We start from the raw sequence: 70,471 nt of genomic DNA, 5'->3' as shown, positions 1-70,471 counted from the left end.
GAATAAGCCAAAGAGATGACATCCCCCCGCAGTCGCAACCGTCGATGCGCCGTAGATGTTGTGGCTGGAATGGGAGCCGAAGAGGCTTGTCAAGCAGATGGTAGCCCCTTAGTGCCAAAGTAGCCGAGGTCGAGGTGGACATGATCGAAGCCGTGGAGGAGGACACGGGTCCGAAGCGTCAGCAAAGGCGCCTGAATATACAAATCAGCAGCTTCTTGCCAACAAGTTTAGCAGGACGATGAGCCGACTGCGATGGCAGATGGTGCAGCTAAAGAGCGCAAGTGTATCTTCCTTTAGCAACACCGAGGGTGGTGTCCGCGAGCGTGCGGCAATAGGCGCGGACTCGGACCGTGAGCCAGCGTTACGAGGACCAGTAGCATGGGTAACTGTCGGGCATACATCCCAGGCCCACGAGTAGGCCCTGTGCGGCCCACTAAGGGGCATACTCGGACGTAATCAAGGCTCGGGGGCTACGCGGCAAAGGAACATAGCCCACTCGGACTCCCAAAGACTAGTCAACATACATATGGAAACTACTCTGTATACACCGAGTGGAATTCTATAACTGTATCTGACTAGGATTCTAGCCTGTAACCCTGCTCCCCCGATCATATAAGGGCGGGCAACGACCCCCTCAAAGACAACTCATCTAAGTTCAATACAATTAACACACAGGACGTAGGGTATTACACCATCTAGCGGCCCGAACCTGTCTAAATCGTGTTCCTTGCGTCACCATTGACTCCTTGATTCTCGAATACACCCACCGCACAAAAGACCACCTAGGGTACCCCCTAGGTGGGTTGCTCGTCTAAAACACCGACAGCTGGCGTGCTAGGTAGGGGCAGTCGCCGAGTTTCTCCGCGCGAGTTTGATGGCATCTGTCATTATCAAGCCTGTTTTCACCTTCGAGGCAGGTGCAACTTTTGTTTTCGGATCTTGGCTCTGCATCGCCGACGGCGCTGGATCGTTTCACATCCAGGAGAAGAAACCTCTCGACAGAAGCTTTCCTCAGCAAAAAACGGGGGATTTTTTCAAGAAAAGCCAAATTTTCAAAGTCAGCGACACCGAGTTCGACTACGCTTCGGACTCGACCCCAGCTCGGATTAGTCGACACAAGCCGAAGCCCCAGTCACTTCACAAGTCAACTTCAACTCAAAAACGATTCCCATACGGACTCCGCAATACAGCCGAAGTCTACCAATGTCTCCTCACTCGAACTCAACTCGAACACGGGGAAGACAAGGACTGTGACTCCAACTCGGACTACGTCCAAGAAATTCCATTATCAGGGCCAGCCTAAGGTTTGGTAGTAACTTCAACGCCGCAGGGCAGATTCGTTCACTGGCCAAGAATGAGGCCATCTCTCCTTACCTGCGACTACGAGTCGTGCCTTGTCGCTCACATAGACAACCTCCCGTACGAAGAAGGCATCCTGCTCACTTCAAGCCGCGAGGAGAGCACTACAGAAATTGCAACATCAAGCTCCAGAAGCTACTACCGAGATAGAGAATTCTTTGTCATCACTCAAAATAATAATGTGGGCACTAGCCAACAGAGAACCCCTTGACGGATAGCGCAGCTCGATAACGTTTCAGAGGATGAGACATCGGCTAACGCTCCGCAGGACGAAACTTCCGATCAATGAAACCAAAGAAGGATACGAAACATTACTCGAGCTAAACGTCGACAATTGCTAGCCACAAACATTCCCATCACAAACCTTGAAAGAGCATTTGACGCAGTATAAGCTCAAGAGCACAACACCCCACTCCCAGCAATTGCCTCAATCAACCTTATATTAATTCTCATACCTCAAGACAGAGATAACGAAATAACAGCTCAACTTGCGCAGCGAGGCAATGGACTAATTGCACAACTCGCAGAACAAGCTTACAAGCTACTCGATAAAGAATCACCAATCCCATATGTTCCTCGCAACTCAGCCCATCGAGAGGGCAGTAGGGGTGCCGCAGTCAACAATGGCTTCCACGAAGCACAACGAAACAACAACGAGGTGGTCAACCAACCAAGGCAACATAGCCAAGGACTGAGCAAATGCGAAGCCCTAGTACGACAAAGGATGTTGGAGAGGCCAGCTGCACTAATTCCGCAAAAAGTCCTCGCCATATGAGGAAAAATCATGAAGTATCAAATTTCAGCGATCTATGGGAAATAATCAATAGTCGCCGCGAACGTGAAATCGACAACTACAACCATTTTCACGCCTTCACAACACGGGTAATGAGAACAAGACTACCCGAAAAATTCAAGCCAACAGGAATCACCAAGTATGATGGCAAGCAAGACCCAATTCAATGGCTCCGATGCTACTCGTTGGTAGTCCAAGCAGCCGGAGGCAATAATGACACAAAAGTCATCCATTTTCCCATATGCATGGAACCCACGCGCCTAACATGGCTTGAATCACTCAAACCTAAAACAATTGACTCTTGGGAAGATCTGACAAAAGCCTTCACCAACAACTACATGGGCTCCATGACTAGACCAGGCAACAAGATCAACCTAAGTCAAGTAAAACAAAAGGAAGGCGAAACACTGCGCGACTACCTATGGCGATTCTTTGAAAAGAAGGCCACTATAGTCGACATTTCAGAAATAGACGTTATCGAGAGCTTTTAAAATGGCCTCTATGATCGTCGAACATACCAGGATTTTGGCAGACGATGACCAGTCACCGTCAAAGACCTCAAAATCATCGTGCAACAATGGGCAGATGAAGAAGATAAAGAACGCAAGCGATTTGGCCGAAACAATGATACTCGAAATAACTATTCGAGTAACCAAAATTGCAAACGCAAACCTAACAACACCGTTGCTTCCATGACCAACTCAGGAAAGAAGGGATCCCGCAAACACGATGATGGACCAAGCTTCACCGAACTACTCAAAAAATAATGCCCATGGCACCCAAATAGCAAACACTCAGCAATAGACTGCTATAACATGCGCCGAGTAATGCAAGATTTACCTGCACCACCACCTCCCGAAGAGTACAACCAGAAAAAGGATAAGGGCAAAAACAAAATCCATAAGGATGAAGAAGGAGAAGGAGACTTCCAGACCGCCTCCAAAATAGTCAACGCAATTTTTGGCAGAATCCCAGGTTCCGCATCCAAGCGATCTAGCAAATTGGTACTCATAGAGATTATGGCCATCAAATCAACAGATCCAACAACGCTAAAATAGTCTCCGGTACCCATAACCTTCAGCAGAAGGGACCAATGGACAAACTTCTCAGAACCAGGCCGATTTCCCCTAGTACTCGACCTTGTTGTTGCAGGATCAAGACTAACAAAAGTACTTATTGATGGCGGAAGCAGACTCAACGTCATTTTTGCCAAAACACTAAGAAAGATGTGTCTTGACATCACAGACATGCTCACTCCAATAGACTCCCCCTTTTACGGGATTGTAGCAGGAAACGCAGTCATACCGCTAGGACAAGTCATCCTACCAGTAACTTTCAGCACCAAGGAACATTACCAAACCGAGTACATCAGATTTGAAGTCGTCGACTTCGAGACCTCTTACCATGCCATACTCGGGAGACCAACTTTGGCTAAATTCATGGCTGTACCACATTACGTTTACTTGGTACTCAAGATGCCAGGACCCAAGGGAGAATTAACACTACGAGGAGACCTAAGGTGATCTTATGAATGCGACACCGAAGCCGTGGAAATTGCAGCAACTTCTTAAGGACCTAGCCCCATGCAACAAGTTTTTTTAGTTTCAAAGAAACTTTATCCAATAGAACTTGAAATCCCAGAAAACAAGTCGGGGCCAGCAAAAGTAAAGCCAACAAATGAGACAGACTTCAAAATGGTTGATCTCCAGAATGGTGACCCTTCTAAGACAGCTCTAATTGGGACAGGACTAGATCCTAAATAGGAAACCGCGCTCATAAGTTTTCTTCGGGCTAACCACAATATCTTTGCCTGGAAGCCAGCCGACATGCCTGGTGTGCCCAAGGAACTGATTGAGCATTCTCTAAATGTTGATCCTAGAGCTACCCCAAAATGACAGCACCTTCGAAGGTTCGCCCAAGACAAATGAGAAGCAATAAAAAAAGAGCTAGCCAAACTACTCGCAGCAGGGTTCATCAAAGAAGTTTTTCACCCTGATTGGCTAGCCAACCCTGTACTCATTCGCAAGAAAAACAATGAATGGAGAATGTGCGTTGATTACACGGATCTCAACAAACATTGTCCAAAGGACCCTTTTGGACTACCCAGGATCGACCAGGTAGTCGACTCTACTGCCAGGTGCGATTTACTATGCTTTCTTGACTGTTACTCAGGTTACCACCAGATAAGCCTCAAAGAAGAAGATCAAGCCAAAACAGCCTTCATCACTCCATTTGGGGCTTTTTGCTACGAAACAATGTCATTTGGATTAAAAAACACGGGTGCAACATACCAGCGCGCTATATAGATGTGCTTCGAGAAATAATTGCACTGCAACATAGAAGCTTACGTGGACGACGTAGTCGTCAAAACAAGAAAACAGGAGGACCTAATCATCTATTTGGAGGAAACCTTCTTAAACCTATGAGCTTTCCGCTGGAAACTTAACCCTACCAAATGCGTTCTTGGTGTACCTTCCGGCAAACTACTCGGGTTCATCATTAGCCATCACGGCATTGAGGCCAACCTAGAGAAAATATCTACCATCATAAATATGTAAGCACCAGCTAGCATCAAGGATGTGCAGAAACTCACAGGCTGCATGGCAGCCCTTAGTCGATTCATCTTGAGACTTGGAGAACGAGGACTACCCTTCTTCAAGCTTCTCAAAAGACAGGACAAGTTTAAATGGACAGAAGAGGCAAACAAAGCATTGACACAACTCAAAGACTTTCTGTCAAAACCACCAATCCTCACCGCTCCATGCCCAAATGAGGACTTGCTCCTATACATAGCGGCTACTACTCACGTCATCAGCACTGCAGTAGTAGTCGAACGGTCTAAACCAGGCCACGTTTACAAAGTTCAGAGACCCGTTTACTTCATCAGCGAAGTACTATCAGACTCCAAAACTCGGTACCCACCAATCCAAAAGTTGTTCTACGCAATTCTGCTCACCTCACGGAACCTGCGATATTATTTTCAAGAACACAACATTTCAATCATCACCGACTTCCCGCTCGGCAAAATCCTTCACAACAGAGATGCCACGGGTAGAATTTCCAAATGGGCAGTAGAGCTTGGAGCTCTTTAAACCAAGAATAGCTATCAAATCTCAGGCTTTGGTCGACTTCATGGCTGAATGGATAGAAAACCAAGTACCAACACCAGTCGAGAGGCCAGAGCACTGGGTTATGTACTTCGATGGTTCCCTCAAGCTCGAAGGAGCTGGCGCAGGAGTACTCTTAATTTCTCCAAAAGGAGACCAACTCAAATACGTACTTCAAATCTTTTGGGAAGTCTCAAACAACGAAGCCGAGTATGAAGCATTGCTACACGGTCTTCGTCTCGAGATCTTCCTCGGAATCAAACAACTAATAGTAACAAGTCGGCTTCATAGGCAAGATTTTGTGACACGTCATACTCACGGTGCACGGCAATAACATGATCTTGCTGGAGTTGGGAGCTGGCTGCTTTGCACTCTTTGAGGTCTCTCTTAAGGCTCTCTTCTTTCTTCTGGGCATCTGCAAAGCAATAAGATTCAAGAATAGGCACTAGTTGCATCTAGAGGATCTGGACTCATAACAAGGATCGAAGCCGTTACCATTCAACATGGTGTCGAGGTTGCTCTGGACATCCTTGGTTATCTATTTTTGGTCCGCAATCTCCTGATCTTTTTGTCATATCTGCTTTGCGGCATTCCTCCTTGGCCTTCCTTAGCTCAGCCTTGAGTCGATACTCCTCGGCGCAATAGATGGCATCCCCCTATTGTGCGCGTGCTCGGCCAGGTTCTGGGCAAGAATAATCCCAACTAATCAGAGAAGGAAACCCGAAACAATGATCAACATCAAATCAGGTTGGCTAACTTACATATAACAACTCCGCGACCTTGCCGAAAGCGTGCTTCAGCTCGGCAAGGTCTCTCCTATCCTCAGCAGCCTCCTACGCCAGAACCATCCCGAAGAAGTCCAGTGTGGAAGGATCGTCTTCTTCGTTGGTGCCTCCCTAGGGTCTTCCTCCATCTGGACCTCAACGTTGGCATCCGTGTCACCGGGCACGGCAACTACAGCATCTTCAGCAACGTCTTGGCGTAGGTGTGACTGCTGCTTGGGCCTCTCAAGCTCCGTCACTAGGCCACTTTCACCGCTGGCCTAAGTAGCAAATGCTAATGCAACCCCTAGGGTGCATCAGATGTCCGACCCTCTGCATGGGTCTCAATGCCAGCATCCTGCGGGTTTGGCTCATCCTCCATCACAGCCTTCCTGCTCAGATGGCAGGACACAAAGATAAAGCAATGCAGCATACAAACAAGCTTTCAACAACAAACGACATTTTGAAGACACTCACATCATGCTCTTCTTCACTCGAAACTTTGGGCGGAGAGGCGCTGGCGGTGGTAGGGTCGGCTCCTTCTGCTTTCCTCTGCGGATTTCCGTCTTCCATCGCTCCATGACCTTTTCCATGTCGGCGGCTATTGTCTTAAGGAGCCCAGCCTTCTTCTTTTTCACGGCAGGGCTAGAAGAGTCGGAGTCGTCGCTCACCAGCCTAGACGAGGCCTTAATCGCGGAGGCAAATGCTGTAGTCGGGGCCTCGGTCCTTGCGGCCACCTTCTTGTTCTGCTTCTTCTTCTCCGCCTCCGACGCCTTGGACTCTATCACCTTCTGCATGGTCTGGCGCATCCGCCATCCAACAGGAGCCATCAAAGGAGGAGTCCGACTCCTAGTCAAGGGCAGCAGGCGGTTGGTCAGCCTCGGCGGATGGACGGAGCTTGGGCCGTTGTTGCTCAGTGCTTCCAAGGAGTGGTGTTGGATAGAGGAATTAAGACTCGCGGCTCTGCTCAATCAACGGGATCAGGTCGGGTAAGCGCAACACAAACTAAGGGGGTGTTTGGATCCATGGACTAATTTTTAGTTTGGGTCATATCGAATGTTTGGATACCAACTAGAAGGACTAAGCGTGAACTAATTATAAAAATAATTGTATAAGCTGTGGCTAATTCGTGAGACGAATCTATTAAGCCTAATTAATCCATGATTAGCACATATTTACTGTAACACCACATGGTTAAATCATGGACTGAATAGATTTAATAGATTCATCTCGCAAATTAGCCTTCATTTTGTGACATCCCAAGTAATTAGGAGCCAAATCAAGAGAAATTGAGATTAAATCAAGAGAAATTGAGATTAAACACCTTTGTAGTGCTGCACTTGGGAAGCAAATAAAAACAAATTTTATATAAGAACTCAAATTTTGGCCAATATAAAAAGGATAGATCTTTTCAAATAGAGCAACTTTCATAATTTGCACTTTTCTTGATTTTGAGTGGAATGTGTTCAAAAATTGAGTAGAAATTTGGCTGAAAATCAAATTATTTTCAAATCCAGTTTTGGCCGACGTTCCACCAAACTTCTCCCAAGTTTATCTCCAAATCCATCAAGTTTTTCATATGTCGGCTTTTATAAAAGTTATAGCATATACTTTGAACTCCAACTTTTATTTTTGGAAATTCAAACGCGTAGTTCAAATTTGTGAGAAAATTCGCGTTGAAGATGGCACCTTTGCACGCCGCGCATCACGAGCATCATTTGTGCATAATTGAGAATCATGAGCTTCATTTGTGCATAATTGAGTATCATGAGCGTCATTTGTGAATAATTAAGCATCTTGGCCATGCATTGTTTAAGTTCATATAATTGTTGTTTATTGTTAAAATTCAAACTTGTGAAGCAACTCCAATTTTTGCTATGCAAATGTGCCTCCTATTATTTTATTTAAATACTAGATGCAATTTGATAATTTTATAATATTTTTACTTAATTTTTCAATGATTTTTCCTTGTGTTAAAATTCCTTTAAATTTTAGTTTTGGCTGTTTTCTTTTGACAATTGTGTGAAAACTTGAGAAGTTCTTCAAATGATTCCTATGGCATTGTGTTCTTTGTGACTTTATCTTTCAAATGAGTATTTTTGGGAGATTTTTAGGTGCCTGTAGCTAGGTCGTTTGAGTCGGGAAAGTTGAACAGTTTAAAATTTGCTGGGCCCACTTATTAGTGGTTCCTTCCTCCTCTCTCCCACGCCTGCAAGCTCGTTAGTTGGGTAGAGCCGGCCGCGCCGCCCGTGCCTATCTATGTGTGGATGTGTGTGCTGTGTGGGAGAAGAAGAAGAAAGAGAGGGGGGTTATGGGAAATTTTAGGGTCCTATATGCGAGAATCTTTAGATTTGAGGTTTGTTTGGCAAGTTGACCTCGGTTTTGATTTATTTCCTAGATTTAAATTGCTGCGAAATTGGAAAATACCTAGAAAATTGTAGAAAAATGATAAATATGTGAATATTCTTTTGTTGAGTTCCTAATCATATCTAGTTTATTTCAAAAATGTTTGAGTGCATGTTACTATTCTGTATTATTTATTTTGTCTAAAAGTCAATAAATGCTTTATAAATCATATGGTGGTCCAAAATGGTGAAACTAATTATGTTACCTTCCATTTATCATTTATGTTTCAGACATGCAACTTGTGTTTGTGGAATCTTTGGTTTTCATGCTGTTTTAAATATAATGCTTGTTTGTTGTCTTAATTTTGTTATTTGCATGATAAATAGTGGAAAATTGATAAAATGTTGAAATCACTTCTATTAGCCATTGTTTTCCGCATAAAATCTAGAAAAAATGATGTTGATACTTTTCTGGTTGATTTACAAGCCTTTTGGATTTAATGTGCTTAATGGTAGTTTATTTTGTTTATTTTATATCTCCGTATTAAAATTGATTCTAATGCTAGGCTAAATAAGGACATGGTAAAAGTCGTGTGATTTCCTATCACTCGCCAACTATAGGAGTTTCCTGTTTACTTATGTTGGAATCATAAGGATGATGGGCGGGGCTTTGTGCGATGTTCCTGAAATGGTTGATGCCCCGTCTGTGTAGAGGAAATTGCTAAGGTCGAACCGTGTCGGTGTTCGTGGTCATGTCTTTGAACGTACTAAACACATACTGAGAAGATGGTAATCAGGAAGCCTAGTACCTAATTGAACCGGGACGTGAACCTTTACCCCACTCTCTCTAGAAATGGTTTCCCTTGGTGCATCATGTGGGTACAAGTACGGCCACAGCACGGTGTCGTTCCGGGACCGACGGGGCCTTGTATCCAAGGGAAGTAGGCTCTGGACCTGCGCTGGGGATCGATGGGAACCGTTGATAATGTGTGAACCCGTCGCGGTACGCACATGTCATGTGTTTAGGTCCACCTTGCAAGGTTAAGAAATTCGATTCGAATCGTCTATTTCTCACAGATATTGAGACTGCTTGATCGCTATGCTGCACTGAGTAAGAAGATGAACAATGATGATGCTTAATATTAAGGCTTGATTAAATTGCTTGTTCTACCATGCTTGCTTAGAATAGGTGCTTACCTAGATTGGTTAATTAATTAGAATTTGATGCTAAAACTTGAAAGCAAGGACCCACTTTAGAAGCTTTTAGCAAAAACAAACCCCTGAGCCAAAAAGCTTTGCATATCTAGGAGTCGGTGGATTAGATACCACCTAACGGGTATGTCTTGTAGAGTATTAGTATACTCAGCCTTGCTTGTGCCTATATTTTCAGGTAATGACATTGATGATGTGGTTGCTAGTGTGACTTGGCCATAGCAGCTCCCTCCAGGATGGACGGTTGAGTGGGACTCGTCCTCGGTGGGCGAGGACCATGGTGAGTGATGTCATGGATGGCTTCACCATGATATCATGTATCGTTGTTTGCCTACCATTTTTTTCCGCTGCTTTTGAACTCTGAACTTCTTTATGATTTGAACTCGGTTTGTAATAATTAAACTGGGACCTCTGTAATATTTTCATCTAGATTGTTGTATTCTCTGGGCTCATCTTCGTACAAGTATTGTATGCGTGTTTCGATTGCAAATACATGGTTGTATAGGGTGAAACCCGACAGACTACCATTTTGATCCGATTAAAATGTCTGTTCGCATTTGAGGCGATGTTTAGCACACTTTAGCTGGGTTAATTTGGATGATTCTGCCACACACTTATGCAATTGGTTTTGTAATTAACCTATATTTAATACTCCTAATTAGTATCTAAACATTGGATGTGAACTTTAGTCCCTAGAACCAAACACCCCTAAACTAGGACTGTCAACAACTGAAACAAGAACTTACCGGATTGGCCGACATCACTAGGGAGTACGCCTTGGGGCAGCTCTTATTCTTGATGACACCACCAAAGAACTCGCAAACCTGGCCAGCAACCTCTTCCCGAGAAACCTTTTGTTGTACTTCTCGGGTCAGATCCAGCGGACCCGAGTATTCGTACGCTGGATGGACCCTATCCTTGATCGACTGTGTCAACCTTCTACGAAAATTGATGCTAACAGCTTCTGCTATGAGCCCACGTCTTTTCAGGTCGGTGATCTCCTTCTGCAGCTGGTTGACCTGGACCATCTCCTCAGAGGTCGGTTGGTTCAACCATTCCAGCCTTGTCACAGGTGCATACCTGACGTGAGGTGGCAGCTCGGGTTTTTGATTGGCAACAAGGAACCAGTCCTTGTGCCACCCTGTCGGTGTGAAATCTAGCCGACTAGTAAATATCGTAGTTTTGCCGTGTGTTAGATCAGATGTGGCCTAACACACAATGACACAGGATGTATACTGGTTCGGGCAACAGGCCCAGGTGCTCAAAGTTTGCAGTGGGGGTACAAACAAGTGAGGGATGAGAAGGGGGCGTCCGAGACCCAATCGTGCTCTGGTCCGAGTCGAAAAGAGTGACGGGGGGCTCGAACGTGCACTATCTGTTTGAGAGAGTCAGAGTCCTCCCTCCAAAGAGAAAGAGCGTGCCCCCTTTTGTAGTCCAAGGGGACGGTCATACAAACCAGAGAGATAGAGAGAGTGTGGGTGTCGTCCAGTCGTGTCGAGACCTACGTCATCAAGTACGGTATGGCCGCTATCCTTGGTCCCTGTTCATCTCATCAGGCCACTCCGTTGTGGCAGGTAGGTTGTGGCAACACTGTGCGGGGCATGCGCAGGGCGTGGTGCAGTTCGGTTCCTCGTACGGTAGTTGACCTAGGCGCTTCTTCTTATCTGTTCCACCCGCTCCCTGGACCCACACCGAGTGGGCGTCCCCGGTCGATTGTCCTAGTCAGTCCCGGCCATGCCGGTCAAGGGGAGTGGTGTGGTCGGTACGACGCATCCCTGGTCGAGGGAACTCGGTCGGGGTCGGACTGTGGTCCCACCCCCAACTGGACCCTTCTGGTCGAGGCGCCAACTAGGCCTCCTGGTTGGAGGAGCCGGTCGATGGCTGGATCTTGGTCTCGACCTGCGTTGCATTGCTGGGCCGGCCCAGGCGTGTAGTATCGCTACGCCTCTTGTTGGGCCTGGCATTATAGGAAAGCGGGCCCATCAGGGACCCTGGGTCTATGGACATGTCAGCAGCCCCCGAGCCCCTTTGGGGCTTTTTTGAAGCTGTGAAGGGGTCGTTGGATTTTGCCCGGCGGGTTGCTGCTGTGCTTTTAGCTCAATGAAGGCTTTCATCGTTATATGTTTCCTGTGCCCATCGCGCCTTGGAGGCCGATTGTCATTGAGATCTTGGCATTTTCCCCTGTTGTTTGCAGTGCTGTGTAGGGTTGCCGAGGGGGATCAGGCTCCCAGCCCATGAGGAGAGGATTGGCGGAGGCCACAGAGGTGCGCCGAGTAGGTATAGCCACCTAGCCCTTGAGGAGAGGACTAGCGAAGGTTGCGGAGGTGCGCCGAGTAGATATAGGTGCCCAGCCCCTGGGGGGGGGAACCTTGCCGGCAGTCCGTTTTCTGCCGAGTTCATTCGAGCGGACCCGATTTGTCTAGCCCCTGAGCCTGTGGCCGACTGGGGAGTCGGTCAGAGGCTGAATCTTTCCAGGGTCATGGACTCGTGTGTCCCCATCGGTTAGTATGTGGTGATCCCTATTGCGGGTTGGGGCGTCCGTCTGTGCATCTTCCAACCGCGACTTGTGTCGTCGGTCATATTCACGAGTCGGGATCTAATAGCCTGAGCCCCTAAGCTCCGTTAAGCTTGGTCAATCGGTCGCGTTTTTCATGCGTCACCCCGTCCGTGGTCTCCGCAACCGGAGGGGTTGAGCTAACGTCACTTGCCACGATGGCTCAAGTGACACGCTCGGTGAGCTCGCTAACGGGCATGTCCGAGTGGAATCCGGGTCCATCGTTCGTAACGGGGTCGGCATAGCCCTCATGTGGTATTCCACTGCTCCTTAACCCGACTCCTGATAGATGTCTGAGCTGTTCCGGAGAACAACTCGGGTGGCCCGCTGGCCTCCCCTCGATGGAGATCCTGTGAGCATGGCTCGAGGTCAGGATCGAACGAGAAAGTCGAGACGACCCTGTCCGCTTATGAGTCGGTCGGGCGAAGGCCGCTGGGGCTCATCTGCATTTTCTCCCCTGCCTCCGTTTGATGCAAGGCGGCCTCGAGCCCTTCACGGACCGGCCTTCAAACCCGAGTCGGTCGCAGCTCATTTCGAATGAACCGCAATTGTAATGCAATGATTGAATATATGAGATGAATGTATGAATGAATGCATGCAAGGGATGGATGAATGAATGAATGAATGCTCTTGCAATGGGAAAGGAAATGGAGGGTTGATAAAATTTCCTCGGTCGGGTTTTTAGGCATCACCCCATCCACGGTTTCCGCAACCGGAGCGGTTAAGTTGACACCGCTTACCTCGACGACTCGAGTGACGGGGTCGGGGAGCTCCCAACAGGCGTGCTCGAGTGGAATCCGAATTCGTCGTTCATGATGGGGTCGGTATAGCCTTCATGTGGCATGCCACTACTCTTTGTCCGTCTCTCGGCAGATGCCCGAGCCGTCCGACCGGCTCGGGTGTCCCGTTGGCCTCCCCTCGATGGAGATTCTGATGGTGGGCCCCCAACCCTGCCTGGGAAGGTAGAGGGTATGCCGACGGGTGGAGCGCGGATGGGATCCAGGCGCTGGAGGAGAACTTGGTGCCGCACACACATGCGGTCGCCGAGCATACCACTGCGTAGTGGGTGATGGAGGCTCGCTGCTCAGCGGGGGCTGTAGGCGCGGGTCAAGAAGGCATCGCCAATCCTGATGAAGCAGTGGGGATCGAGTTGGAGCAGAATGTCGTCCCGACCACAACTGAGGCGCCTTCGTCCACGGCAGCCGTACCGCCAGCCGACACAACCGCGGGGCAATAGTAGAATTCCATAGAAGTAGTTGGTTCTTTGTATTATAATGAATTTTGCAGGGGACCGAGAGCCCCCAAAAGAACAATTTAAGATCTTCGTGATCGTATTAAATGTGAAGGGGAGCTGGTCCCGCCTGTTGTCATTTTTCCCTTAAGTAGTTTCTACTTTTTGCTCTTTTCTTTCAAACTTGCCTGTTGACCGTAGGCTGCAATCTTAAAAACCCGAGCGTGGCCCGCGAGGCTCAGCTGGTCGTAACCGTAGTTGTAGCAGGGTCTGATCGATCAGGAGGCTGAAGCGTAAGTTACTTAGGGCAGTCAGAGGAACGGGACGCCCTTTCGTTCGGGCGTGGTGCGTGATTGCATGAAAGTAAGGAGGGGATGGTACCGCAACCCCGTGGTGCCCTTGAGCGACCCAGGCTGAGAGTGCTCAGGCTAGGGCGCTATAAGAGCTGAGTGTTGAATGGAAATGAGCGTTAAAAACCGAGTTGGGGAAAGAAATGACGTAACTACTCAATGTTCCATGTGTTGGTGAGGATGTTGCCATCGTCGTCCTTCAGTCGGTAGGTGCCTGATCAGATCATCTCGACCACAGTGTACGGTCCTTCTTGTTCTTCTTGTCCTGTCGCACGGAGGGACCCTCATCCTGAACCTCACACTTGGCCTTGCCCTTGTCCCAACCACCGCTGAAGATCACCCCGACCACCTCCTTGCTGGAGGCGTGGTTTGTGGCGATGTCGAGCATGTCGCGGGTGGTATGGGGCTTCAGGCAGCTGAGCTTGTAGACCAGGGTCTTGCACGTTGTTTCGGAGAGGAACGCGCTGATCATATCTGTGTCAACGACACTAGGAAAGTGTGGCAGATCCACTTCGGATTAGCTTGCTTAAACATGGTTAAGTCGCCTAACACGCGACACTCATGCCTAAGCCAAGTTAACACGAAATGCCGTCGGATTTCCTCCGATTTAACCACTTGAACAGGACCAAGTTAGCAAACTCACACGAAGGTGAGTGGTTCTAGAGAATACAACAAGTCCACTAATTTAACCCACTTAACTATTTAGTTCGGCCATAAAACAAACATCAGAGTTTTACAAGGTTCAAAGGAAAACAACAGAAGGCAAAAATGAGCGGAAGCTACTTCGCCAGGGTCGGACATCACTGGTGAGGCCAGCCAAGACGTCAGTGATCCCTCTCCTCACCGTCCGAGGAGGGATCCCACTCGACCGTCCAACCCGGAGGGAGCTGGGGTGGCCAAGTACCAACAGAAGAAGGCTCGGAAGCAACAACTTCACCTGAAAAAGAAAGGCCACAACAAGGCTGAGCTACTAAGCTCAACAAGACTTAACCGACAGGAGTAAAGCTACTCCACCTTTTCTGGACATGCAAGGCTCTTTGGCTGAGGGGTTTGTTTTCCAAAAGCACTACGTAGGTACCTATTTTCAGTTTTAGCTCAGGTTATATGTATATATGTATATATATATATATATATATATATATATATATATATATATATATATATATATATATATATATATATATATATATATATATATATATCATCCAGACCACGTCATCATCATATTTCTTTCTTACTCAGGGTAGCATAGCGATCAAGCAGTCTCAGACTGTGAGAGGTAGACGAATTGATTCGAGTTCTTTAACCATGCATGGTGAACCTAACCTCACGACATCCGCGCACCATCGAGGGTCGCTTCCTGTGTCGGCATTCCCCATCAATCCCCTAACCCGTGTCGGGCCCATTTCCTTTGGTGCAATGTTTCACAGATCCGGCCTCTGCCGTTCTGTGACCACACTTGCCACCACGTGTGGCCGCAGGGGAAACTCCGTTCCAAGGACAATGGGGCGACCGCTCACGTCTAGGTTCAATCCGGTACTCGGCTTCCTCATCCCATAATAAGTATGAGGTTAGTACTTTCAAACACTTGATCACGAACACCACCACTGTCGGGCCTTAACAAGTTCCATAGACAGACGGGGCGATCAGCCGACCACCAAAGAGTTAACTAGAACCCTGCCCCGTCCATCGTCCTTATAGTTGTAACAGAAAGGAAACAACCAACTCCTACAACTCACGAGTGATAGGAAATCACTCGGCTTTTACCGCTTCCTATTTAAGCAAAGCATCTACTCGGTCCAACAGCTAGTGTTCAGATCAAGGGATCTAAGTTATGCATCTAGGGTTACAAGCAACTCCTATACGTAAATGCACAAACATGGAGAAGAAGGCATGCGCAAGTTTGGGAAACATAGGGGTTTCATGCATCCGGGGCTTGCCTTCAAGCGAGGAGGAAGGGAAGGGGTCTTCTGCGGGGGCGGCTTCAGCTTCTGGAAGCGGGAGCTCTGCTGCAGTTTCGTCTTCTGGCGCCGGGTACAACTCGTAGACACCGTCGGCGAGATGCAACGCTACACGACATGCAAATGCAAGAGTTAGCACTTTAGATGGTTATTTCAACAGCAACACTTGCAAGTTTTTAGCCCAGAAGGTTGTAGCAAAGCTACGGATAAGGTGAGGAAGTTCACTTGAGTTGGAGAAGAACAAGGTAAAAGGGTCAGATGGAAAGAAACTTATGATCTGACCCTTAGACTAGAGGAATAGATGTGTTGGGGGTCCTCAGACTTAACGCAGAGAAGTCCCTAAATCTTTACACATATACCCTCGGGTCTAGGAAAAAGGATACAGCCGAGCCCTCGGGCGAGGCGGAGAAAGGGTCGGCGAAATAGACAGGGTCAGGCGAGACGGAGAAAAGGGGACGGTCGGACGGATAGGGTCAGATGAGGCGGACAAGGGGTCGGACGAACGGAAGGGGTCGGACGAGACGGATAAGGGGTCAGACGAACGGAAGGGGTCGGACGAGGCCGAAAAAGGGGTCGGCAGCTTACCTTTGGTTCACAGGTGAGGCTTGGGGTCGGGAAGGAGCAGACTTGGGCGGAGGGACTAAGGCTTGGAGAGCGGCGAGGTCCGGTGGTGCTCCGACGGCGGCGGTGCTTCTTGTGGACCACAAGCAAGCTCTTGCGCAGCACGGAGAAGCAAGCGGCTGGGTGGATTGGAAGGGCGGGCGTGGAGTGGAGAGGAGAGTTCCTCAGGGACTTAAGCTGTAGCGCTTTGAGCATAAAATAGAGAGCAAGGCGGAAGGGCAGCGATGGCAAAGGGAACTACTGCGGAGCTCTGGCATTCCCTTTTATAGCTGCGCGGAAGAGAGAGAAGGCTGGAGCAGCGCGAAGACCGGAAAGAAGCGATCGAGTGCTCTGCCGGGGCGGAGATTGAGCAGCGGTGCGGCGGAGCAGGACTTTGGGGATAACACCGGCGGTCATTGGGCACCAGAGACGGGGCGGCGCAGGCACGGTTTTGCCGGTGGTTGAGATTTGGCGGAGGCGGGCGTTGTCGTGCGGTGGATCTAATGGAAGTGACCGGGGAAACAGCGCTAGAAGCGAGGGCGCACAGGTGAGAAGACAGGCGGGCTGCGGTCGCGTGGGCGAGCGCGAAGCAACAGACTGTCGGGGCGCTGCTCTAACAAGGTGGGAAAGGGACTGTCGCGGCCGGGGTCTGGATTGGTGACGGAGGAATCGTCGCGTAGTGCAGTCCGGGCGGCGCGACTGTGGAGGGGCGACGGAAAAGGCGGGAGGCATCGGGCTCCGCAGCCAGGGGTCCGGCGGGGTGATGATGGGCGCGGGCGGCGAGGTGCTGCAGAAAGGGTTGCAGAGGGCTTCCGCTGCGATTGGGGAAGGGGGCGCGGATATCCATCCGGTCGCGGCCGGCGACGGGGCGGAGCGGCAGGGGTCGGAAGAGTTGAGCCACGCGGCGGGGAAACTCTGAAGCGAGCATGCTACTCAAGTGCATCTGCCGCGGGAGATCTGTGGAAAAGATTTTTGTGGGTCCATCGGTCAGTCTCGGTTGGTCCACTGCTTAGATTGAAGGGAGGTGTTGTGGGAAGACTTAGAAGGATCCGGCGGGTGAGTTGGGGTCAGCGGGGTCGGGACTGGGAGAAAACAGAGAGGGGTCGGATCTCAGGGGTCGGAACCGGGGCTCGAGGTTGAGTACTTAAACTCGGGAAAGCTAAGATGGGGATTAGGGACTCGGATTAAGATTAACTCATGAGATTTGGGGTCGGTCGTCACAGAAAGGAGTTGCACTACCTTGAGAACCTGCGGAGTTAATCTCGCAGGGACTCGTTGGCCTCCTTCTTGCAGCTCTTGAGGTCCCAAGAATTCCTGGGATGGACGTACGACCCCTGGAAGTTCCTGACAAAGACCTTCTTGAGGCCCGCCTAGTCGTGGATGCTGTTGGGCGGTAGAAATTCGAGCCATACCCAAATGAACTCCCCTACATAGATGGGGAGCTACTGGATGATGAAGTAATCATCATCCACACCATTGGCTCGACACGCAAGTCGGAAGTCTTTGAGCCATACACCGGGGTTCGTCTCCCCAGTGCACTTGGCAATGTTGGTGGGTGGTCGGAAGCGCTGTGGGAATGGCACTTTCTAGATGTGGTGACCAAAGACCCACGGTCTCGGGCCGTCGGGGCTAGGGCTTTGGTCACCATACCGGTCGCTCGGTTGCCCACCACGTCTGGGGTGTGTTTTCTCGTACTCCTCGATAGGCCGGCTGCGCCCGCGCCGCCAGCGCTCGCCATCGTTTGGTGGTCGGCGGCGTCGTGCCAAGCCTGGCATCAAGTGTTGTTGACGCTGCGAGCATCACGGTTTGGCCCAAGTCGCTCGCGAATGCGCGAACGCCATGGAGCAAGTGTCGGGTCAGGCTGCGATGCGACCGTGGCGCCCTGCCCTGCTCGAGGTGGTTGTTGTACTAGGCGGATAAAGCGATTCACCTGGAACGGCCCCAGCGCCCCGATCGGGCGAGAGGCTGCGTGCCGCTGTCGCGACGCGAAGCTCTCCTCCTGCTGACGGCGGTGATCTCTACCAGTGCTCGGAGGTTCTAGTGGATTGCCTGCTCCTTCGGGTCGGCATGCTCGGGGAGGCTGCGCAGAAGCATCGCTGCGGCGGCGATGTTCTGGCCAGCCCAAGTGAATTGTGTGTGTGGGGGGGGGGTGTCTCCCCCAGCTAGGATGTTGCGTTGGACCTAGCGGGCGCGGCCTCGAGCGCTACTCACTGGGTTGCGCGCCGGCGTGGGTGGGTGCTGGGCCTGCCACCATTGCCGCAGCTCGTGGCTGTGCGCTTGCACCTAAACCAGGGCCTCTGCGTGGTGGTCCAATGGGGTGTGAGTCTGCTAAGACTCCACCACCTCCGGTGGTTGTCCCGGGGCATCCTCCATGGCACACTCCCAGGACAGAGGATGGCTGGACGACATGATGTCGCCGATGCCGGAGCCATCGCTCTCCATCTCCTCGTCGCAGAGGTCGTGGAAGTAGGCGGGAGCGTAATCCGCCATTCCCATGAACTTGCATGGTTGAGGGGGTGATGTCATGACCCTCTAGAGCCCCTGTGCGTACGCGTCCGTGGGGGACACGAGACCATAGGGGAACCAGCCATGTGGTGAGCACAGCGGAGACAGCAGGGTCCCTCCGGAGAGTTGGCGGAAAGTGTTGATCAGTGAGTACATGATAATGTCCACGTCACTCACCATGGGGTTCGAGCCCAACACGGACTCGATGTGGAGTGCAAGCACCTCAACGTTGAGATCGTCGAGCGGCTTGCTGTCGATGAAGGGAGCTCCTCCTCCCAGGGACGTCGGGGTGGCCGCCTCTTCGCAGAGGCAGAGTACACCAAGCTGATTGGCGACAAAGTCCAGACTTCCGAAGCGCAAGGTCTGGGATGGTGCGAAGACAAGTGGAACCCACATCCCACCGAGCATGGGCGCGACAAACTCCAGCGAGCCAAAGCAAATCGTGTCGCTCGATCTCGTCATGCCGAAAGTAGCGGGAAGGTGGGCCATCTGATGACCTGCAAAAACACGAACGCACGACATCATCTCCACAGACGGCGCCAACTATCGGTGCAAAATCTGGCCGACTTCGTAGTTTTGCCATGCGTTAGATCGGATATGGCCTAGCACACAATGACACAGGATGTATACTGATTCGGGTAACAGGCCCTACGTCCAGTCGGGGTCGGCCGGTCGACTGTATTCCTAAGTCCAGGTGCTCAAAATTTGCAGTGGGGGTACAAATGAGTGAGGGATGAGAATGGGGTGTCCAAGACCCGGTCGTGCTCTCGTCCGAGTGGAAGAGAGTGACGGGAGGCTCGAATGTGTGCTATGTGTTTGAGAGAGTCAGAGTCCTCCCCCCAGAGAGAAAGAGTGCGCCCCCTTTTATAGTCCAAGGGGACGGCCTTACAAGCCAGAGAGAGAGAGTGCGGGTGTCGTCCAGTTGTGTCGAGACCCACGTCGTCGAGTACAGTATGGCCTCCATCCTTGATTCCTATTCATCTCATCAGGCCACTCCGTTGTGGCGGGTAGATTGCGGCGGCACTGTGTGGGGCGTGCGCAGGGCGTGGTGCGGTATGGTTCCTCGTACGGTGGTTGACCTGGGTGCTTCCTCTTATCCATTCCACCTGCTCCCTGGGCCCACACCGAGTGGGCGTCCCCGGTAAATTATCCTAGTCGGCCCCAGCCGTACCTTTTGCGGGGAGTGGTGTGGTCAGTACGACACATCCCTGATCGGGGGAACTTGGTCGGGGTCGAACTGTGGTCCCAACCCGGACTGGACCCTTCTGGTCGGGGCACCGATTAGGCCTCCAGGTCGGAGGAGCCGGACGATGGTCGGATCTTGGTCTCAGCCTGCGTTGCGTCGCAGGGGTGGCCCAGGCATGCAGTATCGCTGCGCCTCTTGTTGGGCCAGGCATTGCGGGAAAGCAGGCCCATCGGGGACCCCGGGTCTATGGACCCATCACACCCCTTGTTCGAATCCTTGAGCATCAGATCAAAGTACTCGATGACCCTCTTTGGCTGTAGCAAAACTCCACAGCAGCCGATCACCCTCGGTTTCCCCTTCCTCGTAACTGCTTTCAATTGGTACAGATATCTCCACAGATTGAAATGGGGGGATTTCGAGAAATGCTTCACACAAATGGATGTAAACTGCGATGTCCAAGATGGAGTTAGGGTTGAGATGCACTAACTCGATCAGTCCAGTAGTTCGCTGAAGAAATCTCCAGTTAGGATCCCGAATCCCCACTCGAAGATCGATGCAAAGACAACGGCTTCGATCTTGTTCTCGGTGGGGAACTCCTAGCTCGCGGTCGCCTTCCACTCCACGAGGGACTTGGGTCCGAGTAGGCCACGGTCGACAAGGGCCTAGATCCGTTCCTTAGTCATCACGGATTTCATCCAGTAGGTGGATGGGTCCCATGCCTCCTCTGCCGCCATTTCTTCAGTTTCTAATCCTCGCGGCGCAGATCAGATGTAGGCAGGCCTCTTGGTTCTCATATGGCGGGTAATGGTTGCGTGGTAGTGGTGACTACAGCCTTCGGGCGGAGGAGCGATGTATGTGCCTTGCGGACGCGGCAGTGTGGCTTGCGGACGCGGCGGCATGGCTTGCGGACGCGGCGGCGTAACCTAGGGCTCTCTATCGTAGAGGCTAAAGCGTTGGCAGTAGTGGCAGCGCTTGGGGGTGAGTGGAGTGGACATGGAAAGGAAACCGCACCTCTTCGTCTTTAGAAGGCATTGACAGTGTAAACCTAGCGACAGAATTCGCAGGTCCCCTGGTACGACGCAAGCGATGAACGGAATCCGTGGATTTTTCGTTAAGTCTCACAACATGCCTCCGTGGCTCCGCCAGTCCTCCCACTCGAGGGTGGGCGCCTACTTCAGGTCGGTGTGCCTCCTTGGCTCCACCAGTCCTCGCGCTCGGGGGCTGGGCGCCTATTCAGGTCAGCGTGCCTCCTTAGCTCCGCTAGTCCTCGCTCTTGGGGGCTGGGCGCCTATTTCAAGTCGGCGTGCCTCCTTGGCTCCGCAAGTCTTCACGCTCAGAGGCTGGGCACCTATTTTAGGTTGACATGCCTCTGTGGCTCTGCTAGTCCTCGCGCTTGGGGGTTGGGCGCTATATTTGGTCCCTTTTACGACGGAAACAATACATCTTATTCTTGACCATTAGACCGATTACTTTAATCGCTTCAATGCTCGGGGGCTATTCCATATGGAGTGCGTCTGGCGAAGCCCTCTATGTGCTTCCCTTCAATCTACAGGATGCCAGACATCCCAGAACTCAGCAGTCGCATAGCCATGTGTGTTTGGTCATACGCCTATGGAAGCTTCAATTTTTCTTCCTTTTTTGAGCACCGTGCAGCCTCTCCATCACTATGACGACACCACAACTTCAGCCGAGTGCATTACAAGCTTCATTACGTATTCATCAGGCTCCTATTCAACTCCACATTGCTTGAGGGTTTGAGGGATAAGGGTACCCACGGGTCCCCACCGACCAGGATACTGGTCTGCCCTGACAGGTGGGCTCGCCTGACCATGCTGTGCGGGCCAAGGCATAAAGATATGTGGAGTACAAGTCCGGAGGCTGGGCGAACGGATTCTACCCGGATATCATAGGATACTTGTTGTAAACCGACTCAGATTGCTTTCTATGTAACAACCGACTAGGATTAGATCCTATCCGATTATAACCCTAGGTTTTCAACCTATATAAGGCGGCCAGGGGCGCCCCCTGTCGGTGTTTTGTACCTGGCAACCTACCACGGGAGTACCTGGGGTAGTAGATTGGTTGGTGGGGAATCGTTATACCTGGAACACGAAGGTAAAAGCGATGACACAAGACACGAATTTATATAGGTTCAGGCCGCCAGAGTAGCGTAATACCCTATGCCCTGTTTAGGGAGTTGTATATTGCGCCCTGCGCTTGGATGTTGCGTAGCCTGATTGTTGCCTATTGATGATGGTTCTGCCGATCTAGGTACCCTTGCCCTCCTCTATATACTCCAGGGAGTGGGATAACTAGTCGGTTACAAGGAGGAGTACTAGTAGGATTACATGTTCTGAGTCCTAGTAGCATTACGGTGGAATCCTAGTAGGAGTCTGTCTTCTTCCTTTCTTGCGATTACTGGGGATCTATCCCCGACAAGCCCTCGAGCGCTTCATAGTCGAATGCAGCAGTCTTTGAGTAGTTTTAAGATCCTCGCCGAGTAGTTTTGGTGCTCTTTGAGTACTTCATCTGGCTGAATCTTCAATGTTTCTCAAAGCTGTCATGAGGCTATGGTGTGCGCAAAGCCTTGATCATCTTGATTCTTTAATCTTCATATATGGAGGGTGGCGAAAGTCGCACTCCATATGGAGTAGCCTCCGAGCCTTAGGTTGAATCGTAGAACCAGGCTGAGGGTCAATCAAAATCTTGAAATCTTCTTCTTTCAACTTGAAAAAAATCAATTGTTGGGTATAGCTTATCAGCTCCCGATCCTTGGATTGATTGAATAATCAACTCAATGATCTTGAATTTTCACGCAAGTCATCATCCGAGTAGTTTTGTGGCGTCCAGGCCCCGAGCTTATGCGCTAGGTGAGCCGGAGAAGCCATGTCGAGTATTTATTGGTGCTTAGCCCCCGAGCTTGGAAGCTAGCTGAGCCATTGGAGATATTCCGAGTAGTAATTGGCACTTAGCCCCCGAGCATGGAAGCTAGCGGTGCCTTTGGAGGTACGCTTAGCATCCTGGAGCGTCGTCGTCGAAGCTTGACCTGAAAGAAGAGATGCATACATTATGTAGCATATTTGTGGAATATTAAAACTACTAAAATTTATTCAGTGATCAATATAAACATTTTGTGTCATGCTCTTATTTTAGCCATATTTCTCCCGAGTAGTTAGCCTGTTACGTTTAGGCTCTCAGTCTCTGTTAGCCGCAGCCACTGCGTGGCCAGATCTTTATCTCTTGTACGTTTACGGGCACTGCCATTTGCACAGCTGAGATCTTTGTCTCATGTATACATGGCAGATGCTTCTAAGGCTTTCACGAATTAAGGCGTGTTCTGCTCAAGGAGATTAGTGACCTTAAGAGAAGACAAAAATGAGTAGTCGTCGTTGTGACAAAAAAGAGAGCGCGATTGTGCTCAAGAGTTTCTGCCCTCCAACGAGTAGAGCGCGTATTGTGCGCATGAGTTTGCTACCCTCCGGCAAGTAGTTGGCAAAGTGCAGCTCTGTAGGGTAATTCCCGTTGAGAGGCGTACACAATTAAGTAGTCGGTGTGTTGCCCCGCATGCAGAAGACCAGCCGGAAAATAATTAGGAAAGTGAGTTAGCTTGATTCGTGGACAATTGTCAATTAGGTCATGGCGGTTGTCGATGAAGCCGTGACGATTGTTGATGAAGACGACTAATCAGAGTCGATTCTGACTAGTTGTCGACGGTGTGAGGCCCCTCCCGACTAATTTTCTAATCGAGATGAGTAGTCACTGGCGAGCGTCACGGCGTAGTCAAAGTAGTCGTCGGTGAGTCGCCCATCGAAGTAGTCGAGATTGTTGCTGGCATGATGGTTGTTGGTCAAGCCAGCTAGTCGGAGTCGATTCCAACTAGTTATTGATGGTGCAAGGCCTGTCCCAACTAGTTTCTAGTCGAGATTAGTAGTCGAGGTAGTCGTTGGTGGGTCACCGAGCGCCCTCGCGAAGTTGAAGTAGTCGTTGACGAGGTAGTATGCGGCCGGATGTCGATGTTGCCATGAAGCACTTGAAGTCTTCTTGTACTCTTTTGTGTGTGCATAGCAACTTCAGGCTGAATTTTTATCTTCTTCACGCACCACGGCAGCATGTTTTCTCGGTCCTGACGATGCTCTGCTTTCAGACTTGAGTTCTAGCTTTGATCGGAAGGAACCAGCTTTGCGATCTTCTTTTTGCCTTGGGAACAGCAACCACACTACGATAGCCTGGCAGTCTGCTGATTGGTCTGCAGGGTGTAGTAGGGCAACTTCGCTTCGGACTCGGAGATGCCTTGCTTTGGTTTCGAACTTGATTACCGAACCCAATTCCTACTTGATCCCTGCTTGACGCGGCAGGAGATGCGTGTCGCCGAGTACTAAATCCACCATGAATTGTGTGAAAACAGAGGAGTAGCCCCCGATAGTAGTCAAGGTTGTCGCTGGCGCGTCGGCTTGCTAATTGTAGGTGTTGCCGCGCGAGCTGTAATCTTGATCGATGCGATCCTTGGTGTTGCCTTGTCGGATTCAACTTGGGTAGGGACTTGCGGCTTTCTGCGGATGGAATCGCTCGTGATCCAATTGTTTTCCCAAGCTTCTCGACTCTGCTTCGAATTGGAACTCGGCAACTTTCTTCTCGTTGAGTAAATTGATTTTGAAGATGAGGTCTTTCAAGCTCGCCTGATGATCTCGACGATCACCCCAACCTGGCACGCCAAATGTCAGTATTTTATACCCGTCAACCTACTATGGGAGTACCCGGGGTAGTAGATTGGTTGGTGGGGAATCGTCGGACCTGGAACTCGAAGGTAAAAACGAGGACACAAGACACAGATTTATACAGGTTCAGGCCGCCAGAGTAGCGTAATACTCTACGTCATGTTTGGGGAGTTGTATATTGCACACTGCGCTTGGGTGTTGCATAGCCTGATTGTTGGCTATTGATGATGGTTCTGCCGACCTAGGTACCTTTGCCCTCCTCTATATACTCCAGGAAACAGGATAACTAGTCGGTTACAAGGAGGAGTCCTAGTAGGATTACATGTTATGAGTCATAGTAGGATTACGGTGGAATCGTAGTAGGAGTCTGTCTTCTTCCTTTCTTGCGAGTACTGGGGATCTATCCCCGAATCCCCCGAGGGTAACGCACCTCAACCCAACACACACGTTAACTCTTCGTACCTGCGATCAGCAATACAATCCACCAGAACATAGGACTTAGGATATTACTCTCCGGAGGCCCGAACCTGTATAAACCTTACGTACCTATATTATCATTTGAGTTCATGGTCTTACGATCTCCCTCACCTGCAAATCTACCACCTGGGTAACCTTTACGTACCTATATTACCATTTGAGTTCATGGTCTTACGATCTCCCTTACCTGCAAATCTACCACCTAGGTAACCCCTAGTGGAGTGCCGGTCACAAAATCCGAAAATTTCCTATAATTTTCTAAAAAAATTAATTAAAGATTTTTATAAAATTTTATGAATACTAAATGAATTTAAAAGCTACAAAAGCAAGTATAACTAAATATCTAGGGAAACTCTAACAAAACAATGAAAATTAAATAATTTAACAATTTAGTTATCATATGGCTTCAAAATTAAGTAACTAAACTATATCAAATACATATAAATAAATACAAAAATTATTAGTAAGAAAAGTAAACTAATCAATGTGTAGTATATATTGATATATATTGGTAAGAGAAGGACCTAAAAAATGACTGAAAATTCATGTAAAAATATGACGACCGAAAAAAGTAATATATAAACTCCATATTCTGTAGTTTGCGTTTTATTCCAATGTTGAGAGATATTAATAATAATTTAGTAGTAGGGAGGACGTACAAGCATAAACATGGAAAAAACCATATATAACTATTACAAATTTGTAAGAGAATCTAGAAATTATGTATTGCTCCATTATAAATTTAAGATATATTTAATAAATAATTTTAAAAATATAAAATAACAAATGGAGCCACACTATTTACGCGGGCCACTTACTAATTGTATTAAAAAGGAGTTCCCGGAGCTGTTTACACTCTAACTATAGTTATAAACAGACTCGAGTTGCGGCCGAGATTAAGTTCGGCCAACTAAGGTGGAGATAAACTTGGCTGCCGCCATCATCCAAGAGTTGATGTCATCTTTGAATATTTAGGTACATAGTAATATCAGTGAATTAAAAAAGTAAAACAGTCTATAATTTGGGACGGAGGGAGTACTATTTTTTTTGGAAAATAATATAAATGGAAATACGATAGAAAGACTGAAAGAGCATGAAAATTAAAGAATATGATAACAATAGCATAATATCCAAGTATCCAACTAATTGCCACCAGCGCAGCGCAGCAAAAGCACTGAGTTGCCTGGGATCAAAAGAAACCTCTAAGATAGTCAGATCCTCAACCAATACATGAATCCATGACGTGCATCCTATCACGAACAAAACGAGAATAAAACAGCACTGCCTCCACCCTGGCCGGCGGCCCTAGAACGCGCCGAGGTGCACGGCCACGAGCCCGGCCAGGCCCAAGCTAGCCCATGCCGTGGCGCTGAGCCCGGTTGCGCCGGATGTGGACTTCTTGCCCGGCGGCGAGAGGACCGTGACCGGGGTCTTGGGCGTGGCGCCGCCGGAGCCCTTGGGAGTCGTGGCGGGGGTGGCGTCCGGGGTGGTGTCCGCGGCGTCCGGTGCCGGAGCCACGGCCGGCGCCGGCGCCGGCGAAGGGGTGGCCGCCTTGGCCGCGGCGACGTCCACGACGAGCTTCATGCCGCTGCTGCAGTGGCCCGCGACCCCGCAGATGAAGTAGTGCTTGCCGGCGGTCTTGAGGGTCACGGTGGTGGTGCCGGCGCTGTCGCTGCTGAGCGCCTTGCTGGAGGAGCAGGCGGCGTAGTCCGCCGCGCTCACCTCGTCCACCGTGTGCGCGCCGCCGGCGTAGTTGAACACTGAAAAGAAACGAAAGTTACAATGTGTCTTGGCCGCACATTTATTTCGTAGGAATGCGGCATTGCACTAAACAAAAGTTTTTGTATTACTGAAGCATTTTTAAGCATAACAACATGGTTTTACTGGGATAACGATCATAAATTGCACAGAGATTAGATAGCGAGAACATAAATTATAAAGATGATGCCCGAAAAGCAAGCAGTTTTATATGTCGCTAACCGAGACTGTCGCCGATTTTGAACTTCTTGTCGCTGGCCCAGGTGGCGTAATCGCCGCTGGTCGTCCAGCCGGTGGTGTCGCCGACGGTGTACTTGGTCGCCGCCGCCGCCGATGCGCAGCTCACAAGGAGCAGCGCCGCCAAGGCCAGTGACGCGCCACCGGAAGCCATTGCCGTAGCTGAGACCTGTGATCGATCGACCGAGCGAGCAAAGCGGAAAACGAACAAGCTAGGAGATCAATGCAGCAGATCCGAAGCGATCGAGATGCAGAGCCGACTGCAAAGCACGGGCCCTTTATACCCATGCCACTGTGCGAGCGACAGACTGACGGTACGTCGCAGCAGCTGGGAGTTGGTGGACTGGCTTTCGTTGGCGTTAGTTGGGAGTAGGAATTGAAGAAGTAGGAAGCCCTGACGATCTTACGAAATGGCTTAGAAACGACTCTACCCGTGACCAGTTTACCTGTCGAGGACCTTTACGGAAAAGGAATCCTCCATGGTCGTTGGCAAAGCTTTCTGCCGCCTTTTTTCAGTTGCGACATCTTTCTCATGGCGAACACGCGTCAGGCGTTGTTCTTGCAACGACGGGGGAGAAAGATGAGGACATTAATGTAAGCATGTAACTGCTGGTGGCTTGGCACTGTCACCACACCAGACTGGCCATCTATGTGCTGTGGTTGGCCATGAAAGGCTTGCAATGGAGGCTAACAGTGTCTTAGCTCCAACCTCCAAGGTCATTTGAGGCCAGATGTTTCTTTATAGAAATTAGAATTAGACAATTACTACTAGGAGTACAGTCCAATCCTTGTAGGCTGGGATCAAAGATGATCTGTGATCTACACTAGCTCTTCACATTTGCTTGGGTTAACGGCATGCAGAGGCACCTACTATGTGGACAATGACAGCTCCCGGAGAATGTGATGAGAGGTTGCAAAGTCTTTGAGGCGCATCGATCTCACCGGCTGATCCAACACGAACTTCGTGTACTTGAGACCTTGCAGCAGGCTTGCAGTAAAGCACACGATGTGACATGAAAGTTTGCAGGTAAGCTGCTACGTGCGAGAGATCTCGATCGATTGGGCCGTGATCTGAAGGCGATGAGATGAAACATTAATTTCGGTGCTTGCGGGTGGGGTTCTTATCCGAGAGGATTAGAGGATCAAACGTTGAAGAAGCTAAGGTACGTACCTAGCGATAGATGTCGATCTTTGATCCGGTTGGTCACTCACCAAACATGAATGAGACGAGTAGTAGGGTTTGCTCTAGGTTTGGTACTCGTACTAGAGCAGTTGTGTTTGTTGCTAGGCTGCTTTCCTTTGTCAAAGTAGCATGTGCTAGCTGCAGCCTAGTCTTGTTCGGATTCAGTGATCGTCAGGAATTTTCTTGCCGAGGAAGTCCTTCCAAATACTGGGCCAAAATTCAGAATCCCGTTGCTTTGTGGGCCCAAATACAGTGGGCTACCGGGCTCAGGCTTTGTGAGCCCCACTGTGAAGTCCTTTTGAGTCAAGACAAATGTGACAGATGGGCTAATAAATTAGGGGCCTGTTCGCTTCAGCTTATAAGCCGGCTGAAAAGCTGAAACGGCTGATTTTTTGTGAGAGAAAAACACTGTTTGGTGGCTGATAAGCCGACTAAATAAGTTGAAGCGAACAGGCCGTAGAAGTAGTGGTCGTTACTCGTTAGTACGTTTCCGACTAATTTTAGCAAGGCGCTAAACATGTATTCTAGGACAACTTATTTGGAATTAAGGCAGAAAAGCACCGTTCGTTACATCGGATAAACAGGGCGATAGACTGGACTAGATTTTACGATTTCCACGCAGCATCTCCAGATCAGCATAGTATCTTACGATGAGATTAAACGCGTTCAAAACATGGCGTGAAAAGATTTGTTCAACATGAGTAGGTTAGCTGAAACCCTAAGATATCACAAAATCAAACATCGGGGTCACCAGTCCCCACACAGGGTTTGTTGTGTACGGGAAGTGGGAATAGGTGCGTGCACAGCCGTGATATGATTCGTGAACCGAAAGAACGATCGAAGACTAACAACACCAAGAATCCCGTCATTTTCAGGCTAAAGCTAAACAGCACGTTCTTCTGCGGTGTCCATGCCGGCGACGATGTCGTGCACGGCGGCCGCGACGTCGCCGGCCGACGAGAGCTGCCACTCGTCCCCCATCTGTACAGCACAATGATCGATGGCAATTATTATTATCAAGAAGCCCATGTCGTCATAATGCTAATGAGACCATGTTAATAGTTAACACTCGCACCTTTAGACTGAAAGTGTACAAGGCCATCTGGTCGGCCGTGGTGGTGGCGTTGAGGTGGAGCGCGGTGAGGCCGCGGCGCTGCATCCCAAGAAGCAGCCCGAGCAGCATCCGCCGCCGCCGCCGCGGGGCCAGCACCTTCACCGTCGTGTGGCCGCCATCCGACACGGCCACCTCGACGTCCGCCACGCCCGTCCGCGTCGCGGGGCGCCTCTCGCCGCCGCTGCTGCTGGCGCCGTCGTCGACGTCGTTGGCCGCCTCGGCGGTGGAGTACTGGGGGAGCGTGAAGAATCCGGGGAAACGCTCGGAGCCGTGGCCGGCGGCGGCGGCGGCGGGGTGTCTCTGAGCCTGCAGCGATTGCAGGTGGTGCTCCAGCTCCTTGACGAAGTCGATGGCGCCTCCGACTATGGACGCCTGGTCACCCTGCCACGAACGCAAGAAATGCTGATCAGCTATTGCCCCTTTTTTTCCCCTTCCTTTTTGTGATCGTGACAGCAGCTAGCTAGCACATCCTCGTATGGACGAACAGTGTCTTCCACAGTGACGATAATGATTTGACGTGTGCCAAGTGGAAAGTCACGAGAAGCGGGCGCGCGTGTCTCGGGCGATGAAGAGCCTGAGGCGCGGCGCGGCGCGGCTCCACGTACCCGTCGTGCGTAGGAGGTCGGCATGAGGGCTCGCAGCGCGGCGAGGTACTCGTTCACCTGCCGCCGCCGGCTGCGCTCCACAGCGATGTGGTTCCGCCTCAGGCTCTCGGCCTCCGACGCGCTCCTCCTCGCCGCCGTCCCTCTCCGCCGCCGCGGCTTCCTGGTGACCGCGGGCTGATGATGATGCGCTGGCCACCGCGCGGACGACGTCGCCAGCGTCGTCGACGGCACGGGGCCGGCCCAGCTGCTGGTCGCCGCGCCGCCGGCCCAGGCACAGCAGGCGCTGCCATGCGCCGGCGGCGGCACCAGGAGCTCTCCGTTTTCCTGCACCACCACCACGCCCTTCTCGATGATTCCCTCGAACTCTCCGGCCGAGGCGACGCCATAGCCACCGAGGACGCAGCTCGAGCCGCACGACCTGCAGCACGGGACGCGGGGGTGATCTGGCGGGAACACCACAGCTTCGAGCAGCGCCGCCATGCCTGTCTCTAGCCTCTACCCTTCACAGAGCAATGCAGTCTGCTCTGCTTAGCTATTTGTGTGTGGCTCGGCTTCTCGGCATGGCGTCGTCGAGGCGAGCCGGCCGGCTATAAAGAAGGCGGGCTATGATCGGCCATGGGCGCGCAGAAAACAAGGGGTTTCCAAAACAAGGCTTGGTTCCCGGGCGCAGCTGAAAGCTGCATCTGCACAATCATATTACTGTTGCAAACTTGCAGTAGTGTGGAGGTGGAGCCACGGGAAATCGAAATGTTGTTTCCTGTCAGCCGCTGCTCCAAAGAGCCAAAAATGTCATGATTAGGACCCTCACTTGGCTGCAACTTGGCACAAAAACTGAGCAAGTACCTGTAAAAAGTTTTAGATTGGCATTTATCATTTATCAAAAATCACTTTGTTCCTTTGTATTTCAAATAGCCCAACGAAACGCTGCACCCCCATTAATAATAACAGATTTACTTTTTACCGTCCTGTTTCGCTCGGATATAAAAAAATAGTGAAAATAGTTGGTCGAGCAGTTTCAAAAAGTTCTTTCTTACTGTAGCTAGATTCCATTTGGTAGCTACCTATAGGTTAGTATCTGGGCTTAAGAACAAAGGCTAACTCAGTCAGTGGAAAATATGCATGCATACTTCCTCAGCCCTTTTTGTTGTAGATGGTCTTTACTCGACATAATCACACGTATGTATTCAAATATAATAGTTCTCTCGTGAAAAGGTGAGCATCATTGTTGTTCTAAAACACGCTCAAAGCTTTTTCAATATGAAGGGGATTGAAAAGTATTAGATGGGGTTGGGAGGGATTAAATCCCTGCAAGTTAAAATCCCCCTCAATTCTTTTACGGAAAGGATTAACTCATTAACCGAATAAGACCTCAAGTAGTAGTTCCCACATTAAATAGTTTTCTAATACTGTTTTATCATAAAGTACGGGTTCTAGAAACATGGCATGGATTAGCAAATATTAAGATTTGACCACCACGTTTAAAGCATAACAAGCATCACCAATAACGGTCAACACCCACTCGTAGTGCAGGACAGACAATGAATCCAAGAAATGACCTCAAGTACTCCCCACCAAGTCACCCGTGCAGCATTTAGAATGCAAAGCCGTTTGGTCCAAAAATTAAAAACACTACAGAACTCGACACACTAGTGTGCTTCTAGGAGGTTTATTTACAAGCTCATATCTTTTGAACGAACCATATAAGATAGTGCAAGTTTCTATTAATATAACAGAAAAAATATAAGACTACAACCCTGCGAGGCTACAGGCACGAAAAGAAGAGAAAGGAAAAAATAGCTCGACTCATCTGGTTAGATTGAGACGTCAATATGGTAACTACCCAACTTAAGACCGTTAAACTTGACCGGTTGAATTGAAATACGTACCACTCCACTCAATATGCCTTTACCAGCTCAGATATCGATGTCACGACCCAACAAAACTTAGGAATCTTGCAAAACACATGCCGCGCTGTCGCTAGTGAACGAAAACTAACAAAATTAGGCCAACTTTGTCAGTGTGTGTAAACCAATTCGTTGATCAGCTAACTAAAAACCTTGGAAAGATGCGGACCGGGCAGAATTGCGCCACGGCTCGGATCCCGCCGGCCGGCACAGGGTTTGCCATTGGCAGTTTGGCACCATACGGAAACCCGAAGAAACCGGTCAAAATCACTTCTGTTTTGGCGGCACTGCTGCAACCCTTTCCGCCACGAGCGTGGCTACATACGAACGTACTGATGCTATATATAGCCTTAGGGGGTGTTTGGATACGAGGTGTTAAACTTTAACAGTGTCACATCGGATGTTCGGATGCTAATTAGGAGAACTAAATATGAGCTAATTATAAAACTAATTGCAGAACCCTGTGCTAATCCGCGAGACGAATCTATTAAGCCTAATTAATCCATCATTAGCAATTGGTTACTGTAGCACCACATTGTCAAATCATGGACTAATTAGGCTTAATAGATTCGTCTCGTGAATTACACTTCATCTGTGCAATTAGTTTTGTAATTAGCCTATATTTAATACTCCTAATTAGCATCCAAACATCCGATGTGACAGGTGTTAAATTTTAACACTTGGTTGCCAAACAGGCCCTAAGGCTAGCATGTGACAGTGAAGTGACCCCAGTTGGGAACAAAGAGAGACGGTTAGTAGGCTCTAGACCGTTAATAGGCTTCTAGACCGTTGTTCAAAGCTTCACAGTTGGATTTGATGGCACGACGGGGACACAAAAATCACAACAAACAGTGGCGGCCGGCCCCCGACACACAGACGTTCCCGCCCAGCAACCCGCTACTTTATAGCTTTCCGAGCCCAAGATCAGGCAGCGGAGGAGGGGGGACATTTGGCTGGTTCTCCCGGCCCAAACGCACAGTCCAAACTCAACTCGCATCACATCATGGTCGCTGGAGACAGCTGACGAAACGCCTCGCCGTGTTTTCTCTTCGTCTTTCCTCAGGAGGTGACTCGTCGCAACAACGCTCACGCTCCCGTCTCCACTGCCGTCGATGCACAGTGCAGGTACAGCGGCAGCAGCAGTTCTGGGCTGGTGAAATGGGGCACGAGCGGCAGAGGACAGTGGCATCTCTGGGTCCCGGACCTCGCTGATCGATCGGTTCCATCGCCGTTCGAGTCACGTCTCCCAGTTCAAGCGCCAACAGTGAGCACCGAGCACGAGCAGGCACTGGCGATAGGCAAACCAGTTACAGATTCACGACAGATTGCAACCAGTTACAGATTCGAGTGTGTAACGGCCGTCTGGCCATTGCTTCCGCTTAGCCTCCGAAAAGGCTGCTGGGGAACAAGCTATGCCGAACCAAACAAGGTCGGTTAGAACTTAGAACACAGCAAAACCTTGGTGCACAGTCAGGCGATAACCCAGTCTAATCAGATGTACAAGGACGCCATGAATTTCGAATTTCTTTAGGCAAAATTGGCCTTCTGGAGAGGCTCCTTACATTACCATGAAACGTACAACAATCAGCTCTTTTATCGGATGTCTCCAAACATTCAACAATCTGTTTGCTATAAACTCCCCCTTGGGGCCCAACTCTCAAATATCAACATACCCCGAGTGAGCTCGATGCTTATTCGACACCCGTGAAAGAAAAAAAAAATAGGATAGTTGTATATAGTCTGAAGCCTACAGACAACTTCTTCCCCCACGGGCCCAACTTTCATGGCCTTAACCTTTTAATGTCCCTTTCACCACGATCGTAGTTCCTGTGCTCATGGACGTCATTTCTCCTCCGATTGTCAAGGGCTGGGGAGTGGTGTTCTTGGCTATCAGTGGACAGCTCGCCCTCTTCAGTGCTTCCCATCATGCGAGCAGCCCTCTGCTGATCCTCCCGGTGTGCAGGATGGGGCCAACTCTGCCTTCTCTCCTGCTTGACCTTCTCACCCTCAGCAGCCAACTCCACACCATGCTCCAGCTCCCTCTCGATCAGGTCATCATCATCCATGACATCAACCTTTCTAGAAACATCACCTTTAGATTTCCTCCGCTTCTCCAGGGCCGCTTTCACCTTATCCTTGTCTATCTTCTTCATCGCGTCCATCATCAAGGATGACATTTTGGGACCGTCATTGCTATTGGCAGCACCATCCCTTGCTTCATTCTGAGGCGTCTGGTTTGAGGTTTGCTTCTCAGGATGAGGGTGGTCATAGCCACGGTGGCCTGGCATGTTTTGCTGGCTCGACTGTCTGGATGCTTGATGGTGTTGGGCAGTAGATGCACCCACGGTTCCTGGAGCTTTCAGAGGTGCACGATGATTAGCAACGCTAGCGGGGCTCCTATCAGTATCATTTCCTTGCGATGGTGGTGGCGCAACATTACTTTGCTCATAGAGCTCCAAGATTTGGTTGCTAATCTCTGAAATAAGAAATATCATAAATAAATAGTGTCAGCATCTCTCCTTGATATCATGAGCATCAACAATAACATTTGAAGAGATACTGGAAGAGGCATCGACGGTGGCAAACAGCCATAATAAATCTGAACAAGTGACAAGGCCTAGCGAGACATTCTACTCAAAAGATATCGCTAGCAAAAATAAAGTGGCCATCCAAATTCAGGTGATTCACTGTCATACCCTTGTCTATTTCAGAATGTAATATGCTAAAAAAGCCAAAGATTCCCTTGCAGCATAGAATGCAAAATGGTGTCTTCACCTAAACTAGCTCCACAATCATTTTGAACACCATATTCGGGTGCTAATCTATGTGTCCCAAGATAGCTAACCAGCAGCAGCAACAGCTGCAACTAACGATGTTACAAAATACGAACCCTTACCAAAAATGAATACCCTAATAGTGCAGTGCAGGTATTCCCTACTGACTTTGCATCCAGAGACCAACCTTCCAAGTGCCGTGGGGTAACATCGAACTCTTGCCACCAGACCTTCTCGCCATCTGATGGAAGCTTGACTTTAAGAAACTTCGCAGCCAGGAAGATTGCACCAGCCGCAATATGGTGGGGCTTAAATTGCAGGCAAAGCGACGTGCGGAGCCTGTACACCCCTTTTAAGGCGTAGTAAATAGGCATATTTGAGGATTACTCTTTGTAACAAGAAGAGTAATTTTAGCATACCCATCATTGACAAAGTTCCAGGCAACTTGAGCAAGGGCATTTTCAGCAACCTTGAATCTCTTTATTGCTTCAACCAAGGGCTTGTACGGATGGTGGATATTCAAGTCAAAACCAAGTGTTACAAGAACAAGACGCTCCCCAAGTAAAATAAGTTCCTTCTGTTGTTCATATACTTCCTGAACAAAACAAAGCACAGACAACATCAATTTGGTTATGCCAGAGTAGGTAGGGAATAAAATTGCATCAAGCAGATCAGTCCCATCTTATAAAAAATTATCATGATTTACGAGAAGTGGCTTCAGGGGAATTGTTTGCAGGTAAAAACAAATATATCACTGTCAGTTGCAAACAATGAGATTACTAATTACCTAGAAACAAAAATATCAAGATGAATGCTCTGAAATCAATTCAACTATCTCACCTTCTGCTTAATTCGCTGAACCGCAGCAGGATCCTTTTTGTGGATGATCTCATAGGAAAGGAGTATGACATCCCTAAGAGGTCTTGGGGTTTCTTCAACTTTTCCCGCCAAGAACATACAAACTGTTGCAATTGTCTGCATAATATAATGAGCATATAAGTTTAAATTAACTGTTGACAGGAAAACATTATCCCTAGCAAGTTAAGGAAGAGTAAGCAATGTGGTATGAGATGAATACTTACAAATAAAAAGGAGGTATTGTCAACCAACTTAATTTTGATATGAATATAGGGAAACAACTTTTTTTTTTGCATAATAGAACAGATCTCAAATAGGTGAATATCCTACACACTACGCATTACCGTATACATTACAGACATGTAATTATATTAAATCCCATAAATTTATATCATAAGCCAGAGATTCATATTATACGGCACATGATACGACTGTGTAATCCTCCAAATGGCATCCTACATGCTATATGCATGTGCACACAGAGATCAGTACATGGAATATCTGCAAAGGTGAAGGTGTTGTAACCTACCAGTCTACCATCTTAGCAAAGATACTACATGCCACAAAAAAAAACATCTTTGTGTCTTCAACAAATGGGTGGTAACAGAACAAAATGCACAGATGACTTACCACATGCTATGATAGCACAAACTACCATGTAAGCTAAGTGATTGACAGGTAAAAGGAAAATGATTAGCGCTGAGTTTTACAATCATGCAAAAAAACACAATGAAATAAAATGGTCCGCAAACAGTATAAGACCATGTACATTTTCAATAAGACTTACCCGCCTATCATTTTTTGCATGAGATTGACGGAGGAAAAACCGATGACAGAACACTATAGCTGTAGCAATTGTAACTTGAGGCCTACATAAAAAAGGTATTTTGTCTTCAGAAGGGGAAAGTATATAAACTATAGAATTCATAAAATAGGACAGATACTGCTCCCTCCGTTCCAAAACGTAGGTCGTTTTAGTTTTGTCCTAAGTCAAACCCCTCTAACTTCGACCATATTTATAGAAAATTATATTAACATCTACAGCACAAAATAAATGCATTAACAAGACATTTCATAGTGGATGTTGAAGATGTTAATGCATTTTTCTATAAACTTGATAAAAGTTAGAAAAGTTTTGACTTGGTACAAAACTGAAACAACTTACATTTTCAAACGGAGGGCGTACATACATGATTAAGTAAGAACTAGTACTCAGTATGATTTGCTGAGAACTAGCGGAAACCAGACAAGCCCACTCAATGCAGCAATGGGAGAACAAATGATTAAATTGCCACTTGAGTAGCCGACAGACATTTTATGCATCATAAATTCTTTACCCTGTGCCTCCACAACACTGGGTAGATCTTGCATATTCAGAAAAACATTTGCCATCCTAATATTCTAACAAAAGTTTGCGACAACATTAAATTTTCCCAACAAATGTTGTATTTATACAGAAAGGGCATCACCTATGTGGCATAATGTAACTCGTGCTCGGTACACAGGTAGGCCACAATTCAAGCAGTATTTTTAATCGCTTGAGGATCAGATGGTCTTTTTTGTTAGGATTCTATCTTATCTATACCATTTGGTTACAATGATTGTTAGGAGGCAATAACATAAGGGACTGAGAAGCTAAAGGAAAGCAACACTCCATATGTTTTCCACGTTGCTGGTTGCTTTTTCCTCCTATTTTCTAGCTGCAACCAACCAATCTAACCTATTAATCCAATCCACAACTCTAGCCATCTTTCTCAAAATGTCAGTCCATAACAGTGATCTAGAGGTAAAAAATAAAGTTCCATATACAAGCACTACCGTGTAATTATAATTTGTACTGCAGATTGAAGCACTAGAATTTCCGTATATTTGTAAAGTACATGTGCAGTCATATAAGCATGTAAAGAGTTCTTCAGACAGCAGAAAATGCTTAGTAGGAAAAAGAAAATAGACTGCACTGAAATAACATGCCATACAAACATGAAGAGAGTAAGTTAAATGCTACATATGAAGTGGCTGTTATCTTTCAGGTATACAAGTAATGGTAAAATATTTGTGGTAGAATACAAACTTACACTTGAAGCCTCATTCCTAAATCCTGCAGGCAAATGCAGTATGTCTTGCGAAAATGAGACTCTTTCTTGAGATCAATGCCATCTCTCCTTGAAAAGGAATATTCTTCTATTTCTTTTCTACTAAAATACCACGAATTACCAAGTTTGCCACCTTCTGCATTTCTGCTATATGGTATTCTATATGGGCTATTTTCTACAATTCCATGATGCGAAGAGTCACTTGTCTGCATGGCATCCATGTAGGATGTTCCTCTTCTCTGCTCAGCAATCTGAAGAAAACAAGGAAGGTAGTGTTACTGTTTGCAAACTTAACGGGAACTAAGTACAATGGTCAGAACAGAAGTGGTAAAGAGCTGAAAAATAGAAAACATGCACCGAACTATATGTTTCAAATGTCATGTGACCACAAGTTATATAAAAACACAAAAATATGGCACCAAAAGGATGATAAAAATTGCTAAAGCTAGAACAAGTTAAAAAGTCTATCCATGCAAGTTAAAAATCTTCATTCATTACACGATAGCATGCAAATAATTTCATAAAACTACACTTCAGACCAGCTTGCAAGTTGTTACTTGCGACTTTCAAGGTGTTTCTTTCACACTGTAAGAATAAACAAATAACACGTGCAGAGCTGCTTTTCCTACAGATACTTGCTATCAAGTAAGCTTCGAGGTGCATATAAGAAAAATCCATTTCACCCAATATACATGAGCAATCCACCAACCAAATTGCATATTAAACAGAATCTCTCAAAACTAGGAGTGGCCCTAAATATCTACAGTGAAAGTCATTAGGAAAAATTCAATTCCATTTTGATAAATATCATCGAAATTACAAACCATTTCAGAACTACCTTTTAATGACCTTCCAAAGGTATTTTCTGAAAGTCGTGATCTCTCGATGATGTCGAATGAAATTTTCCCAATCATTACGCCTAAACCTCGAACCACAGAAAAAAATAGATTTAATCACAAAATTAGTGATTTTTCGATGCTACGGAAGGAAATTTTCCACATCATGACGTCCAAACCTCGAACCACAGAAAAAATAAAAAATTATCACAAAATTTGCCCACAGTTGTGATCAAAGTTCCATCAAAATTTTACAACAGAATTTTTCCAGCAAAGTTTAGGGGCAGCGAAATCAGACTCCGTAACAAGGAACCCTAGATTACTCGCGCCAACCACGCAACATAACCAAATAACTGCTCCTCGCAGCACCCGATCTAACGATGAACGAGTAAGTCATAAGCACCTAGAACCGAAGAAGCAATTCGAACGAAAGATAAGTGGAACGGGATCGGATCGGATCGGATCATAATAACCTGAGAAGTCGATACGAGCCCTCCTCGCGCGCAGGGGTTCGCTGATGCGCGCGGCAAGGCAGAGCGGAACGAACCGGATAAGCGCCGCCGGAGGGGCGCGGCGGAGACGTTGGGCTGCGGCGGTAGAGGCGGTGGGGCGGCGGTAGAGGCGGTGGGGTGGCGGCGGCGTGTCGCGGGGAGGCTGCGAGCCTGCGTGCGAAGCGAGGCTGAGGAGGGGACGGAACCCTAGCCGGCTTTGGTTTTGTTTAGCTGGTCCCGTCTCGTCACATGGGCTGGCGGGCGGGCCGGACCTGGCTGGACTCCCCACGGTCCCACCCAAATGGAACAGAAAACTTTTAATACCCGACCCAGCCCGGATCTGTGGCGTGGAGAAGGCAGGCGGCGATGGGCTCTGGACCCCGGGCCGACATTTAGTATAGGGTGGGCTTACATTGTTACCCAGCCCACTAACCCGGCAGTTAGTTCTTGAATCTTGAGTGAGGTGGGGGCCTTCCTCCTCACTTTGCAAATTGCAACTGAGCTCAGCCCGCCCAGGCCCAACTCGTCGGCGTCGTCAAAGCCGTCGTCTCGGAGGAGCATCTTCCTCCTCCCCGCCCCACCGCCACGGCCGCTCTCTCCTCCCTCCGTCGGACGCGACGCGACCCTCGACAAAAAAAATCGCCTGGAACCTTTCCTTTTCGTGGATCCCTTCCACTTCCCCACGGGGCAACCAGCCAGCGTTAATGCCATTCCTTAATTGCCAATGGCGACCGCCTGCGCCGGTACGGCCTTGCCGCTGGCGCCTTGGGATAAACTCCGCGGCAAGGAAGGCACCCGGTGCTGCCGCCTTAATAGCCTCTTCAGTCTTCCCCCTCGTGGGCTCGTGGCATCTCTGGTCCCGCGGGTTGTGGTAGGGCACCGCCATGGGTGGTTTGATTGGCTGTGGCTTCGTGCTGCTTTCATGGGTGCTTTTCTTCCCATGCCTCTGCTTAGGTGAGATGTCTTGAATCTTGATCGTGCACTTTTGAGTTGTGAGTTTTATGGCTTTTGGGGAGCATGGTTCTATGGTGTGCTAAATACATTTTGGACCTGATAAGAGAGTCAAATACTGGACTCCGAATTTGTTAGCGCAAAATACAAATAATCCTTTATGCCATCCATGTGAATGTATCTACAATTCTGCATGGACAATTAGATGTTGATGATTGGAGGAATCACACTGTATTCACATGCAATCATTTTTAGTTTTAGCTGTTCCGTTTATATTTTTTTAAAAAGAAATTTGTACACAAATATGCAATTTGCTCTACACACTGTACATAGTGATTAGCTAATTTTGAGTTAAATTTGCATTTGTAGTTGTGGAGAATGCATTTAGTAGATTTTCACTGAAAAATTGCAGGTTGAGTGACTTCCTTGTTAAAAATGGTAGCCCAAGCTGCCAGTATTTGGTTCTATGCTGTTCCTCAGTAAAAGTTTTGCATAACGGCATAACTCATTATAGAACATGACTTGTACCACTTGTTGAGCATCCTCATTTCTCTCTGCAGCGGATGGGCTGTCCAAGGTGAGGGCTGTTAACTTGGGAGGATGGCTAGTTGTTGAAGGGTGGATTAAGCCATCACTTTTTGACGGGATTCCAAATGGGGATATGCTCGTAGGTGGATTGATCTTGGTTATTCACTATGTGTTCTTGGTAAACTGATGCTTGTGAGGTTCTGATCCTCTATGGGTTGTGTTTGCAGGATGGGACGCAGGTGCAGCTCCGCTCTGTTGTATTGAATAAGTATGTTAGTGCAGCCAATGGGGGTGGTTCAAATGTGACAGTGGACCGTGATGTGGCCTCAACGTGGGAGACATTTAGGGTGAGGAGTACATGGAATGTATTAGTCTGATTTAAAAAATATTAGTCTGATAAGCCTCTACATTATTACATCTAGGGTATTGTATGAAATTTATGATCTGATTTCAGAGAATTATGAAGCATACTGGTCTTACTGTTTTGTTTAGACTTTACAATAGGGTACACCCTCAAGAAAGGTATTGTTTCATACTACTTAAGTACTAGCTAAATGCTATTTAGCTCTTAACTTCACTCCATGTTCTACTTCTACCACTGGGTACAATTTTTCAGCTATATGATATATTTTTCCTCTGACTTGTTTTGCCCAGTTATAATGAACTGTTTTGTTGAGTTCCTGTTATAATTAAATCGATGGCCACTGTGGTTTCACAATAGGATATCACATGACAAGAAACTGATCAGTTGAACAAATGCAAAACTGAACACTGAATATTATAGGTGAAGGATTGGTGATATATTGTTTGCTGTGTGGTCAAAATGTTTGTAGGGTCAACAGTGGATTTTTTTTTGGCATATTTTGTGAAACAACGTTTAAATATTTTTGCCAGTCCACATATAAGATTGCTACGAGCAGATATGAGACTAGAGCATATGTCTTAATAGTTTTTTCTCCCTAAGCAGTCAGAATCATATGTTTATTATCATTTGATTATCCGTTACTTCTATGGCTGGTATTGAAGCAACTGCAACTCATTGGATTGTTACAATGCTGTTATTTACATGTGCCTTTAGTATTTGTTGAGCTTAAGTGTTACCTTACTGGTTTTTATCTTTATATAAACAGCTTTGGAGGGTGTCAGAAAATGAATTTCAGCTTCGATGTCTTGGAGGTGAATTTTTGACATCAAACAGTGTAGATGGTTTGATCTTGGCAACTGCAAGGGAACCATTGTCCACTGAGACTTTCTACATCGAAAGGAATGATGAAAGGGTTCATATCAAACTTCTGAATGGAGGCTATGTGCAAGTATTGCCCAATCCAGAGTTTCATTTCGATACTTTCGAAGTGTTATATGTGATTATCCCTCAGCAGCCTTCTTGCAAGTCGTGCCATTAATAAGACATTGCGATCTCCTTTTAACTTAGGCAACAAACGATCATCTGCTGATTTCCACTTATCAATTCCAACCAGGATGGGATAATAATTTAGCAACATTTGAATTGGTGATTGTTGCCAATAACTTACATGGGGACTACCAGCTTGCCAACGGTTATGGTTACGAGAAGGCGAAGAAGGTCTTAGAAGTATGTCTGAGGGGCCTCACTTTCTTTTGAAATTTGCTGAACCAATTTATTTTTCTCTGATATGCACAACATCCCTTGACTCTTACTTTTACTTTTTAAGGAGCACAGGAAAAGTTTCATTACAGCAAGCGACTTTGATTTCCTATCTCGACATGGAATTAATACTGTGAGAATTCCTGTCGGATGGTGGATAACACAAGATCCATATCCACCTTCTCCGTTTGTTGGAGGGTCTTTGGCAGCTCTGGACCTAGCATTTTCATGGGCACAGTATGTCATGTTTCCGAACTGTTATTTGAGTATTTGATATCCCTGATCCTTTCTAATGCTATTGTATCAAGTGTTCATTCGGTTAGTAACATGATTTCTTTTGTTGGATTAGATCTTATGGTTTGAAATGTATAATCGATCTTCATGCTGCTCCTGGTTCTCAAAATGGAATGGAACATAGTGCGAGTAGGGATGGTTCCGTGGACTGGCCCTCACCTGAATATGCCTCACAAACATTAGAAGTTATTGACTTCCTGGCAACTAGGTATTCTTTCTCCTAGCATGTCGTATTAAATCATTCGAATGTTAATTATCTGCATTTCTCCTGAGCTGGTTCTCTACCATCAAAATATCTCAGCGAATTGATCTCCTTTCATGGAGCATGAAAACTGCATTTACTGGTAGTTTTTCTGATGTTCTTGGATATCCCAGACTGTCCTTGAAATGTTATAGGTGGCTTTCTTGTGTTTTGCAGGTATGGAGGTCATCCTTCCCTTCTGGGCATTGAGCTTCTTAATGAACCTTCTGCAGCTACAGTTCCTTTAGATGTTCTAGTGTCCTACTATACGAGGGGCTACCAAATTGTGCGAAACCATTCATCAACTGCATATGTTATTCTCTGCCAAAGAATCGGAAATGCAGACCCAATCGAACTGTTTCAAGCTGGTACTGGTCTTTCAAATGTCGTAGTTGATTTACACTACTACAACTTGTTCGATCCATACTTTGCCAGCTTGAATTCTACTCAGAATATTGAATTTATTTACAAGATGAGAGCACCACAATTACAGGCTCTTAAGGACGCAAATGGGCCTCTTGTCTTCATTGGTATGATTACTAACCTTGTTACTTTTTTACATTATTTCTGCTTTGCTGTGTCCATTTTACACTAGGCTGCACATACGTTCGGTATCTGTTCCTTTATTTCTTAATTGTTGTTGTTGGGACCTGTTAGTCATTACACTTTCTGCGGTCATTTTCTTTTTTTTTCCAGATGTTACAAATATCATTCACTTTGAACATGTGTGCAGAAAGACCCTATTTTCTGTTAATATTATTCCAAGTACACTTGATTGTTTCCATAGTCATGTACTGAACATGGTGCTATGTGCCTGTGTTGTTCAGGTGAATGGGTTAATGAATGGGACGTGCAAAATGCATCTCAGTATGAGTATCAGAAGTTTGGCAGAGCTCAGTTGGATGTTTATGCAAACGCCACCTTTGGGTGGTCATATTGGACAATAAAAAATGACAGGATGCACTGGGACTTCGAGTGGAATATTCGGAATAAATACCTACTATTCAGTAAGTAACCCTGACCATGCTGACCAAGCTTGTAATTCTCATCCATTCCATATCAATCCTACAACTAGGAAGCCCCAGCCTATTATTAAATTTTCTTCAATTTTTTCAGTTCTGCCCTAGCCTAACGACTAACATATTCCATAGTAGCAAAAATTGAACATAGAATGGAGCCATGTCAGTGCTGTTCCGTGAAAAAACTGCCCGCTAATATTTCTTTGTAGTTTGTTTTGGATCTCACCAGTTCTTACCATGATGTGCAACTTCTGTTCAGGTGGATCATCCCTGCTGAAGTCGCCAAGCTTCCTTCTCCTGCTAGCATTTGGATGGGGAACTTACCTTATCATTATGCCAAGATAACCTGGAACATCCTGGAGCTGGAGGGCATGCCAAGGGCTCTCTTGTTCCTGCTGCCGTTTGCCCTGTTCTTTCTCCTCCCTGCATCCACATCAGATGTCAAGATATTCATTTGTGTACAGGGTGCCGATAGAATTGTTTTTTTTTTCTCAACGCACTTTGGCTGTTGTAATTGTCAGTTGAGCTTCATTGTTCAGTTCAGGATGGAGACACTGGCGTTGGGTCTCTCGGAAAATACAACGGGTGTTGGCTGTTGCGAACTGGCCGTTATCGTTTTTTAGACGACGGAAGAATTGTATTAAATACGTATCACACACAACACTATCGAAGAAAATAAAATTACATTTAAAAACAATCAAGTACTGCTCTTTGTTTTCATTTTACTCGTCATGCATCTTCAAATCTCAATCCCAAACATGTATAAAGATTTATATAGAAGGCTGCACAAGCATACGCTCAGCAAGCAGGTTGAGAACAAGCGCCCAAAGAACGACGACCAACAGCTCCCAAAGAACGACGACCAACATCCAGTAGGCTGGATCGAGCAAAATCTTCTTGCGTCTTTCTTCTTCCTCTTTTTGCCACCGATGAAGAAGAGAGACCGATCCCAATCTACCCAACCTAAGACCGATCAATGTCAACTCGAGGGGTAGAATTATTCTCACAAACCTTTCATCGTGGTTGGATCTAACCACGACAAAACGGAGAAGGGGTTGGAGAAAATTATTCCACGATAGCAGCATTATCCCCACTTCGATGTCACCATCGGAAACCTAATTCTTCATGTCGCCTTACCAAGGAAGTTGCTGACGCTGTAGTTGTCGCCATCCTCTTCATCAGAGTCCCATGGACGGATCAAATCTGTAATATTCCTAAAAATTAAAAATATTAAATTGAGTGGAATTTCAAAAAATTAAAATTTTTGTTTGAATTGTGTGCTCATTTAAAAATTAGAAGCCAAATGCTATTCTCATCTGAAAACTCTTTAATATTTAAATCTCAAATTAATTTCAAAACATACATGCTAGTTTAGTTTGGATTTTCATGGATTTTATTTGGCTTTCATATTTGAGTGATTCAAAATTCAAACTAAGTAAACATAAAACAAAACCTAAAATAAAACCTAACTAACCTAACCAGGCCGGCCCAAAGCCAAACCAGCCTAGCCCGCCTAACCTTACCCTCTCTCTCGCAACAACCTAGTAGGCTAGCCCAGCAACCAGCCCAGTTAGCCCGCCAGGCCACCTCTGCCTCTCTCTTTCTTTCCCGCTCACTGACACGTGGGTCCCACGCGTCAGCTTTTTCCTCTACCTCACGCTAGCGCTCCCCTCTCTCATCCGCGCCGTGCCTACTGCCTCATTGGCACCCGCACCACGCGCCTGTGACCCCTTCTAGGGCCTTCCACGGAGGGGGAAAACCCCGCCGTGCCCCTGTAGACCACCGGCCGCGCCCCAAACTCGAGCCTCGGAGCCGTTGGATGGTCGCCACACCATTCTTGGGCGCGAACACCGAGGATGGATGGCTACATGGATGGCTGCGCTAGCCCACACCCCGCGCCGTTGCCTTAGCCCCTGGCCGACAACCTCCCTCTCCATCCGCAGCCTCGGGGCTTCTCTCCTTGCTAGCCACCACCACCACCCCGAGAGGAAGAGAGGTAAGGAGGAGAAGAGAGGAGGAGAAGGAGGAAGCCACGCCGGAGCAGCCATCACCGCCCCGGAGTCGCCGTACCACGCCGAGGAGCAGGAGCCGCTGTTGCCACCACATGTCACCGTACCCCACCGAAGGGAGGGAGCTGAAGCTGAGAAGGACTGCGAGCACGCCGCCGTCATCATCAAGCCGACCATGTTCTACTTTGCCGTCCCGTCGTGAGTGACGCTACCCTCTCTCCCTCATCCTTCCCTTGGCGCCTCTATCCGGCCTTCGCGCCGCCACCTTGCTTTGCCTGCCCGGCCGTTGAGCCGCTTTGCAGGGATCGCCGCTGCTACCGCTTGTCCATGCCGTGGCCGCCGCAGACCCAGGCTATCGGTGCTCCGCGCGCCACCACGATCGTGCCGCGGCCGGGGAGGTTACCCCATGACCGCGCACGCGCAGCCCGCGTCGCGTCCTACCAAGCCTCGCCGCTCGCCTTTGGCCGCAGCCGCAGCCTCGTCTGCGCCTGCAACCCCGTGCCGCAACTTATGCCGCGCTCACCCCGCCGCACCACCCCGCGCGTCGCTAACCCACACCACGCCTGCCTTCGTGAAGCGTCCCCACATAAGCAGAGATTAAATGTGATACAAATATCAGTCCTAGGAGTCTAATAACACATTTATTCAACAGATGGTTCATAAACCGTACAACTCTCGAGGGAGTGGGCGCGACAGCCACGCTGAAATGATAAGTAAATAAACAACAGCAGGGAGCCAAGCTACTATCAAGAGACAACACTCGAGGCAGCGGAAGCATTCTGCAAAGGCCAACACCACAGGCAGTGTTGGGTGCGGAAGTGACCTCCTATTCAAAATCCTCGACGGCGACGTCCGAGTCTTCTTCTGAAGCAACAAAATAAGGGTGAGTACAAAAGTACTCAACAAGTCCAACCCCATCCACGGAGGGGAATACAATCAAGAATATACACAGGATATATCAAGGATAAGGCTAAGGTTTATTTGCAATAAAGCTAGATATTAACACATGTAAGGGTTCATTTTCAAAAGGGGTTTTCGCAAAACATTTCTTTAGTAACCGAATCAATAAGTGGGGTTGATCCCACATGAAGGATCCAAGTTTTAGTGTTACCGGAGTCCCTGTCCGCGGTAATTCACGGCACAATTGCCGGACACTTCCAAAATCCCACACCATGAAAACCATCATCTCCCAAAAACTAGTTATGTGGCAAGTCGTAACTTGTCCAATGCCGTGGACACGGCTATTCGAATAGATTTTAACTCTGCAGAGGTGTACACTTTACCCACAAGTAGGGTACCGCAACACGATCACCTTAGTGTTAGTGCGGATCCTATCAAAGCTGTTACCCACCTTAGCTAAACCTGACTAGCCAACACGGAAGCAACCAAGGGGTTAATGACCTGCCAACGAGGTCTCAATCGGGATCTAAGTCACACAGTTCTTACTCCTTCTCCATGATCTCCCGTTGCTCACCAGCTCTCCTGATGGCTAATAGACCAGCTAGTGGGATTTATGCTAAGTCGTTGCCGCATACAACAGTCGAGGCGTTGCAAGATAAATTGGGTTAGGCAAGATGGCACATCAACTCGGTCATCAACCGTGATAAGATGGATATCTCCCAACCTTCTCAACCACAGAGATACAAGCCCAATTTGACATTTCACACAAGAAACACTCATCCATCTCATCTAAGCATTTTCTTTCCTTTATTTCCTGAAAACCCATTTTTCTCATTTAAAAACATTCACACCTTTATTCTTTGATAAAACACATTGTAGTCATATTTGAATTGTAATAAAATGAGTAACAAGGTCTTAAGCATTCTAGCAGTAATTATCATCCAAACAGAGCAAGTCATACTTAGACATAATTATAGGACATCAAGGAATAATCACAACAATCAAGGGGTAGCTATCCAACCGTGTTTCAGCAGTAAAACAATATGCAATTTTATAAAACAGGCCAATAGGTTGTGTTTGAAAAACTAGGATAAATATGCATCAAAGGGTGAAATTGGACTTGCCATCTTCGAATCCTTCCGGGAGCTCCTGCTCGCGGTACAGGTCCTCAGGCTCAAGCTCGCGATACTGTCCTTCAAGCTCCTCGGCTAATCCGTGATCTATGACACACACAAGTGAACACACAACAAACTAAAAGAATTAAAGATTTACCCGTTGAGCTCGGAGAGAGAGGAAGTGAACTAAAAATAAAAAGGAGTATTTTTAGGGAATTTGTAGATGACTCAGCGCGAATATATTTGAGAATGACGTGGTTGAATTTGGGGTTCAATGGAGGAAGTTTGCCGCATAAAATGTTAGCGCGAAGGTGTTTAAGGGCTGTTTCAAAATGATTCAGGGACCTTTTCGTAGAGATTCTTGAGAGGGAGGGGATTTGGTGGAAAAGGAATAGGAGAAGGGGTGTCTCCATGTAAAAAGGGAAAAGGGGAGGGGTCTAAAGGTGAGACACCTTTCTTCCCCTCGAACAGAACAGAGGAAGGGTAGGAAAGGGGGGGGGCGGGCGGTGGCGGCAGCGCCGGCAGCACGCCGGGGTGCGGCGGTGGTCGGGAAGAAGGGGAGAAGGAAGAGGGGAGTGAGGGGGTTCCATTCCCCTTCTCACCTTGGGCTGGAACAGCTTGTGGCGGCGGCTCTACAGCGGCGGTGGCAAGCGGCAGTGGTGGGTAGGGGCGCCAGCGCTGGGGAGCTCGGGAGAAGAAGGAGATGGCCGGGGGTGTTCGTGGTGGAGTTGAGGGCTGGAGTGGGGAGCCTTTTATAGGCTGGAGGCGAGGGGAGGGACGACCACGGGTGGCGCACAGGGAGGCACACCGGGAGGCAGCAGTAAAGGCGCCTGGTGGGGGACGCTGAGGCGATACGGCATTGACGGCGCGCGCAACGAGGTAGCAGCGGCGTGGTTGAGGTGGGGCGTAGCAAGGGGTGGCACGGTGTTGTGCCGGGCGGCAGTGCGAGGTCACCTCGCGGAGCAGGGCGGAGCAGTGAGCATTAGGCCAGGCGCTGTAGTGCATGTGGCACTCGCACGACGCCGGGTGCGACCGGGTGGCGAGGGCACGAACACGCGGCGCGTGGCGCTGGGAGCAGGCAGGGTGAGCGCGGTGAGAGACGGCGTGTGGCAGGGCGACGGCGTGTGGCAGGGCTTGGTGTGGTGGCGTGGAGCGAGCGCAGGCATGGGAGGTGGCATGCGCCAGAGAGGAGGGGGGCTAGGCGTGCTCGGGGCAGCGCTGTAGCGAGCGAGCGTGCGCCGACGGAAGGGTAGTGGTAGAGCTGGGTGCGCGCGGCGAGGTGAGAAGGTGGTGGTATGTGGGGCTGGCGACGGCGTGTGCGCGGCGTGCGAGGGCCAGGAGCGCGGTAGCGAGGCGAGCAGGCGCAGGGCCAGGTAGCAAGCATGGCGAGGTAGTGGCGCGTGGCGCTGGGTATAGTGCGCACACGAGGCTGGCACGGCGCGTGTGCGGCCCAGGGGCGTGCGGCGCTAGGGAACAGGTTGGGCCGGGCACAGGAGCGTGCGGCAGCGGTGCGGTGCTGGGGAGCGCGGGCCCAAGTGTGAGCCAGGGAGCCAGGGAGCATGGGCAAGAAAGAGGAAGGGAGAAAAATTGAAGGGGAAAAAAAGAAGGGAAGGAAAAAAGGAAGAAATAGGAAAGGCAAAAAGGAAAGGAAAAACGAGAAGAAGAAAAGAGGGAGACAGCAACGATTGCGGGAAATGGTCGCGGGCACGCACGGCGGTCTTCTGTCCGGCACGCGGCATGACACGTGGAGAGGAAAAAGGAAAAGGGAATGGACAGCGGTCGGCTTTGGTGCCGGGACGACGAATTTGCCGGGAAGTGAGATTTGGGAGCTCAAATGGTGAAAGGTTTTGAAAAACAATTTTTAGCGAATGATTTTGGTTGGTAAATTTTACGGGCATTACACTTCACCGCCGCGCCGCACCATGACATGGCGCGGTCACCGCCGCCCACTCCGCGCCCTAGCCAATCGCGCGCAGGCCACATGCTCAGCTACACGAGCGTGGTGCACAGGATCCGCTCGGCACACCGGATCCCGAGCTAACCCTGTGCGGCCACATGCGCACCACGTGGCAGTGCCATGTAGACTACGATGACCATGTGGAGCCACATGTCACTAACGTGTCAAAGGTGTAGAGAAGTAGATGGAAAAACACCACACACCCTAGTAAGGGGGGTGACCTCTATATATATGGTCAATATGACTTGGAGTACAAGGAATACATCAAGTGTACAAGGAATACATCATGGCGAACTCGAAGTGAAGACGCCCCATGATGTGCTGAAGAAGAGTCGAGGACGAGGCGGTGAGGACAATGTCATCGACGTAGAGCAGCAGGTAGGCGATATTCGGCCCCTCTTTATATACAAAGAGGGAGGTGTTGCAGGTGGAGGCGATGAAGCTGAGCTATCGAAGGAAATAGGCGAACCGCTGGTACCATGCCCTCGGGGCCTGCTTCATTCCATACAAAGACTTCTGCAGGAGACAGACGTAATCGGGGGCAGCAAGGTCGACGAAGCCAGGAGGCTACTGGCAGTAGATGGTCTCCGTGAGGTGTCCATGAAGAAAGGCATTCTTCACATCCAGCTAGTGGATCGGCAAAGCGCGAGAGGTGGCGATGCTGAGAACGGACTGTATCATCGTCGGTTTGACGACCGGACTGAAGGTCTCGTCGTAGTCGATGCCGTGATGCTGGGAGAAGCCACAAACCACCCAGCACGCCTTGTATCGGGCAAGGGACCCATTAGCATGGAACTTATGCCGGAAGACCCATTTGCCCGACACAACATTGGCACCGGGCGGCCGTGGGACTGGTCGCCAGGTGTCGTTGTCGATGAGGGCTTGGAACTCATCAACCATGGCGGCACGCCAGTTAGCGGGACGCTCACTGGTGCAGTCGGAGTGCTCACCCGACCGAGCGAGATGCTCACCGGTGCGGTCGGGGCGCTCGTCTGACCGAGTGGGGCGAGCACTGGTGCGGTCGAGGCATACGCTCGACCGAGCGGGGTGCTCGTCGGTGCGTCCGGCCGACCGATCGGAGCATGTGCCGGTGCGATCGGGGCAGGCAGGGGCGCAATCGGAGCAGGTCGGAGCATGGTGGAGAGTGGCGACACGCCCGCAAATGGAGCAGGGGACACGGTCGGCCCATGGAATAGGATGGCGAGGTCGTCGTTGGTGAGTTCCTACAAAACAGCTGGTGAGGGCCGCGGCTGCTCAACGTCTGACGATGGGGCGACCGAGGTAGAGGCAGGAACAGACGAGGGGCTCGACAAAAGGAAGTCGAGCTGCGATGGAAAAGTAGGATGGGAGGAGAAGGGAAAGACAAACTCATCAAAGACAACATGGCGAGAGATGATGACCCGATTGGTGGATAAGTCAAGACAGCGGTACCCCTTGTGAGCGGAGGGATAACCGAGGAAGACACATGCGGCTGAGCGAGGAGCAAGCTTGTGGCGTGTTGTGGCTGAAAGGTTGGGGTAGCGAAGACAACCGAAGACATGCAAGTGAGAGTACTCGGGGGTCTGGGAGTGAAGAAGCGGTAGGGAATGTCATTCTGAATGGCAGAACATGGGCGCCGGTTCAGAAGATAGGTGGCGGTGGCGAGCGCCTCGGCCCAGTACGGGGCGGCCATGGAGGCGTGAATGAGCAATGTGCGAGTCATGTTATTAAGGGTGCGGAGGACACGCTCGGCTTTCCCATTTTGGGGAGAAGTGTAGGGACACGAGAGGCGTAAGTGGATACCCCGAGAAGTCAAAAAAGAAGTAAGAGGTTTATTGACAAACTCGGTCCCATTGTCAGCTTGGATGCTTCGAACAGGAAGACTAAACTGCGTGTGAGCATAGGTGCAGAAATCAAAGATATGTGATGTGACTTCAGACTTGTGAACTAGAGGAAACGTCCAACAAAAAAGCAAGAAATCGTCCAAAATGACTAGGTAGTAGCGATAACCAGAGATGCTAGCTACGGGAGAAGTCCAAACATCACAGTGAACTAACTCAAAAGGAGCAGAACTGCGAGAGCTAGAATGGAAGAAAGGTAACTGCACATGTTTCCCTAACTGACATGAATGGCATAGAGTATGACTATCTTTATTACAAGCATTGGATGACCAAGACGGAGATGCCACAAACTGGAGAAGATGGCGAGGCCGACGTAGGGTGCTGCAAAGCTGGCTGCTAGAGGCATGGTGTAAAGATCGCCATCGCTATTGCAGTGAAGAATCACGCATCTGGTCAGAAGATCCTTGACAGAAAAACCAAAGGCGTCAAACTCTATGGTGCAGTTATTGTCCTTTGTAAACTGACGAATAGAAAGCAGATTATGAATCAGAGAAGGAACAACAAGGACATTATTAAGATGAAAGTAAGAGTTGGGGTTGGTAAGGGTGGAGTTTCTACAGCACGTGACGGCAAGAGTGTGACCGTTACCAACAGTAATGGAGGAGTGAGAGGGAGGGAGTCGGGAAAGAAGAATACCATCTGAGGATGACATGTGGCCGAAGGCACCTAAGTCAACCACCCAACCGCTATTCTGCGGCGCCATCTGGTTCAGAGCAGCAACCAGACCCGCCTGGTCCTAGGTTGACGCCTGAGTGGGTGCTGGAACAGGGGCGTAGGCGGCGTGAGCCTGCAGAGGGGGGCCGAGGAGACCAGGGGCGCCGACGCGCTAGCCCCCACCACCGCTAGCCTGCTGGAAACCCGTGGCACCGTAGGGGTTGGCCCCAGGACTGAAATAGAACCATGGGCCAGTGGGCTATGGGGACTTGCCGCCATGAGAGCTGCTATCGCCAGGGGGCGCCTGGAAACCGCCGTCGCCCTTCTTCCGCCACTTCTTCTTGCCGTCGCCGCTGTCACTGCGACCACCACTATTGTTGTTGCCGCCACCGCCAGTCTAGACAGAACTAGACGCCAAGCGACACTCACCCGTACAGCCAGAAGATGAGGAGGTCCCGACGAGGAGGGTGGTGGAATTAGAGATATTCTCCTCATTGGCGAGGCGAAGTTCTTTCAGGGCGAGCATGTCCCGCACTTGGGCGAAGGACGGGAAGCCGGCGGAGGAGTTGGTGATGTCGTCGCCGGTGTTGGAGAAGCGCGGATTGAGGCCACGGAGGAGGTTTAGGATAAGCTGGGAGTCCTGAACGGGATGGTCGACGTCGCGGAGGGCGTCGGCGAGGGTCTTTATGCGGCTGCAGTACTCGACGATGGAGGAGGCATCCTACGTCATGGAGTGGAAGTCGTGGCTGAGGAAGATCACCCGTGATTGCTTGTTGGCACGAAAGAGGCCCTCGATGGCGAGCCAAAGATCCCGGGCGGTCCGATCGTCGTCGGTCATGGTGAGGTCGAGAATGGAGTCATCGACGGAGCCAAAGAACCAGGAGCGGATGCAACAATCCACTTGATCCCAGTCGGGATCCTGGGGTTAGGGCGCCACCGTGCTATCGATGTGCGACTTGAGGCCGAACTTGACACACATGGACTTGAAGAAGGACGTCCATCGGGAGTAGGCGTTGGACTTCATCGTCAGTGTCACGGGGACGTGAGACTTGACGGAGACGGTGACGTAGGGGTGGACAGCGGGCGGCAGCGTTGGGTACACGATGAAGCCACCGCTGCCGTTGCCGGGCGCGTCGCCGGCAACAGGAGCTTGGGGTGCACCGCCAGAGGAGCCGCCAGTGACAGGTGGCGGCACAGGGGTCGGGATGGGAGGCAGCACAGGATTAGCAACCAGAGCGGTGGTGTCTCCGGACTCAGAGGAGTCGGCGGAGGACCTGGCGCACAACCGGGTGGAGAGCCGGTCAGGGAACCGGTCGGGGAGGGGTGGTGGTGGTCGGGGAGGTGCAGTGGAGGGTGGGTAGCGACGGCGAGGGGGGCGCCACCTAGGGTTGCGCGGAAAGGTGGCCTACAATCTTAATCTTGTGATACCATGTATAGAAGTAGATGAAAAAACACCACACACCCTAATGGGGGGGTGACCTCTATATATATAGCCAATATGACTTGGAGTATAAGGAATACATCAAGTGTACAAGAAAAGGATAAATACATCCTAAAATACACATATACTTCCTAATAAAAGGGCTAGGCCCAATCATGGGGCCCACTAACAAACAATGGGGCCCACTGACCAGTGTGCCCACCGGCTGACCGGTGGGGCCAGTTGACCGCTGATCGGTCAATGTTGACCAATTCAACGTTGCTCGTTGACTGCTAACAGTGACGTCACGCTGACGTCAACCAACACGTGGCACCCTCCTATGATGCCACATGGCGCAACCAGAAGCTGACCCGTGTCACCCTAATTAATGAATTCCCAAAATTAATTAAATAACTAAATAAATCATTTAATATTTAAAAATTCATAACTAATTCATTTGAAATCAGAAAAATATAAAACTAGTTGCATTAAATTTGTAAATCGAGCCCGTTCTATTTGTAACTAGTTTGATGTTATTTGGATCTTCTAAATTTGGCTTTCTTGAAGTTTTTGCCTAGATGTAATGCTGGTTAATTTATATTGCGTCGTATTTTGTTCTGCTCTGACCCGAGCTACGACCTGGAAGACTCTCCAGACCCCGATTACACCAAGGAGGATCCCAATGACTGTGGATAAGGTGTCATGTCACTCCCAATCATATAGATCCTATGCATGCTTAGTTTCTAGTGCTTGGATGGTGATTGATTGCATAGCCTATGTTTCTAGCCATGCCTTGATAATTGTTTATCCTGTTTTCCTTGTTACCTACTTGTGGACTAGCTACAGACCCCTAGCTAGTCCACCTTACTTATATTCATATACATACTTTTGAGTTATGGATGGGCATATGCCATGACTTTGGTGATGGGATTCATTGTACACTCTCGCGTGTGTTTTGGGTGAGTGTGATTCTTTGTCGTGTTTTGGCGGGAGCGAGCCGCGGTTGGTACTGAGAAGTGCCTTGCCAGGGGAGAGCATTCTGGACTCTCTCCACCCCCCTGCCTATGGCGGATACTTTGTTTGACACTAAGGAGCAGGTGACATACTTGTATGTTGCAGGTGCTTCGGCACATACTTGTAGAGTTGAGTGCTCGCTCTCGACCCCTAAGGACCTAGTCAGTTTACCACCAGTCACAGTATCTATTTTTGTACATACCGTTCACCTTGTTATGGGCGGGGTTTGGTCCGAGACTAGTGGTGGATAGTGTTCAGCCTGTAGGCAGATTGGAGGATCAGTGTAAGGAGTTCGAGGCATTGACCTGCTCTGACCAGACTTCATTCCGGCGTGGGTAGGTTTCACAGCTTTGAGGTCCTCAACTGGTGATGGCGTGCCCTGCAGTTGAAGGACGGTTCCAAACTCGAGGAAACAGAAGAGTATTATCCACTTACTAGAGCTCCGTCCGTTAGGTGGGGTTTGGACGGATCGCTACCGTTCAGGCTCCATCCGTGCGGGTACAATTGTACAACCTCTGCAAAGTGTATAAACCTATAGCTATAGTCCGTGTCCACTAGTTATGGACAGTGATGTTGACTACCGCTACTTCTGACTAGACTTATATTTATACTTCTACCTTCCCTTTTTGAGATAGGCTGGTGTTTGCCATTGAGATGTGAGGGAAGGGAGCTCTCACATCGCCTAGTGTGTTTGGGTGTTGGATTCTTGGGTGAAGGATCTGGTGATTTGTGATGACTTCCTTGATGTGAGGTATTGACCTTGGAGATAGTACTGCTTTGATGCATCCTTGATTGTTGTTGCTGCTGCATATACCTCTACAGCCATATATAGGTTGATCCATGCATATAGTATAATTCCCCCATTTCCTTGGCTTGCTACTTTTGGAAGTTGACATGGCCTACCCGCTTCTCGGATAGATGGTGGCTTTTCAGGGTTGGAGCCCGACTATGACTTCGATAACGACAGATGGGAAGACTAGGGATGGTCCCTCGCTCAAGTCACCTCTGAAGATGTTGTTCACCACACTACATGTTTCCGCTGCGTCGATGTTTTACCTTTCATAATTCAATCCTGATGGACTTGTATCGGCATGAGCCAAAGTGTTGTACTCAATATTTATGATATTGTTACTCTGTTGCTATTCTATATTTCTGTGTTGGTATGGATTTGTACTATCTGAGATAGGGATACATAGATGATAGCCTTCCTAGGACTATCACGGAGGTGCGTAGGCTTGAATTCTTTAAAATTGGAATTTGGGTCATTTCAAAATCCACCCTACCTCCTCGCTATTGCCAGAAAAGATAAGGAGAAAACAAATCTCCAATACCATGAACCGCGGCATGGAGAAACCTAAACCCTAAAATTGGACTTGATCTACTAAAACTTATTAGAGAGATGGATCCCCACTCTCTCCAGCCTCCGGTGAGATGCCGGAGGTGGGAAGGGAGGGGGACCAATATTGGTGGTGGAGGCAGAGGGCCGGCGGCAGGATCATGGTGCCGCCCTTGTCGCCCTTTAGGATGACGTGGGGTGATCCATTTTTTCTATCTAAAATTTTTAGGGCTTGTAACTGGCTGTTATCGTTGTGCCACCAGTTGTGCATGGGTCATGTAATCCACCCAACCCACCCATCATAAACCCAATCCAACCCATTAGAACTTTTAATACATGGATCGGGTGGATCTGGGTAATACACATTAGACCCATGGATCAGCTCCTTCCACATGCCTCCGTCGCCGGGCTGCTGGAGTTAGTGCCGTGACTTATCCTCGATGACACAGAGGTTTCGCGTGGCTGTGGACGTTGTGAGAGGTGTGTCGCACATGGCAACAGCAGGCCGGGTGCAAGCGGCAAGCACAACGACGGCAACGGCGGCTGTGCGAGCAGCAAGCACGACGATGGCAGCGGTGTAAAGTAACCAGGTAGATTATGGAAGCGTTCTCACCTCCCAGAGGAGTCTGTGTGGTTATATTTATATTGGCCAAGCACCCTTGGCGTGGTTTACAAGATGCAGTACAACTCTAGATGATCTCTCCAACTCTATCTCCAATATCTCTAATATAAGAGTTTGTTACATATAATATTCCCTAAGTGTGGGATGAGATCTCCTGTCGGTTGTACCTAGGATTCCAATACATGCTTTCTATCACTAATACTCCCCCTCAATCATAACTTACATAAGTTGAGATTGTATCTAAATTCTTCAAGCTTTCATTGTGTCAATGCTTTAGTAAAACCATCTGCTAGTTGATCATTGGTGGAGATGAAACATACCTTGAGAAGTTTTTGTGAAACACGCTCACAAACAAAATGATAGTCTACCTTTATAAGCTTTGTCTTCGCATGAAACATTGGATTGGCTAATAGGTATGTGGCTCCAACATTATCACACCAAAGTTGAGCTTGCGGTGGGGTTGGCACTTGTAATTCTCGGAGCAAAGTTTGTATCCAAATGATTTCAGCTGTCACATTGGCCATAGCTTTATACTCAGCCTTTGTGCTTGATCTAGACATAGTCTCTTATTTCCTAGAACTCCAAGAAACTAAATTCGACCCCAAGAAAACAGCAAAGCCATTGGTAGAATGCCGATCATCAACAGAACCTGCCCAGTCGGCGTCCAAGAAACCACTAACCATCATTGACACTGACTTTCCAATGTTAAACCCAACTTGAAGATTATATTGTAGATATCTTAATATACGTTTTACTGCAGCCCAATGCACCATTGTTGGAGAGTGTAAGAACTAACATACCTTGTTAACTGAGAAAGAAATATCTGGTCGAGTTAGTGTTAGGTATTGCAAAGCTCCCACAATGCTACGATACTTGGTTGCGTCTTCGGGTCCTAAAGGATCTCCTTCTTCAATTGATAATTTTTCAGTGACCAAGAGAGGAGTGCTAACTGGTTTGCATGACATCATGCCTACTCTTTTGATAACATCTTGCGCATACTTGCTTTGAGACAGAACTATCCCATCTTGTCTCTTCTTCACTCCAATACCAAGGAAATAGTGTAGTTCACCTAAATCCTTGAGAGCAAACTCAGCCTTCAAATCCTTAGGAAATAGCTTCTTGATACGATCTAGCAACAATAATGTCATCAACATATATAAGCAAATATATAGTTGTTGACACTATTTTTTGATACGTATCGAAATTGGTGTCAAAAGGTAGCGAAGGTGCTAGTACAGGGCGAAGGAACAACGGCTAGTGGAATCGGCTAATGGAGTCACAGCAGTCCAGCCGACGGAGTCACAGCAGTCCAGCCGACGGAGTCACGGTAGCCCAGCCGATGGAGTCACAGCGGTCCAGCCGATGAAGTCACAAGGGATCGGCTGATGAGAACAGAGGGATTCAGCCGATGGAAGGTGATGGAGACCCAACCGATGAAGACCCAACCGATGGAGATAGAAGGGCCTAGCCAATACCAGAAAGGAGATTCTATCCGATCGGGGATTTCGGAGATTCGGCTGAAGATCTTTCTAGATAGTAAATATAGAGTTAGTTAATAAAGGTTAAACTCGTGTCGGACTCTTGCACGAGTCATTTTTTATTTAAATAGCTTGTTTCTTAGAGATAAATTTTGTATTTTGTCGTAATCGACCACGACTAGGAGTTTGGGATTTTAGGATATAAATAGAGGCCCTGCGAGGTCTTAAAAAAGGACATGTACACACATCAATACAAATCAACTTTACTCGCAATTTACTTTCAAGTCGGTGACTTCGCCAAAGTTATCTTTTTCTTCAACGAGTTCTTCCAAGTTAGCAGGGCTGCATCAACTTGATCTCCGGCTGGATTGTGAGTTCCGCGTCTACCGAGTAATTTCTAGGCTTTAACTTCCAAGCGCATCGTTGTGGTTTCATCTAGATTTATTCACCAAGTTATCGATATCTGCTAGATCTACAAGTTCATCTTGTTGTTTTAGCTTTTATCACCATTATCCAGCTTGAAGTAGTTTCTATCGACTTTTTATCCTATTCTTCTGTCAAGAGATTATCGTACAACCGATTGAATCTGTTTCAAGTGTTGTTCGCATAGCACTGTTCAGGTTACGCTCTCAGCATTTCCTCTACATTGATTACGCATACATCGCCTAATCTAGCCGATCATATCTATTCGTATCGGCTACCTAGCTGTCACGATTCCTTGTCAATCGGCAGGTCAGATTAACTGGCACGCTCGCGTTCACCACGCGCACTAATTTACAAACTGTAAAAGTGCGAAGCAGATTCTCTCGAGTTTCTGCGTTAGCACGTGGAAGTCATCGTGCGATTTTTGCGTCAACAATAGTCACATTACCCTTGACATAAAAGAAAAGTGACGTATCAGCTTTGGAGGATCTAAAATCGAGCTGGAGTAGCTTCTAGCTCAACCAAAAATACCATGGTCTAGGCGCTTGTTTTAAACCATACAATGCTTTATCAAGCTTGCAAATGTAGTTCGATTTTAACTTATCTTCATACCCAAGAGGTTGCTTCATATATACATCTTCCTCCAGAACACCATGAAGAAACGCGTTCTGCACATTTAGTTGATGGAGTTAACATCCTTTCGATACAGCAATAGACAAGATAACTCGAATAGTTGCAGCTTTAACTATTGGACTGAATGTATCTTCGTAATCAATACCATACCTTTGCATGAAGCCTTTAGCAACTAGATGGGCTTTGTATCTGTCTATAGTACCATCTGGTCTTCTCTAGATTTTGTATACCCACTTACAATCTATTAGATTTGTATTAGGCTGTGGAGGAACCAAATGCCATGTTTGATTCCTTGTGAGAGCATCAAACTCACTGTCCATTGCACCTTTCCAATTTTCATTAGCCCACGCCTCTATCAAACTTTCTGGTTCACCAGTAGACGTCAACAAGCCATATCTTATTGTACCATCTGTGTAAACTTTGGACTTACGAATTCCCTTCTGAAGATGAGTTACATGATGACTCATTTGCTGTTGAGAGGAGCTATCTGCAGAAGATCCTGCAGCTGCTCCCACTTCATCCACATCCGATCCTGTGGCCGCTGGTGCTTCCGACGCGACTACAGGATTTGCACAGAAGATCTGGTTGTCTGCTGGTTTTGTCGGGACGGCGACGCGGGAGAATCCCGCGCTCCCGACAGCGGTGATGTGGCCATTGGTGGTTCGCCCGCAGCGCCCGCGGCTATCGAGGTTGATGCTGGGCGTGATCCCGAGGCTGATTCACCCTGCATATTCCTCATTTTTGCGTGCAGTTGCAGGAAGATCTTCCTGGTGATCTATGCCATGGTGCAAACCTGTTTTAGCAAGCACCAAATTCTCCAGAATTTTCACCATTAGCTCCAGAATTGTTAGTAGTATCAGGCAGAGTATTAGAGAGTTGATCACTATGTGTTTGTCTCCCGTGACTGATACTGCTATTTGGCACAAGAGCTCATGGAAGGAGAAGAATTTGAGACCGAAGGAGAGCACCAGAGTTTGGGTGAAGTTTTGAGGAAGGGAAAACTTGTTCATTGAACATCACATCCCTTGAGATGTAGACGCGGCCAGTAGGCACATCTAAACACTTAAAACCTTTATGCAACACACTATAGCCAAGGAAAACACATTGTTTAGATCAAAATTGCAATTTTTGTGTGTTGAAAGGATGAAGATTGGGCCAACATGTACAACCAAAGACTTGTAAAGAATCATAATCAGGTTTTTGCTCAAGAAGAAGCTCTAAAGAAGTTGAGAATTGAATGACCCGAGTAGGGGTTCGATTAATAAGATATGTTGTTGTGAGAAAAGCCTCATCCCAGAACTTTCATGGCATGGACGCCTGAGCAAGAAGAGGAAGCCCAACTTCAACTATGTGTCGATGTTTTTGTTCTGCAGCACCGTTTTGTTGGTGTGCGTGTGGACAGGAGACTTGATGTGAAATCCCAATTTGGGTAAACAAAGAATTCAACCTCTCGTACTCTCCTCCCCAATCAGATTGAACAGCTATAATTTTGTGATTAAATCGTCTCTCAACAAGATTTTGAAACTCATGAAATTTGGCAAACACATCAGATTTATGTTTAATAAATACAAGTAAACTTGCTATAATCATCGATGAAACTAACATAATATTTATATCTCCCCATAGAATCTAGAGTAGGCCCCCATACATCAAAATAGATGAGTTGCAAAGGTACAATAGACACGCTAACAGATCTAGGATAGGGGAGTTGATGACTCTTGCCTTGTTGACATGCATCACACACCGACTCACTACTAGAATCTAAAGAACAAGGCAAATTATTCTTTCTAATGACTTGCTGAACAATAACTGAAGAAGGATGGCCAGGACGACTATGCCAAACTGTAGTGGAGGGAGATTTGTGAACGCCAAAAACATGCTTGCTTGAATGGAGAGATTTGAGAGGAAACGGGTTGAGGCCACCTCTACATCTACCTTGCAGCAAAGTTTGCTTCGTCTCATGGTCCTTAACAAGAAAATAATCGGGATGAAATTCGATATAGGCTTGATTATCAGGGTAAAGCGATGAACTGAGATTAGATTTTTCTTTGATTTGGGAACATGAGTATATTATTTAAGAATAGATCACAGTTATACGAAGGAACAACACAATGACCAACATGACTAATACTCGTACCTGCTCCGTTTGCAACATGGATCTAATCATTGCGCATGTACTTCTCCTTGACTTTTAGCTGCCCAAGATTGCTTGTAATATGATCTGTAGCTCCGGTGTCAGTATACCAATTTGTATCTACACCGTATGAAGGTGTTGCTACTGCCACCAATCTTTCATCAGGGACGTAGTCTTCATCGAAGCGATGCCAACATTTAGCTGCTGTGTGATTCACCTTGAAGCACACCTGACATCTGGTTCCTGACGAAGAGCTAGAGGGCTTGTAGTTGGACCTGCCACGACCACGTCCTCCACTAGCTTCATTATTGCGACCTCCAAATCCACGTCCGCCATTGTTTCTTCCTCTGCCACGTGAGTTACCACGGCCTCCTCGACCGCGGTTTGCAGAATTGACTGAGGATTGTGATCCACCATGGAACAAGTTGAGTCAGCGCTCAAAACTTTGAAGCTGAACAAATAGTTCATTGACCAAGATTGATTTAGCACGAGCCAAGACCGCCGAGACAACAGGGTTAAATTCCATGTCAACTATTCCTGTCAGGATGTATTCAACTAGTTCTTCCTCTTCAAGAGCTTTTCCTACAGATGCCATCTCATCTCCAAGCGCTTTCATCTTGCCGACATATTCAGCAATGGACATGGCCCCCTTCTGAGCCGTAGCTAGCGCAATCCGAGTGTTGACTGCTCGTGCGCGAGTTTGAGAAGCATATATCTTCTCAAGGGTGCCCCAGACATCAGCTGCCGTCTTTGCCGTGGCTACCTGCCCAAGTACATCTTTGGACAGAGAAGAAATCAGATAACTCATGAGTTGCTAATCACGTGCCACCCAAGCGGCATACCCTGGATTTGGCACCTTGATGGCCTTGCCATCTTTGCTTTATCATCTAGTTGCACGGGCGGAGCTTGGACCATCCCATCGAGAAAGCCTTCAAGCTGTGCGCCTCTTACAGCCGGAAGGACTTGCACCTTCCATAGAAGGTAGTTGGTCTTCGAGAGTTTCTCTATCACCGGCAAACCAATGGGGCTCGGCATGGAGAAGCCTGAATTGGAGGAACCTGCCTTCTAGATGTTTTGTGGAGGTCAAGCTCTGATTATCATGTAAAGCAACCAGGTAGATTATGGAAGCGTTCTCACCTCCCGGAGGAGGCCGAGTGGTTATATTTATATTAGCCAAGAATCACCCTTGACGTGGTTTACAAGATGCAGTACAACTCTAGATGATCTCTCCAACTCTATCTCCAATATCTCTAATACAAGAGTTTGTTACAGATAATATTCCCTAAGTATTGGATGAGATCTGTCGGTTGTACCTAGGATTCCAATACATGCTTTCTATCTCTAACAAGCGGCAACGGCCGCGCGTGAGCAGCAAGAGCAACAATGGCAACAGCAGTCGCGCGCAGCAAGCCGCCGATGACAATGGCAGCAGCCACGCGCGAGGAGCAAGTGCAATCATGGCAATGGCGGCCGTGCGCCAGCAGCAACCACGACGAAGGCAACGGCAGCGGCGGCCGCGCGCCAGCAGCAAGCACGATGATGGCAACGGCAGCGGCCGTGTGCGAGCAGCAAGCGCGGCGGCAGCAAGATGGCAACAACATCGACGACCAAGCGTGAGCGGCAAGCCTAACGACGGCAACAACGACAGCTGCAAGCGACCGGCGAGTGCGACGAGGCCACAGCGAGGCAACAACAACGGCCATGCAGAGGTTTCTGGAGCAATGTCCATGGTGCCGATGCGGCTGTGCAGCAGCAATTGGCCGTAGGTGAGCCACCTCTTTTCTCTAGGGGTGTGATTGGTTGCTCGCATATACCCGGAACCGAGCTCCCCGCGTGCGAGTAAGGCCTGATTGGTTTCCTGGGCCTTCCGCTGGGCCTGGTTCGCCGGATGCAAAAACACCCTGGGAGCCTGGCTCCCGTGGTGCGGCCGATTCGACCTTCTCCCCAGAGCCAGGCTCCGCGGGTGCGGCGGCACGTGCAAGGCGAGCGCGCGGCGGGCGAAAAAGCTTTGGGCGCGTGCACGCGGGAAGCTTTGGCGCCTTTGCTAGGGTTACCGGGCGATTTCACGCCATTCCGCGGGCATAAATGTCGACCCCGACCCTTCCCCTTCCCCTTCCCTCTCGCGCAGATTTGTTCCTCCACCGGCGGCTCGCAGGTTAGGGTTCCAGCCTTGTCCACTGTCGTTGTTGTTTCGGATCTCTGGAGGCCTGATCTACCACCCCCATGTCTTTGTTTTGGTTCGCAGGTTCGAGTTGTTGACGGATCTGTTGGGCCAGGCAAGTTTTTTTGCATCCTTTGTTCGGATTTCGTCAAAACCGTAACCCTAGGGTACGATGATCCCACTGACCTGTCCTTTTCTTATGTGACACACGCAGTCCCCCACTGGATCTGAGTTCTTCGGTTGTTCCTAGGTACGATTCTTGAGTTGAAGGACCCGATCTGATTTCTTTATGGTTCGTATGTTCTTTTTTGAAGTTTCCGCACCCGATCTAAAATAAGAAGTTGTGTTCTGAGTGATTATTATTTTTGTTTGGTTGCTAGGTTTCCCGATCTGACCCCTCCTCCTCCGGACGCCGCTGATCTGTTTGTGGTTCGGTTGCGGAGCTGAGTTCCCCGTCCTCTGACACGCTGTTCTCCCTGTTGCTGTTGTTGCGGTAAAATATCGTAGCCCTTGCCCCTCTGTGCATGCGCATGGTACCCTAAAACCATGCTGTCGATGGTTAGTAGGTGGTTCAAATGATTGGTACCAATGTTGTTTGATATGTGAGCATACTCTGAGCACACTTGTTCATGATGTTGATGCGTGTATATGGATAGGAGCATGTTTTCCATGTGAATGATATGTTTTTAGATTGGTCTGAGCATTGTTGTTCATGTCAATGATGACTACTATGTTGATCTTATTATTGTTGTCCATGTCACTGATGTTTTACAATAGTCATCTGAGGCATGTTCTCTGCTGTCAGTGATGTTTTCATATATTGACCTAAGCCTTGTTGTCCTTGTCAATGATGTGTTTAGATACTAATCTCAGCCTTGTTGTCCATGCTTGTGATGTTTATACATTTAGATCTGAGCTTCTATTGTCCATGCCAATGATGTTTATACATTTATGTGAGCTTCTGTTGCCCATGCCAGTGATGTGTTTATATGTACTTCTGAGGATCTGTTGCCCATGTCAGTGACCCTTATTTTTGCATGTTATTCATATAGATGGGTCTTGAAGACAAGAGACGCATGCTTATTATTCATGCAGCTGCTCTAGTGGCTGCCATGTATGCATTCTTCCTGAATAGGCTTAGGCTGGCTAAACCCTCACGTCCGCAGATTAGTTATGCCCCCATGAGTGCTATGGACGAGGAAAGGCAAAAAAATTTGGACAGAATATATAACTGTAATGATGTAGAGTGTGTAAACATGCTACGCATGAGAAGAGCCCCTTTCTTTAGGCTATGTAATTTGCTTAGGGGCAGGGACTTGCTTAGAGATACCATACATAGCAGTGTAGAAGAGCAAGTTGCTATGTTTCTCCATGTTGTTGGGCATAACCAAAGGTTTAGAGTTATCCATCAAAGTTGGAGGAGATCTGTAGAGACAGTAAGTAGACATTTCAAAGAGGTGTTGTATGCAATTGGTGAACTTAGGCATGAGATCATTAAGGCTCCATCAACTGAGACACCTCTTAAGATTAGAAACAGCTCAAGATGGTACCCATATTTCAAGGTAACACATTAGTATCCTTATGACAGACATAATGCATAATTCAGTAAAAATTTTGTAGATGATTGTGTTGTTGGGTTTATGTAGGATTGTGTTGGGGCTATAGATGGCACTCACATCTATGCTAGAGTCCCAGCTAAGATGCAATCAGCATTTAGGGGGAGGAAACACTATACAACTCAAAATGTCCTAGCTGCAGTGGACTTTGATTTGAAGTTCACTTATGTGTTGGCTGGCTGGGAGGGTTCTGCACATGATGCCACCATTCTAGCAGATGCACTAGAGAGAGAGGATGGTTTAAGGGTTCCAGAAGGTAATGAAATAAATTAGTTCCTTAAACCTAGTTACAAACTAGTTGACTGTAGGACTAATACATGTTTATAATCTTTCTAGGGAAGTTCTATCTGGTAGATGCTGGATATGCATGCCGTCCTGGATTCCTACCTCCTTACAGGGGTACTAGATATCATCTTAATGAGTTCGGTGGTAGAAATTACCCAACCAATCCAAGGGAGCTGTTCAATTTGAGGCATTCTAGTCTGCGTGTTACGGTTGAAAGGGCTTTTGGGGCTTTAAAAAATAGATTTCGCATTATTGACAACAAACCTTTTCATCCATTCAAGACACAAGTGAAGTTGGTCCTTGCTTGTTGCATCTTGCATAATTGGATTCTGGGGCATGGACCTGATGAGGTTATTCCTCTTGAGTCCACATGGGAGCCTAATTCTGTTAATGGACATGGGGTCCCTGTTGATGACAATGCAGCTCGGGCTTCTGTTAGAGATGAATGGGCTAATGAAATGTGGGCTAGTAGGGGTAATGCACATTTGTAGACATTGGATAACTTTGCTACTGTGTTGTAATGTTCTGTTCCCTTTGTACCTTGAAACATTGGACAACTGGTCTATGATGTTATGTTATTCCTGTTTCTTTCTCACATTGAGGCTTGGGCAACAATGCTATGATGATCTGTTATTCCTCTTTCTATCTCACTTTGAGGCTTGGACAACAATGCTATGATGTTTCTGTTATTCCTCTTTCTTTCTCACTTTGAGGCTTGGACAACAATGCTATGATGATATTTTTTTCTGTTTCTTTCTCAAATTGAGGCTTGGACCACAATGCTATGATGACCTGTTATTCCTGTTTCTTCCTTACTTTGAGTCTTGGACAAGTGTGCTATGATGATATATGCATTCTGTTAGTTATCCATGAGGCTTTGGGCTATATGCAATGATGATCTGTTATTCCTGGTAGTTGTCCATGAGGCTTTGGGCTATATGCAATGATGATCTGTTATTCCTGGTAGTTGTCCATGAGGCTTTGGGCTATATGCAATGATGATCTGTTATTCCTGTTAGTTATCCATGAGGCTTTGGGCTATATGCAATGATGATCTGTTATTCTTGTTAGTTATCCATGAGGCTTTGGGCTATATGCAATGATAATATGTTATTCCTGTTAGTTATCCATGAGGCTTTGGGCTACATACAATGATGATATGTTATTATTGTTTGTATATGCATTGTTCTATACTTATTGCGCATACATAAGGCTGTGGGTTGTATGCAATGATGTTTTACTAGTTCCTGAGGCAATGGGCAACATGCAATGATGTTTACTAGGACATGGCACAAGTGAATGGTCAGTTTGACCTGTTGGAGGAACTTGAGGCTGCTGAGGTTGCTGCCCAAGCTGCCATCCATGCTGCTGGCCAGGCTGCCGCAGCTGCTGCTGGCCAGGCTGCAGCTCAACCTGCTGCCCAGGCTGCACCTGAAGTTGGTGCCCAGGCTGCCGCAACTGCTGGAGGCCTGGCTGCAGGTGTTGGTGGTGCTGGGCAGCAACCCAGGGCTGCTATGAGGTGGACTAATGTGATGTCTGCATTTGTGCTTCGCCGGTTCTGTCAACTGATCTCTACTGGTGTCAGAACTGACAAGGGGTTCAAGGAAGTGCACTTGAACCAAGTTGCCAAGAGTGTGGTTGAGTTCTCAGGGCTTGAGGTCACAGGGACTCAGGTCTACAACCATTTGAGGAAGTGGAGACAGAGGTGGGTCAGGGTGATCAAGCTGAGAGAGCTGAGTAGTGCACTGTGGGATGATGACAACTTCATGATCACTTTGGAGGATGACCACTACAAGGGCCATGTGCAGGTAATGATCTGTCCTTATTTTTTAACTACTACTATATATGCATTATCTGACCATATGTTGTTTGCATTTCAGGCACACCCAAAGGATGCTGAACTGTTGAACAAGCCCATTGAGAACTACCAGCAGATAGAGGTGATCTTTGGGAATGGGTTGGCAACAGGGAAATATGCTATGGGATCCAGTGAACCTTTGGGGTCCCCTTCTGACTTTGCAGATTCAGAGAATGACCACATTAAGCTGGATGATATGGCAGGGAAGGGTCAAGCTGCTGGTCCTCTTGGTTCAGAAGGAGGGAACAAGAGGAAGAGGTCCATGCTTAGTGAGGGGGACATTTTGGTGATGCAAGGGATGACTGATGCTGTGAACAATGTTGCCAATGCCATTATTCAGACCAAGGTAGAGGATGTGCACCCTGATCTCTATGATGCTATCATGTTCATGCCTGGTTTCACTGATGAAGAACTGATGGCTGCCTATGAACACCTTCTTGGCAACAAGGCTCATGGTACTGCTTTTGTCAAGATGAATAATTCTCACAGGGTGCTGTGGTTGAACACCTACTTGGCAAAGCACTTCTACATGCACTGAGGCTCTAGTGCAGAGACCTACTTTTGTGCAGTGACTATTCTTTTGTGCAGTGACTGCTGATCAGATGGTGGCTTCTTTTTGTGCATGAGCCTCCTGGTCCACTCCTTCATTCTTTTATGCAGTCAGGCTGACCCTGTTCTATTGGTAGCCTCCTGGTAGATGATTTGTGACTGAACAATGATTCCTCAGATGTGATGACTGTCTGACTGGTGATGACTGAGCATATGCCCATTGCCTATGATGGTGCTGTGTTGATTCTGAGCATATGCCATTGCCTATGATGTTGTTGTTGCTTTATTGTTATTTTGATTCTGAGCATATGCTTGTTGCCTATGATGGTGCTGTGTTGATTCTGAGCATATGCCCATTGCCTATGAGGTTGCTGTTGAGTTGTTGTTATTTTCATTCTGAGCATATGCCAATTGCCTATGATGGTGCTCTAGTGGCTGCCCTTGCTTTGTTGCTTTCATGTCATGCCATATGCCCAACTTTGTGCAGGTACTTGTGCTGCCTTGTCAATGTTGCTGCTGTTTTGATGTTGCATAGCTTCTGTTGTCCTCATGACTGTCATTTTGGTACCTACTTGCATATAATTCAGAATTTGAGGTCATTGGCCTTTTATCATGATCAGTACATTCCTGATTCAGTCATTTATCTCAATTATGTCCTAAATCATGTCATTTTGCAATATTATTTCATCTAATGCATAACCTGTGCTACATTCTGGTCATTTTCCTATTTCCTTTAATCTGGTCCACAATCTGCGCAATAGCCCTTTGCTAAATGATCTCTCATGTTAGTTAACAGAAGTGGAGCACTTCTTGTCAGGTTATTTGTTAGCCCAATTATACTGTGTTCTGTGCTAATTTCTGTCATTTTCCTATTTCATTTAATCTTGTCCTGTAGCTGAGCATTAGCCCTTTGCCAATGATTTGCCATTTCTGTTATCTCAAATTGAGCACTTGTTGTCAGGTTATTTGTAAGGCCAATGCTACTTTGATCTGTGCTAATTTCTGTCATTTAGCTACTTCCTTTAACGTGCTCCTGAATCTGTGCATTAGCCCTTTGCCAATGATCTTTCATTTATGTTTTCTGAAATTTAGCACTTGTTGTCACTACTATTTGTAAGTACAATTGGACTTTGTAGAGTGCTAATTGCTGGTCATTTTGCTACTTCCTTTAACCTGTACCTGAATCTGAGCATGAGCCCTTTGCCAATGATCTGTCATTATTTTTTCTGAAATTTAGCACTTGTTGTCACTACTATTTGTAAGTACAATTGGACTTTGTAGAGTGCTAATTGCTGTCATTTTGCTACTTCCTTTAACCTCTACCTGAATCTGAGCATGAGCTCTTTGCCAATGATCTGTCAATATTTTTTCTGAAATTTAGCACTTGTTGTCACTACTATTTGTAAGTACAATTGGACTTTGTAGAGTGCTAATTGCTGTCATTTTGCTACTTCCTTTAACCTGTACCTGAATCTGAGCATGAGCCCTTTGCCAATGATCTGTCATTATTTTTTCTAAAATTTAGCACTTGTCAGGTTATTTGGTGGTACAATTGGACTTTGTTCTGTGCTAATTGCTGTCATTTACCTACTTCCTCTAACCTATTCCTGAATCTGATCAGTAGCCCTTTGCCAATGATCTGTCATTTATGTTTTTTGAAATTTAGCACTTGTTGTCAGGTTATTTGTAAGTACAATTGGACTTTGTTCTGTGCTAATTGCTGTCATTTAGCTACTTCCTCTAACCTATTCCTGAATCTGAGCATTAGCCCTTTGCCAATGATGTGTCATTTTTTTTTTCTGAAATTGAGCACTTGTCAGGTTATTTGGTGGTACAATTCGACTTTGTGCTGTGCTAATTGCTGTCATGTAGCTACTTCCTTTAACCTGTTCCTGAATCTGAGCATTAGCCCTTTGCCAATGATCTGTCATTTTTGTTCTCTGAAATTTAGCACTTGTTGTCAGGTTATTTGTAAGGCCAATGATACTTTGTTTTGTCCATTTTGTAGAACACATGGCGTGGTACGTTGTCACTGTTGGTCGTCACACTGGAGTCTACTGCAGTTGGGAGGCTTGCCATGATCAAGTGAATGGATTCAAGGGAGCATGCTACAAGAAGTACAAGACCAAAGACGAAGCGATGGAAGCTTTTCATGGTGCCAAATTTCAACCTACTGAGCTACCGGCGCAACCTCGACCTATTATCAACAATGCCTAATGGGACTGTAAATATATGTTCATGTTGTTAGAGGCTTTAATTATCTTAGTTCAAGCTGTAATAATTGTGGTTTTAGTTTCAAAGTCTAAGTAATTTTAGTTTAGTTACAAACTCTACTTTCCTCATAAACTATGTTCAGCTAGGTAACTTCACCTCCTCAATGCAAGTGGTGATTCGAACTGCCTCTATGCGACCAACCAAACAGCGTCTCTTTTTTGAATTTTAGATTCGTACATGCAACCAATCACCGTATCTTCGCAGCCTGGTTTAACTCAAACGATAACCAAACACGACCCCATTGCATCCCCAGATCCTAGTTCCGGCCGGCCAGGTTCTCTGGTGCGAGCCAAGCTCCTCAGGGAAGATAACCAATCACACCCTAGGTGCTTTGGTACCTGGAACCAGCTGACCCACCCAATCCAATACTATCTGATCCGTCTAAATTAATCACTAAATGGGTGGATCAAAAACCCACCCAAATGCGTGTAAAACCACCCATGCACAGGCCTTACTTGTGGGTTGCCGGATCCACGTGGGGTGGACT

General features: G+C 47.9%; 4 protein-coding genes across 6 annotated transcripts; 1 reads left to right on the top strand and 3 right to left on the bottom strand.

The window, feature by feature from the left end:
* Positions 1-26,233: 26,233 nt before the first annotated feature.
* Positions 26,234-27,420, bottom strand: LOC101763511 (blue copper protein). The gene is made up of 2 exons (XM_004964899.3): positions 27,137-27,420; positions 26,234-26,916 (listed from the first exon to the last, which is right to left on the bottom strand). Exons 1-2 carry the CDS (start codon positions 27,303-27,305, stop codon positions 26,462-26,464), a joined length of 624 nt encoding a protein of 207 aa, XP_004964956.1. The 5' UTR covers positions 27,306-27,420; the 3' UTR covers positions 26,234-26,461.
* Positions 27,421-28,975: 1,555 nt separating this feature from the next.
* On the bottom strand, positions 28,976-30,651 carry LOC101780000 (transcription factor bHLH94). Its single transcript, XM_004966738.2, has 3 exons — positions 30,054-30,651; positions 29,410-29,829; positions 28,976-29,315 (listed from the first exon to the last, which is right to left on the bottom strand). Exons 1-3 carry the CDS (start codon positions 30,531-30,533, stop codon positions 29,217-29,219), a joined length of 999 nt encoding a protein of 332 aa, XP_004966795.1. The 5' UTR covers positions 30,534-30,651; the 3' UTR covers positions 28,976-29,216.
* Positions 30,652-33,453: 2,802 nt separating this feature from the next.
* Positions 33,454-39,198, bottom strand: LOC101762565 (cyclin-T1-3). 3 transcript variants are annotated; one of them, XM_004964897.3, is made up of 8 exons: positions 38,992-39,198; positions 38,521-38,607; positions 37,665-37,933; positions 36,377-36,458; positions 35,572-35,706; positions 35,151-35,326; positions 34,919-35,070; positions 33,454-34,433 (listed from the first exon to the last, which is right to left on the bottom strand). In XM_004964897.3, the coding sequence occupies exons 3-8, from the start codon at positions 37,901-37,903 to the stop codon at positions 33,739-33,741; spliced, it is 1,479 nt and encodes a 492-aa protein (XP_004964954.1). In that variant the 5' UTR covers positions 37,904-37,933; positions 38,521-38,607; positions 38,992-39,198; the 3' UTR covers positions 33,454-33,738. The 3 variants fall into 3 exon arrangements, with proteins under 3 accessions (XP_004964954.1, XP_004964955.1, XP_004964953.1); XM_004964898.3 differs by having other exon boundaries at positions 38,521-38,601; XM_004964896.3 differs by lacking the exon at positions 38,521-38,607.
* Positions 39,199-39,509: 311 nt separating this feature from the next.
* Positions 39,510-44,357, top strand: LOC101762160 (probable glucan 1,3-beta-glucosidase A). Its single transcript, XM_004964895.4, has 10 exons — positions 39,510-39,963; positions 40,521-40,627; positions 40,716-40,835; positions 41,619-41,801; positions 41,921-42,079; positions 42,180-42,349; positions 42,462-42,614; positions 42,825-43,177; positions 43,475-43,654; positions 43,926-44,357. The coding sequence occupies exons 1-10, from the start codon at positions 39,894-39,896 to the stop codon at positions 44,009-44,011; spliced, it is 1,581 nt and encodes a 526-aa protein (XP_004964952.1). The 5' UTR covers positions 39,510-39,893; the 3' UTR covers positions 44,012-44,357.
* The last annotated feature ends 26,114 nt before the right edge of the window (positions 44,358-70,471 follow it).

Source organism: Setaria italica, chromosome IV (genome assembly GCF_000263155.2).
Source record: "Setaria italica strain Yugu1 chromosome IV, Setaria_italica_v2.0, whole genome shotgun sequence".
Taxonomy (NCBI): domain Eukaryota; kingdom Viridiplantae; phylum Streptophyta; class Magnoliopsida; order Poales; family Poaceae; genus Setaria; species Setaria italica.
Note: the sequence above shows the minus strand (reverse complement) of the source record. Positions and strands in the feature narration are given on the sequence as shown.

Bases quoted from the DNA above. Each gene is read 5' to 3' on its own strand.
- LOC101762160 (XM_004964895.4), top strand. From the start codon at position 39,894: ATGGGTGGTTTGATTGGCTGTGGCTTCGTGCTGCTTTCATGGGTGCTT. The intron at 42,080-42,179 runs GTATGTCTGAGG...TTACTTTTTAAG, and splicing joins AGGCGAAGAAGGTCTTAGAA to GAGCACAGGAAAAGTTTCAT. The intron at 42,615-42,824 runs GTATTCTTTCTC...TGTGTTTTGCAG, and splicing joins ATTGACTTCCTGGCAACTAG to GTATGGAGGTCATCCTTCCC.
- LOC101762565 (XM_004964897.3), bottom strand. From the start codon at position 37,903: ATGGATGCCATGCAGACAAGTGACTCTTCGCATCATGGAATTGTAGAA. The intron at 35,327-35,571 runs GTGAGATAGTTG...TGTTTTGTTCAG, and splicing joins TTCAGCGAATTAAGCAGAAG to GAAGTATATGAACAACAGAA. The intron at 35,071-35,150 runs GTATGCTAAAAT...AGGGGTGTACAG, and splicing joins TGGAACTTTGTCAATGATGG to GCTCCGCACGTCGCTTTGCC.
- LOC101763511 (XM_004964899.3), bottom strand. From the start codon at position 27,305: ATGGCTTCCGGTGGCGCGTCACTGGCCTTGGCGGCGCTGCTCCTTGTG. The intron at 26,917-27,136 runs GTTAGCGACATA...GTTTCTTTTCAG, and splicing joins CAAAATCGGCGACAGTCTCG to TGTTCAACTACGCCGGCGGC.
- LOC101780000 (XM_004966738.2), bottom strand. From the start codon at position 30,533: ATGGCGGCGCTGCTCGAAGCTGTGGTGTTCCCGCCAGATCACCCCCGC. The intron at 29,830-30,053 runs GTACGTGGAGCC...CGTTCGTGGCAG, and splicing joins CGACCTCCTACGCACGACGG to GGTGACCAGGCGTCCATAGT. The intron at 29,316-29,409 runs GTGCGAGTGTTA...TGTGCTGTACAG, and splicing joins TGTACACTTTCAGTCTAAAG to ATGGGGGACGAGTGGCAGCT.